Source organism: Ovis canadensis, chromosome 17, assembly GCF_042477335.2.
Source record: "Ovis canadensis isolate MfBH-ARS-UI-01 breed Bighorn chromosome 17, ARS-UI_OviCan_v2, whole genome shotgun sequence".
Classification (NCBI taxonomy): Eukaryota; Metazoa; Chordata; class Mammalia; order Artiodactyla; family Bovidae; genus Ovis; species Ovis canadensis.
Window position 1 is genome coordinate 22,897,334 of NC_091261.1, and position 65,446 is coordinate 22,962,779.

The 65,446-nt window shown below is 44.0% G+C and overlaps 1 protein-coding gene across 6 annotated transcripts; it reads right to left on the reverse strand.

Annotated features, from left to right (window-relative positions):
• Positions 1 to 709: 709 nt before the first annotated feature.
• Positions 710 to 48,291, reverse strand: C17H4orf51 (chromosome 17 C4orf51 homolog). Of its 6 annotated transcripts, none has more exons than XR_011250074.1 (7): positions 47,945 to 48,224; positions 42,799 to 42,860; positions 25,113 to 25,171; positions 22,667 to 22,730; positions 21,738 to 21,829; positions 19,259 to 19,423; positions 710 to 949 (listed from the first exon to the last, which is right to left on the reverse strand). XR_011250074.1 is itself a non-coding variant. In XM_069558625.1 (6 exons), the coding sequence occupies exons 1-6, from the start codon at positions 48,169 to 48,171 to the stop codon at positions 19,322 to 19,324; spliced, it is 606 nt and encodes a 201-aa protein (XP_069414726.1). In that variant the 5' UTR covers positions 48,172 to 48,234; the 3' UTR covers positions 19,093 to 19,321. The 6 variants fall into 6 exon arrangements, 2 of the variants coding, with proteins under 2 accessions (XP_069414726.1, XP_069414727.1); XR_011250076.1 differs by having other exon boundaries at positions 739 to 949; positions 21,738 to 21,811; positions 47,945 to 48,291; XR_011250077.1 differs by lacking the exon at positions 710 to 949 and adding an exon at positions 16,084 to 18,650 and having other exon boundaries at positions 21,738 to 21,811.
• Positions 48,292 to 65,446: the final 17,155 nt, after the last annotated feature.

A 65,446-nucleotide genomic window follows, 5' to 3' on the forward strand; every position in this document is an offset into this window, starting at 1 on the left:
GAAACTGTCCTTGACCATTTCATAGAGCCACAGAGCCGGTTACGGGCACAAGGAGAGATGCCAAGGCTTGATGACCACTGGTACCTCCATACCCACAGTCAGAAGCGTCACATGAGAGCCCCTTGCTGCCAAAGGTCACATGGGGCTCACGCAGGATTTGCAGCGGAAGGCACATCTCCTTAGTGGCCCAAATGCAGAATCAAGTCACCTCGGTGCGTTCAGTCCTTGGGGGTAACTCATACAGGAGGAGGGGGAGCAGTGGGAGGGGACAACAGCTGAGTGATTTCATCTGTTGGCAGGGGTTCATAAGCGGCCCGGGGGCACATACAAAATACAACTTCATCAGTTTTTTCATTCGTGCGTGCCAAGTTGCTTCAGTCATGTCCGATTCTGTGATCCCATGGACTGTAGCCCACCAGGTTCCTCTGTGGGAGTTTCCAGGCAAGAATACTGGAGTGGGTTGCCACGCCCTCCCCCGGGGGATCTTCCCAACCCAGGGATGGAAACCACATCTCCCGCATTGGCAGGCAGATTCCTTACTACCAGCACCACCTGAAAAGCCCACTAAGAGAAGGTAAAGCTGGAATCCTTCCCAACAGTGCCTTAAGACCTGTGAGCAAAAACCACAGGATCAGAGAATACTCGGGATTCAGACTGCGTTCCAAGGTGTCACCAACCTCAGATGTTCAAGAGACCCCAGGCAACACTCTTAGATCTAGGACTCTCAGAACAGAAGAATCCCACACAAAATGAGGTTTATTTTGCAAGTAATTAAAATTCACTAAGAAAGCAAATGCCCATAATGCTGGCCCTGGGGTAAATAAAGTGTGGCTGTATGGACCAAGGGGCCCATTCTTCTGTCCAAGGTCTGAATGGTCTGAGGTTATCCATCAGGGCCTCTTCTTTATGAGTTAGCTGTTCTGCCATTCATAATTCTTGCCAGCTGGATCTGTAAAACAGGAAAATGTAAATCCTGCTCATGTTGGTAGGAGCTGCAAAGGAGAAAGGGAAAGTCAATTGCTATATTGCCTTGGAATTCCTTTCTGATGGAGTTAAGGTAAGTGTAAGTTAATTCATTTTTAACAGAATTATAGAACTTGAGCAGAGAATCTATCTCAGTTCATACTTCCAATTATTTTCCCCTATACCAGTCCCTAGAGGTGGTCTTCCAGCCTCTTTAGTGAGAATGTCTGGATGACAGAAAAAGTTTTCCAACCATAAAACATTCCCATGGAGTTAGATCACCTGAGTTTGAAGTCTGACTCGGAAGCACCTTATAAAAAGAAAGACTGAACTAGATGGTCTCTAGATCCCTTCCCACCCTAACAGATAACGTGTATGATGAGCAAGTCAGTCTGAAGCAAAAGTGGTCACCGAACAGAACCCTCGCAAGGCACTTATGGCAACAATGGCACCTCAACATTTTCAAGCCACAACAGACTTAAGGGAGAAAACAATGCCTAAAAATATATTTTTGCCCACTTCAGAATTTGGAATGTATGTCTTCTGATTAAACATTAGGCATCATGCTTGGATTGTCTGCAGTCATCTTGAGGGTGGCTTGGGCTTCCCAGGTGGCTCAGGTAGAGAATCTGCCTGCCGAGCAGGAGATCGCTGGGTGGGGACAATCCCTTGGAGAAAGAAATAGCAACCCACTCCAGTATTCTTGCCTGGAAAATCCCAAGGACAGAGGAGCTTGGTGGGCTGCAGTCCGTGGGGTTGCAGAGTCGGACACAACTTAGCAATTAAACAACAACAACAAAATGCTTCACCTAACTATGGGTACTTAATCTGCTTAGATGATTGGGGGTGGCCAGGTGGGATGGAAAGGTTTCGCCCTGGCCATCATCACGCCTCTCACTCCACCCCCTCCCTTTCCCACCTCTTGCTTCCAGCCTCCACCAGGTGACTGGTGCTGCTGTGATTGCTAAGCTTTCTGCCAACCACGTGTCAGGTGTTTTCTGGAGAAGAGCAAATGGTTTTCTTTTAAAAGGTAATGAAAGACACTTTAGTTTTAACCTAAAGAATATATTCTTCTCATTTTGTCACTTGTTTAGAAAGACTCTGGACCCAAGGACTCTAAGCACATCATCAGTGCTTACAGGCACTTTCATTGGATGGAAAGACGACACGTGTTTTCCAGAGACAGGAAAATTACTGACCTATGCCCCTAATCAGACAAGTAAGTCAAGAGCAAACACGGGGCTAGAACCAGGGACATTTATCTAGCCATCTTCCAGCCTGAATTCCAGAATGATGTCTCTCCAGTCGCAAAGATTTCTAGATAGGAAATGTCATCACTTGGCTTTAGAGTTCCATTTTTAACTGCAATTTCTAAATAGTGGTCCACAGACTTCTCAATGTGTATTATTACAAACGACAGTCAAGCCCCCTCGTTCCCTTATGTCCCTCTTCAAATAGAAGTTCTGTTAGAACATTCTCCACACAATGGGTTTGATCAGCGTTTATAGTCTGCCCCCTTCTTTTATCTCGGTGTTTTCTGGGTTCCCCTAAAAAGCTGAACCTTGAGATTTATTTTTGGAAGTAATTCCAGAAACAAAAGTGGGAAACTAGAAAGAGTGAAGCAGGTAAGAGGGGAAAGCCAATCCCAGGGCGCTTTGGCAAGATAGTCACTGCAGTGAACAACTGGCATTGCGTCACTGTGGGAACCTCCTAAGGAGCTGTGTGCCTCAGGACTGACAAGTCACATGAGAGCAGGGAGAAGGGGCCCGAGCAGCCGCAGTGTGTGTCAATTCCCTTGCACTTCCAGCTTTGCCCATGACTTGGAATGACTGAAAAGTTCCCCACAGACAGCCGCAGAGGCGGCAAAGAAGCCAGTGGGGCAGCATGTAAGAGGCTGCTGGTGAAGCTGAGGGGAGGTGCTGTCAGCCACACCTGACCAGAGATGGTTGCTGCAGCGAAGGCTGGAAAAAAGCAGATTAAGTCTGTGAGATGCAGAGCCATCGGTATCCGATAAGATAGTCATCTTTGGCATAAATGTTGACATCCCTTTATTGGCCTCTAAACCAATGTTGGCTGTACATCCAACCTGTTAGGTTAGCCTGAAGACTTTCTCCTTTCCCCCACTGGGAGCTGGGAAGAACTGAGATAGTGTTGGCTTGTGGTGCTACGGAAGGAAAGCGGTGGACCTGAGCAGCAGGTATTAATAAAGGCTCTCCCACTTGGATAGCCAGAGAGAAACTATAAAATCTCTTTAGAGCCCTCCCTCCTCTGGAGTTCCCCTTTTGATTTCTCTAATGAGACCGAGTCCTTCTGGGACTTGACTGAGAGGAAATTGCTCGACAGGGACATGGGCTGTCCCCCACCTCAGAGAGCCTCCTAGACTGGGAAAGCCGCGAGAGCCCACACGAAGCCAGGGAAGAGCCGCCACGCCTCAGGCTTCGCGCAGCCTCAAGCCCAAGCAAAAGGCATCCTGGTGGCTCTCAGAGGTCCTAGCTGATCGCAAATGCTGGTCCAACAAAGGGCTGGCAGCCAGAACTCATCGAAGAATAAAGGAGTTGCATTCACCTGGCATTTTCTCTACGCTTGTACCTCCCGGAGGAACGAATGTGGGGCTGAACAGGGAGGTATCTGCTCTCGTGGAAAATAGCTAATTGAAAACTTCTGTAGAGATGTATTTATCTATGTCGTCTTCTGCCTGCACAAGGGCCTTCTCTGATTGTGAAGGAGGGACTGCTCTTCCTTGCGGTGTGTGGGCGTCTCTTGCTGCGGAACATGGGCTCTGGGCGCGCCAGCGACGGTAGCTGTAGTGCGTGGGCTCAGTAGTTCTGGCTCATGGGCTGACTTGCTCCACACCGTGTGGGATCTTCCTGGACCAGGGATCGAACCAATGCCGTTTGAACTGCAAGGTGGATTCTTAACCACTGGACCACCAGGGAAGCCCCCAATTGAAAATTGAAATGTTCAAGGTATTTCATCTTTTTTTTTTTTTTCCACCTGTAACCCACAATTGGGCTTTACCTGGTGGCTCAACTGTAAAGGACCTGTCTGCCAATGCAGGATCCCCTGGAGAGGGAAATGGCAACCTACTCCAGTATTCTTGCTTGGAGAATCCCTTGAACAGAGGAGCCTGGTGGGCCGCAGTCCATGGAGCTGCCAGAGAGTCAGACATGACGGAGACTAAATAGCGCCAACAACCCACAACTGGCGGTGATTTTACTAAGGAAGAGTGGGCTAGGCATGGTTACACAGAACATGCAGACAGCATGCACAGCGGCATTTGTGTGAGAGCAACCAGAGGGAAGACCAGGAATTGTTTTATGCTGGGATTCACACTATTAAAAGGTAACATTTTTCATTCTTCCTTTGTGCTGCTAAAAATACATACAGGCTAATGAAAGAGTATCATGTGGAAAGAATAATTAAGGGGCAAAGAAATCTTGTTAAGAGAATATCCTCTTGACTATCTTTTCTACAGTTAAACAAATGGGCATAGCAATGGGTCATCATCATACTATTGGTCGAGGTCCCATCTCTTTATGGCATCAGACAAAGACACAGCAGCCATCACTGAATATGCAAGGGTTTTGGTCACACAACAAGGCTATGTGTCTTTTTAAATGGGCAGAGTAAAAATTCCCTGTTGATGAAGGGACACTATGATTTGGCCTGTCTGCCCATAAGGCAGGCTACATTGTGTTCACCCATGATTTTGTGGGGCTTTCCCGGTGGCTCAGACGGTAAAGAATCTGCCTGCAATGCAGGAGACCTAGGTTTGATCCCTGGGTTGGGAAGATCCCCTGGAGAAGGGACTAGCAACCCATTCCAGCATTCTCGCTTGGAAGGGACTAGAAACCCATTCCAGTAGTCTCGCTTGGAAAACCTCATGAACAGAGGAGCCTGGCAGACTGCAGTCCATGGGGTCGCAAAGAGTTGGACACGACTCAGGGACTAACACTTTCACTCTGATTTGGTGTCATGGGATCCTGTCTTTATATATGAACCCCTCACATTACCCATAATCCACTGCCTCCCTCATCATTATTCTCTGCACCTGTTCTCCACAACCCAAGTTCCCATCCCAGTTGTTAGGTTCTAAAGGAAGCCTGTACAACCCATCACTTCTTCCCCCATACCCCAGACTCCACTTCCACTCTGCTGCTGCTGCTGCTGCTAAGTCACCTCAGTCGTGTCCGACTCTGTGTGACCCCATAGACGGCAGCCCACCAGGCTCCTCCATCCCTGGGATTCTCCAGGCAAGAACACTGGAGTGGGGTGCCATTGCCTTCTCCGCCACTTCCACTCTAACCTTGACCAATTTCTCCCTTTTCTTTCATTATTTAGTGAGCAATCGATACGTGGAAAGTTATGTGCTGGCAGCTGGTAAGAAACAGGGATACATGAGACATAGTCCCTAACATTTAGGCATTTGCTGGGATGTGCGGTGCTCAGTCATTAAGTTGTGTCCGATTCTTTTGCAACCCTATGGACTGTAGCCCGCCAAGCTCCTCTGTCCATGCAATTTTCCAGGCAAGAATACTGGAGTGGGTTGTCATTTCCTCCTCCAGGGGATCTTCCTGACCCAGAGATGGAACCCACATCTCCTGCACTGACAGGCAGATTCTTTACCACTGAGTCACCTGGGAAGCCCCTTTTAAAGTGTCTGCCAACCCACAGGAGAAACGCACATTTGAACAAATGCACTATAATACCAGGAAAAAAAATACGCATATATTGCTATAGAAATATTGAATAAAGAGTGACTACTTACAACCAGGGTGACAGGAGGCTTTCTGGGGAATGGAGAAAGCCAACTGCAGTCTCAAGACTGAGTAGGATTCTCCGAGGCGGGAAGAGTGGGGAGGGCATTCCAGATTGAGAGAACAGCTTGAGGAAAAGCAAGAAGGTGAGAAACCGCATGGCTGGCTCTGTTGTGCTAGAAGATGATAATGAAACCAAACAAAGCCAGCTTGGGTAGGGCTTTGAGTCCCTTGTTAAGGAGTCTGAACATCTAAACGACTCTCTAGTTAACAAGAACTAAGCAAAAACATTGAGAAGGAGAATGGCAGGATCTGACCTGTATTTTAGGAAGATAATCCTAGCGATGCTACAGGGAAGGAGGATGCAAAGGGCAGAGAGACGTGGTAGGTTCAGATATGCTAAACTGAAACCACCATCTGCTCCCTGAGATGTGCCGCTTAACCACGTGCTCTTTAGACAGGGGGTCCCCAGCCTCCGTGATCTAATGCCTGATGACCCAAGGTGGAGCTGATGTCCTAAGTAAAGTGCACAACAAATGTAATGTGCTTGAATCTTCCTCAAACCATCCCCCTGCCCCTAGTCAGTGGAAAAACTGTCTTCCACAAAACCAGTCCATGGTGCCGAAAAGGTTGGGGACCACTGGGCTAGATCAATAAGGGACACCCACCCTCCAAGTTACCTGAGCTACAGGGGTCAACTTTGCCCCCTTCTATCTCTCCTTTTCCTTTCTCTTGTTCCCTTTCTTTGGACAGCTAATGCATCAAAGTCCTGTTCATTTTATCTGCCAAGTATTTTATGAATCTCTCCTGTCTTTCCCCTCTTAACATCTGGGTGCAGGGCCTCAGCATCCTTGCCAAAGGTCTAGAAGTAATTTCCTCTCTGAGTAGGTCATTCTCGAGTTGTAAAGGTTTTAGAAAGTGTTATTCTAGAGCTCAGACAAAGCTCATGATCAGGCTTGTAGGCCCAAAGGTGGTTTTTGGAGCCAGTGGGGCAGGTGATAACGCCACCGCAGCAAGAGCAACAGCAGCGAATGCACCAAAGACAGAACCCTGGGAGATACCAACTGCCCAGGGGAAAGAGGGGGAGGCACCACAGGAGTCCAAAGAGCAACAGTCAGAGAAGTCACGGCAAAGCACAGTGCTTCCAGGGAGCTGTGGCGAGAGGGTCCTTTCAGCAAAATCCCCAAGGAAGAGGCAGCTGAGGTTGAATCCCACATCCTTGACCCATGATCTGCCGGCCCTTGGTGATCTTTCAGGATGCAGCGTCAGTGACAGGCTAAGGGTGGAAACCAAATTCCAACATGTTCCAGAATGAATTGTTGGTGAGCAGCTGGTGACAAGGAGAAGCGTCTACTCTTGGATCAAGTTTGGTTGTTGTTGTTTGGTCATTAAGTCAGGTCCAACTCTTTGCAACTCCATGGACTGTAGCTCACCGGGTGCCTCTGTCCGCAGGGTTTCCCATCAAGAATACTGGAGTGAGTTGCTACTTCCTTCTTCAGGGATCGTCCCGTCCCAGAGATTGAACCCGCATCTCCTGCACTGGCAGGTGAGTTCTTTACCACTGAGCCAGCAGGGAAGCCCTGTTAACTTTGGTAGTGAAAGAAAAAAAATCACATGTGCCTCATACTTGCCTGAAGATGCTGAACCCTCCTTTCCCTCACGGGGAGCCCTAACCTCTCCTGATCCCCACTTCACAGTCCTTTGAAGAAGAGAAGAGTAATCTAGAATCCCAGCCATACTCCGCACCAATTTTCCACATCATTTTCTGGCATAATTCATCCTTTGAAGTGCATCTGGTCTGTCTTCATGCCCTGCTCTTGCTGTCTGCCTGAACAAGTTTCTGTCAGTCAAAGACATCCACAGGAAATGGGCTTCGTGGGTAAAAGTCAGTAGTACTTCTAAATACAACTGCCCTCCAGCTCAGACGGTAAAGAATATGCCTGCAAAGCAGAAGCCAGGCTCAATCCCTGAGTTGGTAAGATCCTCTGGAGAAGGGCATGGCAACCCACTGCAGTATTCTTGCCTGGAGGATCCCATGGACAGAGGAGCCTGGTGGGCTACAGCCCGTGGGCTCACAGAGAGTCGGACACAACAGAGCGACCAAGTACACACAGCACACTAAATTACAAGAGTCTGGAGAACTGCAAAAACAAATAGTCAAGTTAGCCCTGCTCCCACCTTTCTACTATGCCCAGAATGATAAAATAAGGATTCCAGTGTGAAAAGTTGAAGGGTTAGAAGGCAATATGATAGGTCTCTTAAAAAACATGATGGAGGGACTTCCCTGGGGGTCCAGTGGTTAAGACTCTGTTCATCCACTACAGGAGGGACAGGTTCGATTCTTCGTTGGGTAATGAAGGTCCTTAGGGATGCATGGTGTAGCCAAAAATATTTTTAAATTTAAAAAAAACAAACAAACAATCAATGCAGCTGTTGTTGCTGCTGCTAAGTCGCTTCAGTCGTGTCTGACTCTGTGCGACCCCATAGACGGCAGCCCACCAGGCTCCTCTGTCCCTGGGATTCGCCAGGCAAGAGTACTGGACTGGGTCACCATTTCCTTCTCCAATGCATGAAAGTGAAAAGTGAAAGTGAAGTCGCTCAGTCGTGTTCAACTCTTAGCGACCCCATGGACTGCAGCCCACCAGGCTCCTCCATCCATGGGATTTTCCAGGCAAGAGTACTAGAGTGGGTTGCCATTGCATTCTCCGCAACAAACCAATACAACACTGTAAAACAATTATCCTCCAATTAAAAATGAATAAATAAAATAAATTTTGTTGTGTTCAGTCCCTCAGTCCTGTCTGACTCTTTGCAACCCCATGGACTGCAGCACACCAGGCTTCCCTGTTCTTCACCATCTCCTGGAGTTTGCTCAAACTCATGTCCATGGAGTCAGTGATGCCATCCAACCATCTCATCCTCTGTCATCCCCTTCCCCTCCCGCCTTCAGTCTTTCCCAGCAGCAGGGTCTTTTCCAATGAGTCAGCTCTTTGCATCAGGTGGCCAAAGTATTGGACCTTCAGCTTCAGCATCAGTCCTTCCAGTGAATATTCAGGGTTGATTTCCTTTAGGTTGGAGTGGATGGATCTCCTTGCAGTCCAAGGGACTTAAACTTTAATAAAACAAAACAAAATATGATGGATATGGCCAGAGAGGATAGACTCAGTTACCAACATCCAGAACACTACACCACGGGGCTCTAATCTTGAAACTCAGCAGAGACTGTTCGCGCTGGAGGCCTGGTCTCATGCTACCTGACTGTCGCTTTCATGCATTGCAAAGTCCGCCTTTATACGGAGAGTGGCTCTCCAACCCTTCTGGGCTGTACACACTCCAGTTGAGGCAAGAGAGCTACAACTTAGCAATCCTGCTTGCACCCGCTGCCAGCTTGCCAACAGGAAGAAAATAACTCTCATCAGACATAATGGAAAGAAAGGTACAGGGTTTTATGAGTTGGAAATGAAATAATCTGTTTCTTATTAAATATCATGAGAAAATTATTAATTCATGCCAGAAACACAAATATAAACATTATCATATTGAACGCGTTTCTTCTGAAGAAGACCATCTGGCAGGGCCTCACACTTTGACAAACAAGAGTGTATGTAACCATGGTGGGCTCTTCCATTAAAGCAGTAAATTAGAGCAAGTAAAAACGGAAGGGTTTTTAAGGGGAGTGCGTTACAGTGACGGCATCTGCCAGATACTTGTCACGTGTTTCTCTGGCGGGAGGCCTGCTTTTACAAACGCTGTTCTATGAAAACTTGAATTTTCCAGACAAGGGGTGGTGATTATTTCAGAATTTCTCCCTTTAAAATTAGATTAGGAGTTCTTGTTGGTACAGTGGCTAAGACTTGAGCTCTCAATGCAGAGGGCCTGGGTTCAATCCCCGGTCAGGGAGCTAGATCCCACACACTGCAACTAAGAGTTTGCATCTAAAGATTCTGCATGCTGCACCTGGTGCAGCCAAATAAATAAATACTTTTTAGGTTATTAAAAAATAATGATAAATAACATTGGATTCTCTTCATGGGGACCAAATTCCAGAAGCGTATTTACCTACAAAAGTATAGAGCATTCACTGTTTAACATAAACGGTGGTGGGAAGATGAAGGAAAGTGTAGGAAATTTAGAGAGAAGACACAATTATAGAGTAACAAAAAATTGAAAATATAGTATCCTGAAAATTTAAAGCAAATGCATGGTTCTTTTTCAGTACAGTGCAGTTTTAAAAACCTCACACTGTCACTTCTTTTTTTTTTTTTTTTTTTGTAGGAAGGCAGGAGAGACCTATAATTGGGAAAACACGCCCCTGCCTGGAAACAGATAGAACAGTGGTTACACACAAGTGGAGGAAAATCTTGCACTCTAGAAAAGAAGAAATGCTGATGGCAGCTTGAAGAAATACCCGATTCCCCTGAGGATCCACATGAATAGTTTTCACTATGTGCCCTACATTCTCAGAAGACTCTGAGGGACTTCCCTAGCGGTCCAGTGGCTAAGACTCTGAGCTTCCAATGCAAGGGATGCCAGTTCAATCCCTGATCAGGGAACTAAGATCCCACAGGGCCGCATGGCGAAAAATAAATAAAAGATCATCACAGATCGCTCATTAAAAATAGAAGACTCTGACCTTAATTTTGCTCACATCGTGCGCCTCTACTTGCTCTGAGGTGCTGCTGTTGATAATCAGTGCTATGTTGGTACCTTTCCCAAATCTCTCTCCCCTATGTCACACATCACATCACTGGGTGGTCCTAGAGAATCTCCGAAGAACAATTCCTCCGTCTAGAAGAGCAGAGGTCAGCAGAGCTGATCCTGGTAGGCTTCTACTATGTGAGAGTTCATTCCCGTCTTGGTGCTAACCCAAGACCAGCAGGCATCTACCTGCAAAGTTCAGTCACTATGTTTGGAGTGACCTGAAAAGGATGACACACCAAAGTGGTATTCATAGGATATACTGCATTTCTACTTACTTAGGCAGGTCTCAAATGCTAGTGAGAGTACCACTAGCATCTATCAACAAGGAGGTCCGAATCTGTCAGGGCATTGGGGCTGCATGGTAGTTGGGGCTACTCAAGCCCTGTGTGCTGTGTGCTAAGTCGCTCAATCGTGTCTGACTCTTTGTGACCCCATGGACTGTCGCCTGCCAGGCTCCTCTATGGGGATTCTCCAGGCAAGAATACTGGAGTGGCTTGCCATGCCCTCCTCCAAGGGATCTTCCCAACCCAAGGATCGAACCCAGGTCTCCCACATTGTGGACAGATGCTTTACCGCTGAGCCACCAGGGAAGCTCATGAATGCTGGGTTGGGGTAGCGTATGCCTTCTCCAGGGGATCTTCCCAACCCAGGAATTGAACCAGGGTCTCCTGCATTCCCGGTGGATTCTTCACCAGCTGAGCCACCAGGAAGTCCACTCAAGCCCCAATCACAGTTCTGTCAGGAGAGTGAGTAATTCAGTTTACAGGCTGCGTATGCTTATTGTCTCTTCACAGCAACCACGTTAGTGTGTGTATTAGAAGTGGAAGAAACAGCCCCCACACAAGCCAAACCTCCTAGGAGAATTTGGACCTCTAATGTTAACACCTATATTCTTCATATTTTAAAATGTTTACTAACCATCTTTTGCGCTTTCCGAAAGGTAAGACATGCACATGATACATAAAAACTGACCCAACAATTATGTTTATGGAAGAACCACCTAATTTTGTTTGAATCTTCTGCTTTTGTTGGCTCAAAGATGCTCTTTGGGGTTGAGCCTTTCCCAAGTCTCCCTCCTATATGCCACATATCAGCTCCAATGGGTGGCCCAGGAGAATTTATGGAATGAATTCCTCAGGCTAGAATAGTAAGCATCTATGGTGTGGGTGGGGTGGGGGTTGGCAGAGCTTCCTACACCAGAGCTTAAGCCAAGGGTCCTGGCCTGCTATAAGCTTGGTCACTGTGCCGTCTTCTTTACCCAAATTTATGATCTGCTGAGGACAGCTCACTTGGTGACAAATTAGATTACAGAAATGAGTGAACCAACTATTTGCCTACACTTCTTATAAGCCATTAGTCATAAAAAAGAATATTTAGGTAGGTAGATGAAGGATGAGCAAAAGAGAGAAAGAGAGTTACAGAGAAACGCAAGACTTGGAAACATCTAATTTCATTTCCTCATTATATAAAAGAAGAGGAAGAAGGTCAGTGAGGAGAGAGACACAGAATGAAACAAAGATATTTGCTTAAAATTTTACAAAAAATAATTGTTTCTATAACTCATACTAACTCAAGAGAGTCTTGTGGTTCAGTTTCAGCATCAAATCACAGAAAAATAGTTTCACAGAAAAAAATATAATTAACAACAATTCGAGCTTCAGCTTCTTCATAAAATACCAAAGAAGGGAGTACATTCTTGATGTATATCCAAAGATCTTAAAGATCCTCTGATGACATTTTCCTTACCTCGCTGGCAATGAATTCTTCCAAACCTTACTCTTCTCCCTCTCTTTAGAACCCCTTACAAGTCCCCCAATGTTCAGGCCACATGACCCCTTCTCTCTCCCCAGAACTTTATTATATAGGTCAATATAACCTTTCTGGCTTATTCCTCAGCACCCCACATCCTAGAACTAAAGGCTTGAGTGCTCAGATTGAAAGAGCCTATCAGTATTGAGAAGGATAAGCTTAAAAACTAAATTAACACACAGAGATATCATAATAAAACTCCAGAAGATCATGGTGACAAAGACAGCCCTAAAAGAGTCTACAAAAGAATGAGTCAGATCAATCATCAATCAAGTTTCAAAAAAAAAAAATAGGGCAAATGGCTTCGATATGCTCAAAAAATATATATATATATATGAACTTAGAGCTCCATAATAAGCCAAATTTTTAATACTGGAGAGAGATGAAAATGAAGTCTCAGACATAAAAGCCTTCAGGAAAATTTATTATCCACAGGTACTTTCTGGTGGAGAGAGCAAAACCTACCAGAGGGTGTACTCCAGCAAGAAGAAAAATTAATCTGAAAGGTAATCAAGGGGGCAAAGGAGAGTTATATTCATTTTTTATTTTTGTAATTAAAAAGTAATTTGTTAAAAGGTTGGGAATAAAGAAAAATCAGAAATGCAAGTTAATTCTTTACTTTTATATCCATTCCTTTTTACCTTTGTATAACATGTCATTACAGTTTACAAAATGCTTTCAGATAAACTATCAGTAGCTGTAATCACAGGACCTACAAAAATATGTTCTAGGATGGACCATGCTGGAACAAATGATAATTCTAGTAAAATCTGAAAATGCCCTTTCTGGGGGTGGTAATGCTCTTCTTGCTGTGGAAGCTGGTTGCCTCGCACCAGACACCACGATGACGATGACAGCGGCTCTGAGAAGGGGCGGTGAGCGTCAGGTTTAGCAGCCTGATCGCTTTTCCTTCCTCTGTCTACCGAGTTGGACTAGACTATGAATTGGTAGGGAAGGAGCTGAAGAGAGGTAAGAACTCTGACATTTCAGGCCAGCTGAGGCTCTGAAGAGGGGCTCGTTAGAAGACCAGGCTAAGAGGGTGGAGGACTAAAGGCCTCGCGCTGCCAGGATGAAGCCAGTGGAACCCACTTCGTTCAAGAGGCTTGCTGATGAGAGATCTCGGGCTCTGCAGAAGCTTCTTTTGAGAGGCCCATGGTCCTACTGCCTGTGATGACACACCCCATGAATCTAGGGCTTGGAATCTCTCGCTTGAACTTTTTGACGCCATCCTGATGTGTGCCAGAAAAAGAGTGGCTGCCAAAAAGCAAGCATTTTCCCATCTCTAAAAATAAAATGTGGGCACCACTTCAGGCCCCGTTGCCAAGACCCAGCCCTTCCCAGGATAAACAATAGGTGGCCAAGCTGACCGGAGGCAGGCACTGGGCCTTGAAGTAAGCCTAAGTCCAGCCTGAAATGCCAAGAGCGGGCATGTGCAGCTGTTAAGCTAGAAGCCAGAGGGGGCCCTCCCTTCTCCACAGCTGATGGAGGGCAGCTCCAGTGCCCCCAGCCAGAGACCAGGTGTGGCCCACTCAGGGTATCCCAGCAACCTTGACCCAGCTGAGGTCACAGAGTTCCCACCAACCCCTGCCCCCAGAGCCCTCAGGGTGCACGGTGACGGATCTGAGGGCTTGTGGGGTCTTGTCCCGAGAAAGTTGCCTGGGAAGGAAAGTTCCACCAGGATCTATCTGCATTCATCACTCAGGGCTGTGGCCATCACCTGTCAAAACCCATCACGCCCCGCTGAGGGCCCTCACCTGCTGGCCGCAGGCCCCACAAAGCACCTTCGTGTGGGGGTGATGCTGTAATAACTCATCCTCCCCACTCTACTTGCCTCGCAACTCGTCAAATGCTTCTGCACAGTTTGTTCCAGCCCCTGCCCCTTGTCATTAGGGTTCAAATCTTCCCAAGACCATAAGCTTGGCTTTTTGCTCATTTGGGGTGTTAAAAAAAAGGCCAAGAGGGGTTAGGGGAGGAGAGGGCCTAAATATAGCAAATATTTGCAGGCATAATCACTCCATAAACATGCTTCAGTGGAAGGGAGTGTAGGGCCGACCCAGATGACGGATGTCATTCACCGGAGTGTCACGTCATAAATGGAACTGAATGAGCCCATTCTCCCTCGGAACCAAGAGTGACGCCTGTTCACACTATAAATATTTATGTAGTCATGGTCCTTAAAAGACTTTATTTTTCCAGGTAAGTAGATTTTAATGAAAAAGTTAAGCAGAGCTTTTCCTGCCATTACGGAATAGTCACTGTAGCTTTTTGACATGGTATTCCACCGGCAAGGAGAAGGGGAAAAAAGGAAGGAAAGGGGGAAATCAGGCTGCCCTCCATGAGGCTTCTGCGTGGGATCTCATTTATGTCGGTCAAGGTGCATTCTCATGCAGAAAGTGACAGCCTTAAATGGGAAGGCGGACACCAGAGGAAGCTGTATGGGTCTCCGTTGGACCCAGGGCCTGTGTAATGAAGGGAGCGCCGACAGACCCTTGTCCTCCAAGTTCAGACGCCCTCCCCCAACTCTGCCAGGAGAGTCGGGCGCCCTAGCTCTCTCAGCTCTCTCCGCTTGCCCCTTAGTAGCAGAAAAAATGTACACTTCAGCCCGTTACCGTGCTCACTGGAGAAGAATTCTCAGAATTCCAAGACGTGTGCCCGAGTGTCTGGGTGTTTATGTAGATACGCTGCTCTTATCTACTCCTCCTGATCACCTGAGCCAGGGCACCCCCCAGAAACCCTGCCAGCCTCGGATACACTTTTGCTGCACTCCGTACCTCACATCACTTGTCAAGGGGAACTCCCCCCGGCGCCCGCGTCACCGTGGGCTCCCAGCACCATTGCCACCCTCCCCTCCTCCAAGACACTCCTGCCATCTGGAGTTCCCAAGCCATTGTCTCCAGAACAATTCTTGCTGCGTTTCCTGTCACTTTGCAGTTTACTCATCACTTCAAGGCACCAAAACCCTAGCCCAAGTCCATCGAGCTGGTTTCTTTCCCAGGGATGGCCTTCTGCCCAGGCTCCCTTCCCCTCCAAACCTCAGGGTGGCCCCTGCTATGTCAGCCTGAACTGGCCTCTTTGGGAAAATGTGATGATTCTCTGGCTCTAGTCTTGGGAAGTCTTGTTTCACAAAGAACAAGAGTCTCTGGTTCGGGGCGGTGAGTCACGGGCAGCCTTGACCATGCCTATCTGGGGAGGCTGAGGCTGCCATGTATGGTCCTTGCCCACCCACCTCTCCGGGTAAGTCGGAGCTCTTTGCCAGGACAGCCTGAGTCATAAAACTCAGCACATTCCTTAGGCGTTGGATAGTCTTTCCTTGTTATTACTTTGCTTTTGTTTTATGTAGCACCTGGTTTCATTTTAAAAATCCAAATAAAAGTCTCATGGATGGGGCTCGGTGGGCTAGGGGGTTAGGAAGGAAGGAAAAAGAGAAAGAAAGGAGTGAAGCCTAGGTTATGGGATGGAAGAAAGGGCTGGAACTCCCCAAATATGCAAGACCCAGAGCAGGAGGGAGTTAGCTGCAGGGAAAAAAGCAGGAGAGAGAGAAACAGGGAGAATGTGTTACGACTGAGCTGAATTTGATCAGTCCTTTTTCTGTCCATGATAAAGCACTTGATGGCCAAGCCTTTCCCCACATCAGGCCCCAGTTCTGAGTTAGCCCTTTACTCCTGAGCCATGTGTATTGTCCCTAACCCCTACACTTGGGGAATCTCCTCGGTAAACTGACAGACTTACTCGTGATGAATTCCAAGGAACTTCTCAGTTACAACACTGTGATTCTACAAACCTATCAGCTCCCTTTTTTCTTAGACCACAAACCCCAACCCCAATTAAGGGACTATTTTTCCAGAAGCTAACATTTTTTTTTTTTGTCTTTGTGGGGGGCGGGGTTTAGTAGAGGAATGGGGCCCAGCAAAGGAGGTGGTGTAGACCCAACCATATAAATGTTGCTGGCTAAACTGAATTTCTGTGGCCAGGTTAGTCTGCAAAATCATCTCTAAAACTGTTCACATCGGGTTTTTTAACTTAAAGAGTGTTATTCTAATAAGCTATGCCTGCATACAGCAAGAAAAAAAAATCCACAAATACTGAAAGAATGAATAACACCTATTGACATAGAGAACTGTATTTCCTTGGAGTAATAAAACTTTAATTAAAGCATAAGACCAGGAGCATTGGGCAATTAGACCTTCATGAGTAATGGAGTATTTCCTGCCATATCAGTAAATAAGAAAGTAACAGTCATCAGGGATCACAGCCCTCCAACATAAGCCCTGAGGGCACTCCCGAAGGAGACCTGGCAGCCATTAGGCTGCAGCCACTCCCAAGGATGCTCAGGATGACAAAAAAGAACCACACAAGACATTGGCCCCACATCACTGAGATGCATATGAAAGGAATGACTACAGTGAGCCCAAAACTAATCATGGCATCCAGTCCCATCACTTCATGGCAAACAGAAGGAGAAAAAGTGGAAACAGTGGCAGATTTTATTTTCCTGGACTCCAAAATTACTTCGGACAGTGACTGCAGCCAGGAAATGAAAAGACACTTGCTCCTTGGAAGAAAAGCTATGACAAACCTAGACAGCATATTAAAAGGCAGAGACATCACTTTGCCAACAAAGGTCCAAATAGTTAAAGTTATGGTTTTTCTAGTAGTCCTGTACAGTTGTGAGAGATGTACCATAAGGAAGGCTAAGCACTGAAGAACTGATGCTTTTGAATTGTGGTGCTGGACACTAGTGGTAACACTGCCTGTCAATGCAAGAGATATGAGAGATGCGGGTTGGATCCCTGGGTCAGGAAGATCCCCTGAAGGAGGGCATGGCAACCCACTCCAATATTCTTGGCCTGAGAATCCCCATGGACAGAGGAGCCTGGTGGGCTACAGTCCAAAGGGTCGCAAAGAGTCAGACATGACTGAAGCGACTTAGAACTCACGCACACTGGAAAAGAACCAAGAGTCCCTTGGACTGCAAGGAGATCAAACTAATCAATCCTAAAGGAAATCAACGCTGAATATCCATTGGAAGGACTGACCCTGAAGCTGAAGCTCCAATTTTTTGTCCACCTAATGGGAAGAGCTGACTCACTAGAAAGCACCCTGATGTTGCGAAAGATTGAGGGCAAGAGGAGAAGTGTCAGAGGATGAGATGGTTGGATGGCATCATCAACTCAATGGACATGAATGTGAACAAACTCTGGGAGATAGTGAAAGGTTAGCCTGGCGTGCTGCAGTCCACCGGGTGTCAGAGTTGGACATGAATTTGCAACTGAACAATAACAACAGACTCATGCATCTTCCCATACATAGAAAAGCACTAAATTCCTTAACTTAGGATATCTGGTTTTCTTTAGTTAACAACAATCATTTGATAGTCAGACTACTGCCCTTTGCTGTAAAACTTCCTATAACCTGGCTCCTCCCCTCACCTCTTCTGAGCAATTCTCTATGTCACTGGACATGCTGTTTCCTGGGCTTGAAGTCTTTAAATAGCCCACCAAATAAAATATAACACTCAAGTTTTAGATTGTGAATATTCTTTAAGTCTGGAGAAGGAAATGGCAACCCATTCCAGTATTCTTGCCTGGAGAATCCCAGGGACAGAGGAGCCTGGTGGGCTGCTGTCTCTGGGGTCGCACAAAAAGGGACACTGCTGAAGCGACTTAGCAGCAGCTGCAGCATTCTTTAAGTCGACAGTCAACAGAGGCCTTTACCTCCCTCTGCTCAAGAGCTTCTCCATGAAGCTGGCCAGGGCAAAAATCCTGGAGGTTTCTGAGTGGCTCCAAGGCAGCAGTTTTAAAGCAGTTTGGCGCCCTTAATGGAAACCATACGAAGGGATCCTGGGAATCAGACCAGAAGGCTTTCGGGGATAGTACTTAGCCTAACCTGGGCTAAAGAACAAAAATAACCACTAGGAGGTTTGGGAAGGGTTGGGGGAGGGACGAGGTAGAGATGGTGGTCGACTTTTAATTACCTTTTCTATTTAACAGAAACCATGTGGAGAGGTCTGTTTGCTAAACGGGAGTAAATCCGGCAGCAGGCAGAGAGGAGGGTAGGGGGGTGCCGAGGAAGAGGGGTAGGGGGCAGCTACTTCCATAACCACGCGAGATTCGGCCTCCCCCTCGGTGGGACAGCAGGCGCGGGGGCCCTTGGCTCCCAGGACAGCGGCGATGACCCCCGCATAGGGTCTCCGCAGGGGTGACCTCCCTCCAGAGCGCTCAGCACAGGCACAGGCCGGGGCGGCGGGGTCGTGGGCAGTGCGGGGCGGGGTGAGGGACTGGCACGTCGAGCCGGGGTGGGGCCAGAGGGGGCGTTGGGAATGCAGTGGAGGAGGGTCGTAGAACTGGAGGAGGAGGAGCCGGAGAAGGCGGCGGACCGGGGCACGGAGGAGGAGGAGGATCGTGGAGGGAGGAGGCGGACCTGGAGAGGAGGAGAGGCGAGAGAGGGGCGGAACTCAGAGCCCGAGGAACTCCAAGAGGAAGAGCGCGGTGGGGCGGGGCTGGGGCTGGGATGTGGGCGGGGCGGGACGTGGGCGGGGCTTGTGGGACGCGAGGCCGCTCTGGAGGGACCCGGGACGGGAAAGGCCGCGATTCGCTCCGCCCCCAGATCCCGCCCCCGCCGCGCAGCCTGCCGCCCGCTCGGGTCAACTTGCTTCTCCGCTGCGCCTCGCGGGGAAGGAAGCTGGTTGTGCGAGGCTGCGGCTCCAGCGACGATTGCTCTGAATACAAAAGAGCCTTTCTCACGCCCTTGCGCCCTTCCCCGCCTGGGGCGCCCAGATGGACGGCACTGGCTCCTTGGATGCTAGAGCCGACAGCTGTCGGGGCCCCACCACGGTTTCTGTGGTTCTTGCAGAGAAGCCTGCTTCCAAGTCTTTACAGGAAAGTTTAATGATCAGTATAACGATAACTTTGGTCCCCTCTTCCAATTTGAGAGAAGAAACAAATTGATGGCTGAAGGCTTTTGAAGTCCGGGAAGTGCCCAAGAAAACCAACCTGCCTAGGTCCGTGTCTTCCCGGGCCCACTCATACCTCCAAGTCGTTAATTAAGCAGGCTCGGAGCCGCCAACTTTGTGGCTTCGCTTTCCAACTCAGCTAAGCGAATGACAATGGTCCTTTCCGAATATAAACGGCTTGATCAGCTTCTGAGCCTCCAGATGAACTAGTCTTGCTTATAGAATCACTTGGTTCACGAAACTGGGAAAAAAAAAAAAAGGCCCGGTTTTCAGCACTCCCCCATCCGCTAAAGTTAGTTTTTGCACAGTTGGGAATTAAATTGCCAATACATCGATAAGGAGCAGAAATTGGGATTGTTCCTGCATTTTCTTCCATCTCCTTTGTCTATTTCATATATCGTGTCTGTGTCAGGAAGGCCAGATCAATAAGCAGGAGAGGAAAGGGGGGCAAGAACTCTTAGAATCAATAACCGAACCATTGATTTCCTGGAATCAATAACGGCACCCGTTCACTGCTGCTATTGCTGCTGCCCTTTAATCATCCTTAAGCCGTAAGATTCTTTCCCCGTCATCCCTACTATCCTTTTAGTTCAGATAGCCCTGGGTGTGGATTTCTCTACTTGCCAGTGTTACATCATGAACTTCTTGAAGATAGAACCCAGAAATATAAATATTTAGAAGATGGCTACCAAAGGCATTAGACACCAAGCAAATGCTTTTTAAAGTGAAAATATCGTTAATGATGGTTGAAATTTTCATTCAGTCCTTACTTGTTGCTGAAAACTTCATTCAGTCCCTACTTGCTACTGATGTGGAATATAAAAATTGATTTTGCTTTATCATAAGTTAAAAATCGTGATTTCTTTTATTCAGAATTTTAGGCCCAAGGTTTCCCAAACAAGGAGCCCAGTGTTAACTGTGTGGGGTGTGTCTGTGTGTGTTGTACTTTCAGCTTCTGGTTGCACCATAAAAACAAGAGCAGGATGTAATGTCATTAATTTGTCAGGAATTGTTGATTTAAAAGAGGCTACTGTGAGTATAGAACATTCACTTTAGGGGAGGGAGGGTGGGGAAGCCCCTCGCAGAGACAGACAACTGTTCCCCCAAACAGCTGCGGACACTGGCAGTGGAAAGGCTTGGCAGGAGTACAACTCTGTGCAGCGAGAGGGACTTATTTATTTAACAATAGTTAATGATTCTCCCAGGCAACTCCCAGGAGGCCAGCTAGCAGTAAATACACTTTCAGGAAACCAGCTACCCTTCCTAGAAGCCTGCACCAACCTTTCAGTGAAGGGAGGTCCCTGGCTATCTGCATAATATGACATTCAGTGGACTGCCCAGCTTCAAATGCCCCGTAATAATTCTTTCCACAGCTTACCACAGCCCTGCCCTCCTGAGCTAGGAAAGTTACCAAATCCTAAGGCAAAAAAAAAAAAAAAGAAGACAAATACGCCATTTCTGGAATACCACCATTCTAGTTACCTGGGAACCAAATTGGGCTGTTCAACCCTGTCCTGTTAGCTAAATATATCAGATAAGCTGGTTGGTGCCCACAGACTAGCATTTTCCCAAGTGATATCTATCTATACTGTCTGTACTGGTAGTTCTTATGATAATGTTAGGTGGTACTTGAATAACATTTTTTGTTTTAATGGTCAGAGGTTTTTTTTTTTCTAATGCACATAACTAGCATACCAAACTGATGGTTTTATAAATATAATTACTTAGGGTGAGGCCACATTTTTAAAAATCAATTTAAAGAGAAATCTTAATAAGCAAAAGTAATAAGATAGCAAAAGTCATTGTAACTTTTCTTCAATCTTTTTTTTTTTTTAGGTTGGATCTTAGTTCCCTAACCAGGTATGGAACCTGTGCCCTGTACACTGGGGACACTGGACCACCAGGGAAGCCCCTGTAACTTTTATATTAAATGATGTAAAGTTAGTAGGGTGCGTGTAGAAACCAGTTTTTATTCTTTCTCTAGAAGTCTCTGCTAGAACTCTTAAGATAGAGGAAGAATCCCATCGTCACCTCCTGCTTAAAATTACTAGTTTGGAGAAAGTCTGAGCAGGCAAGACAAAGCCTGGGCTCTCGAGGGCCATGTCAAGGGAGCAGGGCCAGTAGATAGAGGGTGGCAGAATGGGCGCATGAGGAGGGTGAATCCAGGATACTGGGCACCCAGGGTGGGTCCCCAAAAGGGAAGGACAGTCTGAGAACTTATTGCCTTTTTTGCATGAGGTGCAATCCAGCAGATCCCTGCCGTCACTGGTGAGCATTTAGACAGTACAAGAGAAGTTCAAGTCCCTCTAAGCCTCTTTGAGGCTTGTTTCCAAAATAAGAGACCTACGCAAGAAACGTTCACGATACTTTTGGGAAGACTGCTTATCAAAACAGTCTGTTTCCAGTTTTTTCTGTGTGTCACGTGACTGTAAATGTTGGATTACCTTCACACCAACTCTAAACATACACACACCTCCACCCTCGAGGACACACTGTGCAGAATTATTGACACACCCAAGGAGCCACTGTTGGGTGACAAGCAAAAAGATTCTTACATGTTTCAGGAACTCTCTCCTTAGAAGACTGTACTTCATCAGGTTCCGCGGTGCTGGCTTTTTAATTCTCACACCTAGCGTAAAGAGACAGACTGCTAGTGGGTTAGGTACTCATTGTAAAGTATATTACAATATGAATAGATGAACTGTGCTGACATTCCTAAACCATTTTTTAATCAATAGTTCTATACACACTAGGAGAAGGCAGTGGCACCCACTCCAGAACTCTTGCCTGGAAAATCCCATGGATGGAGGAGCTTGGTGGGCTGCGGTTCATGGGGTCGCGAAGAGTCGGACATGACTGAGCGACTTCACTTCCAATTTTCACTTTCATGCATTGGAGAAGGAAATGGCAACCCACTCCATTGTTCTTGCCTGGAGAATCCCAGGGACGGGGGAGCCTGGTGGGCTGCCGTCCATGGGGTCGCACAGAGTCGGACACGACTGGAGCGGCTTAGCAGCAGTCACTGCCACACACACTGCCCACCTGCCCCCATCCGCAACTTCTGCCGCCAGCACAACCTTCTCACACGTACAGTCTTTTTCAGAGCTGCCGCTGTCAAATGCCTCTGTGGGAATCCTGTTTCTATGTCTGCATCCTACCATCCTTCCATTTAGGTTAGGAGAGGTGTGTGTATGTGTGTTGGTAGCTCAGTTGTGTCCGACTCTTTGCGACCCCATGGTCTGTAGCCTGGCAGGCTCCCCCGTCCATGGGATTCTCCAGGCAAGAGCACTGGAGTCGGTTGCCATTCCCTTCTCCAGGGAGAGGTATGTACAATGAAGTAATAAAGTGTGTGATGGGAGGAAGGAGGCAGAAATGCAAAAGGCCTTAAATGGCTTCAGACTCTGGAAGGTGTGAAAATATCCAATAAAGATCCTAATTAAAAGCAAAATGTGGATGTAAAGTGGTAGTTTCGGATCAGACTTACATGGTCTTTCATAACCTGGAGGAGGACGTGCTGGAGGAAAATCCCCAGACAGAATTTGGTGTGCCTATGAAGAAGAGATGGAAACAAATATCAACCAATTTCACAATAGAAATTTAATCACATTCTTTTTCCACTGTTGTCCTCCCCATTCAAAAGGCACTTTGATACTGCTGTCAAAGCCACCATAGTAAAATAAAATACTAATACTAAAATGAAAAGACAAAATTGGACAAAATACTTATAAAATTAGACAGCTATCCTTATATGCAAATAGCTATCCTTATATGCAAATAGCTTATACAAAGTAGTTAAGAAAAAGCTAAACACCCCGATAGAAAGGTGGTCAAAGAAAGTGAATACGATCGATCCTCATTGTTCATGGATTCCATTCAAAATCAATACTCACAGTGCTTTTGAGATCATTCAAGGACAAGCCCAAAGTGGCAAAGAGTTTGAGTCACTTGGCGTGCATGTTCTTGGTGGAGGCCCGACAAGGGCACACTCTGCCTTCTTGTTTCAGTTCTGGTCCTGTAAACAAGTGACCCCTTTGCAGCCCATCTAGAGCCACACCTTCTGGCTTTTCGTGTCTTTTGTTAATGACCTCACTGTTCTAAACGGCCCCCAGGTGCAGTGCTGACGTACTGCTTAGTGCTGACGTACTGCTTAGTGCTGCTAAGTGCGAGAAGGCTGACGTGCCTTACGGAGAAAATACGATTGTTAGATAAGCACAAGTTCGGAGAAAGTGATGGCACCCCACTCCAGTACTCTTGCCTGGAAAATCCAGGGACGGAGGACCCTGGTGGGCTGCCGTCTATGGGGTCGCACAGAGTCGGACACGACTGAGCGACATAGCAGCAGCAGCAGCAGCAGGCACCAGTTATAGTGCTCTAGGATCAATGTTAATGAACCAACAATATATGTTAAATAAGGTGCTGTTAAACAGAAACATAGGGAAAACAAACTTCCGTATTGACCAGTTGGTGAAAATCGTATGACCAGAGGCTCACAGGAAAGAGACCCTATATTTCTCTTAGGAGCAATAGTTCTGTATTCCCTGAGTCACGTTAGTAGAGACTTTAAAAAAGATAACTACCTTGAATAATGAGAACTGACTATAATTCAAGAAAAGAGTGTGAATAACTAGTAAACAGAAGATGCTCAACCTCAGTGATAAATGAAAATCAAAAGAAGATTGAGCTATTTTTATCAAACTAGAAAATATTAAAATTATTTTTAAAGCCAGCATTAGAAAAAATATAGGAAAACAGGCACCCTTGTGGGCTGCTGTTTCATAAAACCAATGTTCTAAAAGGCAATTTGGCCATATATCAGAATTTAAAATAAGTATCCCTGCTGACCCAAGAATTCTGCCTATGGGAAAGTACTCTGAGATGATGATTGTACAATTATAAAAAATTTACATTCAGATTTACTGATTCCCGCATAATTTGTAAGTTACAAATTTGAAAAGCCTAAATGCCGAGCAATATGGCATATTTTTAAAATGATACATCCAGTCAATAGAATATTATATATCTATTAAAATAATGATTATGTTAACACTGAAAGAGGTCCATGAAAACCTTAAATGATTAAAGCAGATTTCAGAGGACAGTGGATCCCATCAGTGTGTTCTACGTGTATGACTGTGTACATCTTTAAAAACCTGTTCAATTGTTTGGCTGTGCTGGGCCTTCGTTGCTGCGTGGGCTCTGCTCTGGTTGAGGTGAGCAGGGTCTCCTCTCCAGTCGTGGCGCCGAGGCCTCTCATTGCCCTGATTTCTCTTGCTGAGGAGCACCAGCCCTAGGCAGGAGGCCTTCAGTGGCTGCAGCTCCCGGGTTCTAGAGCAGACTCAGCCGTTGTGGCACAGGGCCTTAGCTGCTCTGCGGCAGGTGGGGTCTTCCCGAATCAAGGATCGAACCCATGTCTCCTGCACTGACTGCTGTTTGCTTTAGCACGGAGCCACCAGGGAGGCCCGCTATGAGCATCTTTATGTACACGTAAGTATAGAGAGAGCTTTCTAAGGAAGATCACTAAAACATTAGTGGCGGTTCATCCCTGGGAGGAGGGGAGGGTTTCAGGTAGCTTTTACCTTGTCTCTATTTCTCTGTATTATTTGAGTTTTCAATCAGAGAAGAGCTGCTTTTGTTTTTAACTGTCAATGTAGTAGTATAGTTATTGTCACACATGGGAAAGAGGAAAAATTCATGACTGTGAAAGAAGCAGAGAATCATCATCTCACAACTAATGTTGGCAATCTTATATCTCCATCACCTGGAAGAAAGCTAAATGTATAATAAGCACTCAAAAATAAATGTTCCGTGAATGAATATATTAACAACTTCATTCCGCTCCAGTTTGTTTGTTTTCTAATTAGTAACGACAAAGCAGTATGCAATCATTTAAGCTCTACATGTAAACAATCACTGAGAACAGTTGGACTTACCACTCCATGCTTGACAATAGATGAATTTTTAAAGGAACTGGTTATATGCGGTAACAGTCCTGCATGCAAATGAAGAAGAAAAACCAGGATCAAACCCAGTGTTAGAGTAAAATTTCTTACATTCCCAATTAGGCTATACCAGCAAATTGTAGCCTGGTGGGCTGCCATCTATGAGGTCACACAGAGTCGGACATGACTGAAGCGGCTTAGCAGCAGCAGCAGCAAATTGTACACACATCACTTATTTCCCTTTAGAATCTGATCAACAGAAAAGTAAGAAGTAAGACAAAGCTGTGACTAAAAGTTAACTCATATAGTAAACATGCGGTGAGTAGGTAAAAATGTTATTTTTTTAACCACTTTAACGTTATTTTAAAAAGAAAATCATATTGGTAACAGCCAAGAAGACATTGAAATTATTTGAATTTACAGCTTAAAAATGTTATCAGAGTAACTCAGTTTTACATGTCCTTTGGCTTTCTCTATAAGGTTTTCCTGAAATAAGTCTAAAATTGGGCCTGTGTTTCAGTATTAATTTTCTTAAATTTTAATTTAGCTACAGAATAATTCTTTATGTCCCCTCTCCCCCATGAGAAAGAAAAATTAACCTTTTTTAAGTGTTCCTCTTTCTTCAACATTTTAATTTTTTAGAGCAATTTTAAGTTCACAACAAAACTGAGAGAAAGATACAGAGTCCCAACATACTCCCTGCCCCAACACAGGCATGCTGCTGCTGCTGCTAAGTCGCTTCAGTCGTGTCCGACTCTGTGTGACCCCATAGACGGCAGCCCACCAGGCTCCCCCGTCCCTGGGATTCTCCAGGCAAGAACACTGGAGTGGGTTGCCATTTCCTTCTCCAATGCATGAAAGTGAAAAGTGAAAGTGAAGTCGCTCAGTCATGTCCGACTCCTAGCAACCCCATGGACTGTAGCCCTCCAGGCTCCTCCATCCCTGGGATTTTCCAGGCAAGAGGACTGGAGTGGGGTGCCATTGCCTTCTCCAGAGCTTTCCCATTATTGGCATTCCCCCACCAGAGTAGTACCCACTGTTGCAACTGGTACACCTACAATGTATTAATAACATCATAATGACCTAAAGTCCACAGTTTCCATTACAGTTCACTGTTGGTGGTGTATATTCTGTTGTTGTTTAGTCACTAAATTGTGTCCGACTCTTTTGTGACCCCATGTAACCCCGCCAGGCTCCTCTGTCCATGGAATTCTCCAGGTGAATACTGGAGTGGGTTGCCATTGCCTTCTCTGGGGGGTCTTCCCGACCCAGGGATCGAACCCGAATCTCCTGCATTGGCAGGTGGATTCTTTAATCACTGAGCCACCAGGAAAGCCAGTATATTCTATGGGTTTGGACAAATATAGAAAGGCATGCACCCATCATTATAGTATGACACAGTTTTTTGACTGTCCTAAAAGTCCTCTGTGCTCTATTTATCCATCCCTAATAGAATCACTTTGTTGATATCCACAAAATAACTTGTGGTTTTGATTGGGATTGCACCGAATCTAATTTCAATTTCTACTTGTTCATTGCTAGTATATAGGACAGCAATCAAGTTTTGTATATTAACCTTGTATCTTGCAGTCTTCCTATAATCACTTATTAGTTCCAGGACTTTCTTTCCTTTTTGGTCAGTTCTTTTTGATTGCCTACATAGGAAGTTGACTCATATGTGAACAAAGAGAGTTTCATTTTTTCCTCCTCAATCTCTATACCTTTTATTTCCTTTTCTTGTCATAATGCATTAGCTAGTACTTTCAGTATTATGTTGAAAGGAGTGGTGAGAGGAGAATCCTTGCCTTATACCTGATAGTAGTGGGAAAGCTTTGAGTTTCTGTCATTAAATATGATGTCACCTATAGGTTTTTTGTAGATTTTTTTTTATTAAGTTGAGGAAGTTCCCATCTTTTCCTAGTTTACTAAGACTTTTTTTTATCATGAATGGGTATTGAATTTTGTCAAAAGCTTTTTCTGAATGTATTGATATGATCATGTGATTTTTTATTTAGCCTGTTGATGTGATGGATACATTGATTTCTGAATGTTGAACTAGCCTTGTATGCCTGGAATAAATTCCTCTTAGATGTGGGGTATAATTCTTTTATTTGCTAATATTTAGCTGAGGATTTATGAATCTGTGTTCATGAAATGTATTTATCTATATATCTCTTGTAACCTCTTTGTCTAGCTTTGGTATTAGGGTAATGCTGACCTCACAGAATGAATTAGGAAGACTTCCTTCACTTTTTAACCTCTGAAAGAAATTGTAGAGAATTGGTATAAGTTCTTCCTTAAATGTTTGATAAAATTCACCAGTGAACCCATCTGGGCTTATTGCTTTCTGCCTGGGAAGGTTATTGATTCAGTTTCTTTAATAGATCTAAGCATATTCAGATTGTCTATTTTTCCTTATTGAGTTTTGACAGTTTGTGTCTTCAAGGAATTGGTCCATTTCATCTTGGTTACCAAATTTGTCAGCATAGAATTTTTCATAGTATTCCATTAGTATCCTTTTAATGTCTGTGAGCTCTGTAGTGATTTTCCTTCTTTGATTTATTCTGGTAGTAATTTATGTCCTTTCTCTACTTTTTTATTAGTTAGCCTGTCTAGAGTCTTGCTGACTTTTGTTGATTTTTTTCCAGAGAACCAGCTTTTTGTTTCCTTGATTTTCTCTGTTGATTTCCTATTTTCAGTTTCATTGATTTCTCCTCTACTACTTCTTTCTTTTCTATTGCTTACTGTGGGTTTAATGTGCTCTTTTTCTTTTAGTTTCCTAAGATGGAAAGTAAATTTATTTTAGATTTTTCTGATAAATCAATGAAATGCTATAAATTTCTAAGTACTGCTTTTACTGCATTACACAAATTTTAAGTTGTATTTTCATTTAGTTCAAAATATTTTTTAAATTTCTCTTGAGATTTCTTCTTTGATCCATGTGTTATTTAGAAGTGTATTTTGTAATCTCCATGTATTTGGGGATTTTCCAGTAATCTTTGTTATTGATTTCTAATTTAATTCCACTGTGGTCTGAGAGCAGACATTCTATGAACGCTATTCTTTTAAATTTATTAAGGTGTATTTTATGAGCCAGAATGTGGCCTATCTTGGTGAATGGTCCATGTAAGCTTGAGAAGAATGTATTTTCTGTTGTTGGATGACATTATTTAATAGATGTTGATTATATCCAATTGATAGGTGGTAGAGTTCAGCTATGTCCTCACTCACGTTCTGTCTTCTAGATCCGTCTACTTCTGATAGAAAGAGGCTGGAATTTCCAAACATGACAGTGAGTCCATCTATTGCTCCTTGAAGTTTTATCAGTTGTCACCTCATATAGTTTGATATGCTGTTGTTTGGTACACATGTGTTAAGGATTATTATGTCTTCTCAGAGAATTAATCCCCTTATCATCATTCTTATTAATCATTATCATTATATCATAATCATTACTATTAAATGCCCTTCTTTATTTCTGATAAATTTCCTTGCTCTGAAGTCTGTTCTGTGTGAAATATAGCTATTCCTGCTTTATTTTTAATTGGCATTATCATAGTATAGTTTTTCCATTTATTTACTGTTAATCTATTTGAGTCTTTATATTTAAAGTGGGTTTCTTGCAGATAACATATGATAGGATCTTGTATTCAGATCCACTGACCTCTGTCTTTTAACTGGTATATTTAAACCATTCATGTTCAAAATGACTGTTGGTACAGCTGGATTAACCTCTACCATATTTGTGACTGTTTTGTTTGTTGCCCTTATTCCTATTTATATCTTCCACTTTTTCTGCCTTCTGTTGCTTTAACTGAGCATTTTATATGATTCTATCTCTCTCCTTTCTTAGTATATTTCTTCAGCTTTTTAAAAAGCTCTTTTAGTAGCTTTCCCTAGAGTTGTAAACATATGTTTACAACTATACATTTACACCCAGAGAAGGACATGGCAACCCACTCCAATATTCTTGCCTGGAGAATCTGCATGGATAGAGGAGCCTGGCGGGCTACTGTCCATAGGGTCACAGTCAGACGCGACTGAGCGACTCAGCACTAGTGCATACATTTACACTATAGCACGATACAGGCATACCTTATAATAATAACATATTCCTATTTCCGCCTTCCTTTTACTTATATCATTCATCTCAGTTATATAAGCATACATACGCACGCATATTATTGAATACATTGTTACATTATTTTTGAACTGTTATCTGTTAGATCGATAAATAAGAAAACTAAGTTTCATTTACTTATTCCTTCTTCAAGGCTTTCCTTTTTATGCAGATCCAATTTCTGACCCATATTATTTCCTTCTCTGTAAAGAACTTTTAACATTTCTTGCAAGACAGACTTACTGGCAACAATTTCCCTCAGTTTTTGTTTGTCTGAGAAAGCATTTCTTTCTCCTTCACTTTTCAAGGATAATTTCACAGGGCACAGAATTCTAGGTTAGTAGGTTTTTTCCTCTCAGCAACATTACACATATCACTCTGTTCTCTTCTAGCTTCCACGGTTTCTCAGGAGAAGCGGAATATAATTCTAATCTTGTTTCTCTATAGGTAAGATTTTCCCCTGTGGCTTCTTTCAGAATTTTTTTAATATATCTTTTACTTTCTGTACTTTGAAAATTTTATATCTAGGTATAGGGCTTCTGTGCTTCTTTTGTTTGGTTTACATTTATCCTTCTTGATATTCCCTGAACTTCCTGGATCTGTGGTTTGGTGTCTGACGTTAATTTGTGGAAACTCTCAGTCATTATTGTTTTACGTATTTTTTGTGTTTCTTACTTCTTCTGGTGTTCTCATTACATCTTTTGTGTTTGTCTCATCGTGTGTTCTCTATTTTCTGCCTTTGTTCTCCTTGTCTTTCAGTTTTATACCGAGGTAGCCTCAAGCTCAGAGTCTTTATCCTCAAGCTATGAGCAGTTTACTATTAAGTCCAACATAGGCATTCTTTATTAATAGTATACTGTTTTTCAACTCTAGCATTTTTTTTTTGGTTCTTTCTTAAGATTTCCATCTATGTGCATGTGTGTGTGTGCGTGTGTGTGCACGCACACACACGCACACACTAAGTCACTTCAGTTGTGTCTGACTCTTTGCAGCCCTATGGACTGTAGTCCACCAGGGTCCTCTGTCCGTGGGATTCTCCAGGCAAGAAGACTGAAGTGAGTTGCCCTGCCCCCTCCAGGTGATCTTCCTGAACCGGGAATTGAACCCAAGTCTCCTTTGTCTCCTCATTAGCAGGCGGGTTCTTTACCACCAGTGCCTCCAGGGATGCCCCTATATGAACATATTGCTCATCTATTCTGTTTTACCAGAGCCTTTAGAATATTAACCATTGTTGTTTTAAATTCCTGATCTGATAATTCCAGCATCCTGCTGTATCTGGTCCTGATGCTCTTAAACTTCAGATTGTGTTTCTGCCTTTTAGCATGCTTTGTGATTTTTTTTTTTCTTGATAGAAGGACATGATGTACCAGGCAAAAGGAATTGCTGTAAATAGGACCTTAATAATGTGGTGGTAAATTGTGGGGGAAGAGAAGCATTCTGTAGTCCTGTAATTAGGTCTCAGCCTTTTGGTGAGCCTGTGCCCCTGGGCTGTGAACTTCACAAGTGTTTCTAAGTTTTTTTCTCCCATCTTAGGTGGAACAGCATGGCTGAAGTGGGCTGGGTATTTCTCTTTTCCCACATAGAAGGGTAGAGTAGACTGGAGTTGTCAGTTTTCCTTCTCCCAGCTCAGTTAGGCCATGCTAATACCCTGGCAGATTAGGCTCTGGTTGATGGACGTGAGTCTGAGTGAACTCCAGGAGTTGGTGATGGACAGGGAGGCCTGGCATGCTGCAGTTCATGGGGTTGTAAAGAGTCGGACACGACTGAGTGACTGAACTGAACTGAACTGAACTGAACTATCTTCTCCTGAGCGGTTGTGTGTGTGTACAGTCACTCAATATTGTCCAACTCTTTGCAGCCCCATGGACTGTAGCCCACCAGTCTCCTCTATCCAGGGAATTCTCCAGGGAAGAATACTGGAGTGGGTAGTGATGCCCTCCTCTGGGGGATCTTCCTGACCCAGGTGGATTTTTTACCACTAGAGTAAAGAATACTCTGGAGTATTTCAGAATGGTTCTTTTCCCCTTCCCCCTGCCAGAAGCACACTCTGATGTTTACTGTGGGTACCTGGTCAAGTTCCTGGAGGTAAATTTCATATAATATTGTAAGGATTCCCCTACTCCTGGGTCTTTCTAGAATTTTTAACTCTCAGATTTGTCTACATTGTTGACAAACTGTTGCATTGCATTGCCTGCATGCTCAGGCTTGTCTACTCTTTGTTACACTGAGCCTCCAGCAATCTGTCAATTCCTGTTCAGATATTCCAACCCTAAGCACTGGTTCCTGTGGCGGCCTCACCCGTGAGCCTCAGCTCTGGTAAGCTGTGACTCTTTGTATTCATCTCTCTCTTCAATCTTGGGAACCGTGGTTTGCTCTGGGTCATCACCTCCCTTATAGATCCAAGACAGTTGTTGATTTTTCAGTCTTTTCATCTCTTTAGCTTTTGTTAGGATGGAGTAGACTCTTTCAAGTACATTAGGTACAGAAATGGAAGCCAGAAGTCAGGGTAAACTTATACCTGAAGCATCCTTCTATGTCCACACAACTTAGAATCAGTGGGAACACCAAGACTAAGCTAAAATTCTAAAGCTATAAATTTTTCTCAAGGTCTAAAGAAGCTCTAGCATACTTTTAATAATTTTCTTGAGGTATAACTTACATGTCATAAAACCGACTCAACCCGTTTCATGATTTCAAGTAAATTTATCAAGTTATACAACCATCATCATAATACTATAAATTAGTATTAGAGCATTTACATTACCCCAATAAGACCCCTCATGCCCATTTATGGCTAATGTCCTTCCCTACCTTCAGACACAGAAGACTACTAGCTTACTTTATCTATAGGTTTGCCTTTATTAGATATTTCATATAAATGGAATCACACACTATATGATCTTATGTGTCTACCTTCTTTTATGTAGCGTAATGTTTTTGAGATTCATCTGCATTCCATATTTTGTTCTTTTCACTGATGGGTAGTACTCCATTGTATAAATAAAACAAATTTCGTTATTCATTCACCAACTGATGGATGTCAGGATTCTTTCCAATTCTCACTATTATAGATAGTACTGTAGTGAATATTCATGTGCAAATCTTTGTGTAGACATATGTTTTCTCTTCTCTTAAGTGAGTTCCTGGGTTTCCCAGGCGGCGCTAACGATAAAGAAGCCCCGGCCAGTGGAGGAGACAGAAGACACGTGGGTGTGATCCCTGAGTCAGGGAGATCCCCTGGAGGAGGGCCTGGCAACCCATTCCAGTGTTCTTGTCTGGAGAATTCCCATGGACAGAGAAGCCTGGTGGGCTACCGTTCATGGGGTTGCAGAGAGCTGGACACAACGGAAGTGACTTAGCACACACACAAGTGTGTACCTAGGTGTGGAATCGCTGGATCCTATTGTAAACGTTATGTTTAACTTTTAAAGAAACTGTCGAGGCATTTTCCAAAGTATCTGTGCTAACGTTACATTCTCACCAGCAATGAATGAAGGTCTGGTTTCTCTACATCCTGGCCCACACTTGTTATTTTCTATCTTTGTGATTATAGCCATTGTGGGACTGCAAGGAGATCCAACCAGTCCATCCTAAAGGAGATCAGACCTGAGTGTTCATTGGAAGGACTGATGCTGAAGCTGAAACTCCAATACTTTGGCCACCTGATGTGAAGAACTGATTCATTTGAAAAGACCCTGATGCTGGGAAAGATTGAGGGTGGGAGGAGAAGGGGACAACGGAGGATGAGATGGTTGGATGGCATCACCGACTCAATGGACATGGGTTTGGGTGAACTCCGGGAGTTGGTGATGGACAGGGAGGCCTGGCGTGCTGCAGTTCATAGGGTCGCAAAGAGTTGGACATGACTGAGTGACTGAACTGAACTGAACAGATGTAAGGAAGTATGTCATTGTGTTTTAATTTGCATTTTGCTAATGACTAATCATGTTGATTTCTCTAGACTATTTTGATTTAAAAAGTAAGGAAAAAATTAAATTTGATTAAAAGTAAATAAAAATTGACTTAAAAAGGAGAAGAGTGTTGGTTTGGCATAATATGATGGGGTCTAGTCACCAGGGATGAGTCAAGGAAGAGGAATAGCATTTGGCAAATACTCATTATCTGTGCTGTTTAATGCTGATAAACTTTTTAAAGCAGGGTATCTTAAGCTAAAATCAATGAGTTCGATAATTATTTACCTAAATTCAAGAAAAAACCACTTTTTCACAGTGACAGAGCAGGTAGATACGAAGTTTATCTTGCACAATTAGCTCTGATTATTTCTGTAAATCCTTAGCCTTTCAAAGCTCTATAAGACTTTTATAAATCCCATAGGCCTGCCAGAGGCTTTCACTAGTTTTTTGTCATTCTTCCTTTCAAAAATTATATAAGAGAATCATTAATTATCAAGTTATATGATTTAAAAATATAAAAATTTTATAGAAAGTGATTTTGAGGCATTTGATAGATTATGGGGGGAAATGGGGATTAGAATTTGTGCTGGACCACTGTATGAGGGATATGTTGGGATTTTATACCCATCTTTTAGCCAAACTTGTACATTTTTCTCATCAAGCTAGAAACAGCTCTCATTTTCTTCAGTCGTTTGTGGAGAAGAATACCAACAAGCTCGCATATGCTGGTGTATGCTCTGCTGATTTTTTTCTTTGCAAGTTAACAGTTGACAAAATAGAGCCCACAATTCAACATTACCCTGGCAGTTTCAGCTGGCCTTTCAATAAAGGACCTTTAACATTCCCCTAAATTGCCAGCGTGATCCGCCTCCCTGCTTCGACTTCCTAGTCCTAGAACTGTAACCAAATTGGGTAGTTTTGTTGATGAAACTAACAATGTCAGTAACTGCCAGCAAATTCTATCTTACGTATAAGGTCCATAAATCTTGTGCCAACCCTGATGGAATGCTACAGGTATATGGTTTTAAAAATAAGTGACCAAGAAAGCAGGTGTGGGTTTGTGAGCACCTGCTCTTGCAGAATCTCAAGTTTGGAAGTATTCTGGGTCTTCTAATCGTGGAGTCCTCTACTAGGTGCTGTGATAGTACAGCTCTCAGCTGTATTTGTGATTCTGTTTTCTTTTCTTAGATTTGGGGATCATGTGATCTTTGAGCTACCCATCCCCGTGTCCCTTGAAACTTAGAGTTCCTTAAAATGAAGCATCATGAACACAAAACATAATGTTGGAAAGTAAAGAAAAAATTGTTTTTAACCTTTTCTGAGTGCTGTGGTCTTAAACTCCTTTTGTAAAAGAGGAGAGTTTAGATAAAAGATTAAAAGACTTAACCAAGAGTCTGTGGACACCCTGGAGAGATCTAAGGTGTATGCATTGGTGGCTCGTAGAAGTGTCTTGATGGATATTTTTCTGAAGATAGGGCCTAGAGCTTTCATCAGACTTTTCAAAGTGTCTCAAAAAATATGAGGTGTCTTAAAGAAAGAATTGCTAACCATGGGGATAGATGACAGAGTGAATCTTTTCCTGACAGACCATTAAGAATAAAGCATTTAATGGTCTGAACATTAGGTGAGAATACCCTATCAACATGAAGTTTCTTGCATGTAATAACAGTATTATGGTCATATAAGATAATAATAGTATGGTTACTAGCAAATAGTATTACGGTTATAAGCAAACATTGTTGCTCCTAGAGGTACATGCTCAAGTATTTAAGGATATACTGTTACTATGCCTGAAAATTTACACTCAATAGTTCTGCAGAGTATTACATACAAGCATCAATAAGGAGAGACTGAGATAAAACTATATGTTAACAAATGTGGCAAAATGTTAATGATTGGTGAATCTAGGCAGGGAGTAGGCAAATACTGGTTCTACTATTCCTGCAACTTTTCTATGAAATAGAAAATTCATAAAGGATAAAGGGAGAAGGCATTCATTTATCTGCTCAATTTCATAATGATGGACAAAGTGCTATTACCATATTTCATAGATGACTAAAACCAGGCAGAAAAAGATTCAGAAAACCAGGCAGCACCAGCCCAAATTACACTGGAGCCATGACCAAGAACAGACCTAACAGCGATGCCCTCTCCCCGTCTCCTCCCCACATGCTTGTAGCCCACCCCATAGGGAGGGCCACGGTTTGTTCCCAGAAGCCCATGGTGCTCAGTCGTGTCCTACCCTCTGTGACCCTGTGGACTGTAGCCCACCAGGCTCCTCTGTCCACGGGATTCTCCAGGCAAGAATACTGGAGTGGGTTGCCATTTCCTTCTCCAGGGGATCTTCCCCAACCAAGGATCAAACCAGGGTCTTCTGCATCTCCTCCGCTGGCAGGCGGATTCTTTACCACTGCACCACCTGGGAAGCCTACTGTTGTGCTCTCTTTTCTTCCTGGAGGTTATGCTTGAACAGTAAAGTATGCAGGGTAACAGATGGCATTTTGTGACCTTCTTAATAACAGGCTTAGCTGCCAATGTTCCCTTGTGTCCAGTCTCTGCAGGGAATTTGGACGCTGTTGCCTTACACTTGAATCTTTCCTGGCAAACACTTTTAACCATTTATTAGACTGTTTTCTAATTTCAAATTGAGCAAAACAAAATTCCCAGCACCTGAAAGGGACGGTGGTCGTTCCTGGGTCTGGGGGCCTGTCCTGGGATTCGTTGGGGTGTGCTGGCCATCAGCTGGTGCACCTGGCAGTTTTTAGTCTGGGGAGGACCTCAGTCCCAGTAAACTGCTTTCCAGGCTGTCTAGATTTCTGGGGTAGCCAACACAAGCTTTTTTTCTTTCTGTAGTTTAAAAGAAACATATGCACTTCCCACGGCCAGGCAAACGAATTAGCCAGATAAATGAAATCCTGGCATAGCAGATTCTCTGCCGTGACTACCCACGCTGGAAGTGAGCTGGGGGACCCCGTGGCGGGGGAGGCTGGTTCTAAGGCATCTTCCCCTCTTCCTCGTACCCGTGGACAGCCGTGCTCTCCATGGGAGGAGGACGAGGAGGGCAGGGGTCAGGTTAACAAAGCATCCTGAGAGGAACCAGGGAGGACATTCGTGCTAAAGCCTGAGGCATCAGCCCTCTTCTCCCCCAACACAATGGACCCCCACAGCTTGTGCCTCCAGGGAGGGGAGTGGTCAGGTCAGTCCCCGTCAGGCAACTGGTGTGTGGCGAGTTGAGAGAGGGGAGGGATGGGTGGAGAACATGCTAGAACATTATCAGCACAGATGGTAGGAGTGGAAAGTGTGGAAACTCAGGGTGAGATGACCCAGGTGCCAGGCGCAGGATGGCGTGGAGTCACAGGCAGGAGGAGACAGAAATTACATTTCTGTGAGGGCGAGAGTGTGGCGGGTGTGTGTGGCGGGGTGGGGGGCTTCATTCTGGGGAGGGGAAGCTCCCCTGTGCCTCTGCCTGGGATATGATGGCCTAGGTGTCGGGGAGCCTGGATGAGGAGCCGTGAGTCTCTCCCAGGACAGCTAGGGAAGGCTGCCTGGCTTGACTGCCATCTACCCACTTACCATGCCATCCGGGGACCAGCCTACTGCTCCTTCCCCAGGCAGGCCAGCAAACCTGCTAAGGATTGCTGGATCCAGCAAACTGGATAAGCCCCTCTCTTCAGGCCTGCCCTAACCCATCTGCCCCTACCTTCACTCTAGGGCCTCAGCCTCCAGGAGCAAAAAGCTTTGGGAATGATCCCCAAACAGCACAAGGATGCACCATCCCTGTGACGTTATGGAAAGAAGGTGGAAAAAGCTTGGAAGCAAGATACCCACACCACTAAGAAAGGGCAGGCCCTTGGACACCAACATTTCTGCTCTCTTAACTCTCTGCCACTCATCCCAGATCACACTCGCTGGCCCTTGCTTACAGGGCTGTGTCTGTTTCAGATTTGGGGTTTGCCTGGCTATGCTTCCTTCCACTCAATACAGAACCTGGGTGCAGGGTGGAGGAGTGCATACAACTAAGGTGGGTGCGTGCGTGCTAAGTCGCCTCAGTCCTGTCCGACTCTTTTCGACCCGTGGACTATAGCCCTCGAAGCTCCCCTGTCCATGGGATTCTCCAGGCAAGGGTACTGGAGTGGGTTCTGGTGCCCTCCTCCAGGGGACCTTCCCCACCCAGGGGTCGAACCTGCGTCTCTTATGCCTCCTGCATTGGCGCCCCCAGGGAAGCCCCTACAACTAAAACCACATACAAAGTGCAACAGTGCCATATGCTGTTTTTTCACTCAATTTCTAAGGTATTTTATATGTAATGCTTTAGAATCCCGCCACTAAACACACTAAAGCCTGCCGCTGGAAACACAAGCTTTTGAAAGGTTGCTTCTATTAAAAACTACATTATAATTTGTAAAAGTACTTTTATAAATTTCCTTTGGAAAGACAAATTCTATGTATGAAACTCTCTCTTGAAGCTGATGTTCTAGAAGAGGAAAGATAATAAACGAGTAAACAAATATAATAATACATAGAAAACTAGGCATTAAGATGAAAATTAAAAATGGCAAGTGTGTGAAGAACTGACTTTAAATAGAGTGGCCAGGGAATACGTCTCTGAGGAAGTGACATTTACATTCAAACCTGAAGCGTACAGTTCAGCAGAGCTGGGATAATTGGGTTCCAGCAAAGAGAATGTGTGTGCAAAGGTCCTGAGGTAGGAAATGGCTTAGCAGTTTCAAGTCTCTGAGAGAAGCCAATTAACTGGAACAGAGTGATCAAAAAGCAAAAGGCATGAAATGGGAGTGGAGGATTTGATTGCAAGCGTCACAGGAAACCAAGTGACATTATCTTGTGTATGCTTGAAGGCCTCCCTGTGTGAAGACAGGACTCATGGGAATTCTGGCTGTTCCTTTTACTTTCAGAAGTCTTTTGAGGTTTGGAGGAGTGAGAGTGAAAGAACAGGAGAAAAAGATGATGTTGAAAATGAACACACTCTTGAAGGAACATGACAAGTCATCTTCACGTTGCCCTCTCAGAATATTCCTTGGTTCCTGAAAGGTTTCTCCTGGATGCTGTCATCCTTGTAAAAGGCCATGACACCATGGCACGTCCCTGGTGGTCCGGTGGCGAAGAGGCTATGCTCCCAGTGCAGGGGGCCCAGGTTCGATCCCTGGTCAGGGAACTAGATCCCACATGCGTCAGCTAAGACTTGGTGCAGCCAAATAAATAAATGATGTGTGTGTGTGTGTGTGTGTATGTGTGTGTGTGTGTGCTTAAAGGCCTATGCCATAAAGACAATTCTACGTTGCTCTCTAGGGACCTGGAATTTGTTATGTGTGACTAGGGAATATCCCAAGAAAGAAGGCACATTCTCATACATTCTGTCTCGTCTGGGCTCTGATGATGTCAGTCTATGGATAACCTCTTCCCTGGCACATATTACATCTCTTAGAACAGCTAGAATCAAAGAGGCCAGTGTACCCTTTTGCAAGAGTAACTTGAGCTCATCCTGGAGGGACGTACAGAGGCACTCAGAACAAGAAAAGCGGCAGGGACCGCCTTGAGCGCAGCCCCAGAGGCAGCAGGGCCCACATCCCATCTCTCTCTTCATAAATCGGTTTTGCGGGAGAGCAGCTTTTTAAATAAAGCTTGCTAGAATCTGTCTTAGCAGAATGTAAAGAGAGAGGAGCTGCTAACCAATTTCCATCTGTATTGCAGTTTTAAGATGCTGGATTTTAGTTTTTCTTAGTTATTGCTTTGTTCTCTGAACTTGAGAGATGAGCAGATGGTGGGGGGCGCCAAAGGAGGGAAAAGCCACAGCCACGTCACTTGGAAAGAAAATTAATAGTAACGCCAAAGGAAAATCCACCTTAGCGTAGGTGGAATAAGACCAAATTCTTTGAAAGCCAGTCTTGAAAAAATCTGAGTACATTTTTCCTCTGATGGTTGTGAATCACACTTAGGAACAGTCCATCTGATTTGCGAATCTATCGAGGGACACATTCTACAAGGAGACCATCAACAGACCCATGTCCACGAGCGGTGAGCAAATTTATCCAGTGGACTTGTACTGATTTGGCTTCACGTTTTAACTCCCTTCATTAGATGTTTCTAGCACAAAGTTGAGAAATCTGTATGCAGGTCAGGAAGCAACAGTTAGAACTGGACATGGAACAACAGACTGGTTCCAAATAGGAAAAGAAGTATGTCAAGGCTGTATATTGTCACCCTGCTTATTTAACTTATATGCAGAGTACATCATGAGAATCGCTGGGCTGGAAGAAGCACAAGCTGGAATCAAGATTGCTGGGAGAAATACCAATCACCTCAGATATGCAGATGATACCACCCTTATGGCAGAAAGTGAAGAGGAGCTAAAAAGCCTCTAGATGAAAGTGAAAGAGGAGAGTGAAAAAGTTGGCTTAAAGCTCAACATTCAGAAAACGAAGATCATGGCATCTGGTCCCATCACTTCATGGCAAATAGATGGGGAAACAGTGGAAACAGTGGCTGACTTAATTTTGGGGGGCTTCAAAATCACTGCAGATGGTGACTGCAGCTGTGAAATTAAAAGATGCTTACTCCCTGGAAGGAAAGTTATGACCAACCTAGACAGCATATTAAAAAGCAGAGACATTACTTTGCCAACAAAGGTCCGTCTAGCCAAGGCTATGGTTTTCCCAGTGGTCATGTACGGATGTGAGAGTTGGACTGTCAAGAAAGCTGAGCACCGAAGAATTGATGGTTTTGAACTGTGGTGTTGGAGAAGACTCTTGAGAGTCCCTTGGACTGCAAGCAGATCCAACCAGTCCATCCTAAAGGAGATCAGTCCTGAGTGTTCATTAGAAGGACTGATGTTGAAGCTGAAACCCCAATACTTTGGCCGCCTCATGCGAAGAGCTGACTCATTGGAAAAGACCCTGATGCTGGGAAGGATTGGGGGCAGGAGGAGAAGGGGACAACAAGGATAAGATGGTTGGATGGCATCACCAACACAATGGACATGGGTTTGGGTAAACTCTGGGAGTTGGTGATGGACAGGGAAGCCTGGCGTGCTGCAGTCCATGGGGTAGCAAAGAGTCGGACACGACTGAGCGACTGAACTGAACTGAGCACACAGTTGATAATCCCAAAATTAGACGTGGAAATTTTCAAAGAAGCACAGAGGCCAAATTAAACAATTCTACCCCGATATACTGTCACCTCTTAATGACGAGAGTAGGCATCAGTTAAACTAAAATGACCATTTGAGGAAACTGAGAAAAGCAACATGGCAAAGTCTCTACTAGTAAATCATCATTATGAATACATTTGTACACTTATGTCTTTCCTACCTTTCTCCTACCATACTTTACCATAAAGACAGGAGAAGATAGGAAAAAAGCAATACCTATCATACACTGGTAAATTATTTAATTTCCCCTACCCTAGACTTGGAGAAGAAGAAGTCTCCAAGTTTAGTCTTCTCTAAACTCAGAGAAGGGGATGGCACCCCACTCTAGTACTCTTGCCTGGAAAATCCCATGGACGGAGGAGCCTGGAAGGCTGAAGTCCATGGGGTCGCTAAGAGTTGGATACGACTGAGTGACTTCACTTTCACTTTTCACTTTCATGCGTTGGAGAAGGAAATGGCAGCCCTCTCCAGTGTTCTTGCCTGGAGAATCCCAGGGATGGAGGAGCCTGGTAGGCTGCCGTCTACGGGGTCACACAGAGTCGGACACGACTGAAGAGACTTAGCAGCAGCAGCCCTAGACTTGTCTTCAGGCCAGGGGTATGTGTGTGTGTGTGTGTGTGTGTGTGTGTGTGTTCAGTCGTGTGTGACTCTTGTAACCCCATGGACTGCAGCCCGTCAGGCTCCTCTGTCCATGGAATTTTCCAGGCAAGAACACTGGAGTGGGTAGCCAGTCCCTTCTCCAGACAAGCTAGGTAGTGTGTTTCAATTTTATGTTTATCACTGCAAAGGGAGAAAGAAAGTCTTTCTTGATTTTAATAGCGCAAATGGTTCGCTGTCCTGTTCTCTTGCCTCAACAAACCATAGAGGGATGCATCAAATCCATTTCAAATGTACTATTCCCATATAGTCCAGTTTTATTAGGAAAGCCAGCAGAATAGTGATCGTCCAAGGCAGTGGTTAAAAACCTTGATTCCATTTTTCAGGAGAGCTCCCTGAGGCTGCAGGATGGTTCTTGACACCATACCGACAACACACGGGCATACACTGAATAACAAATGTAACAGCAAGTATTAATAGAATATTTTACAAAGTGCTTTAATATCCTCACCCGAGATGACTCTCATTGGTCTTATTAAACCTTCAAAGATTGAACCCAGAGAGATGGAAATTATATGCTGCTGCTGCTAAGTCGCTTCAGTTGTGTCCAACTCTGTGCGACCCCATAGATGGAAGCCCACCAGGCTCCTCTGTCCCTGGGATTCTCCAGGCAAGGACACTGGAGTGGGTTGCTATTTCCTTCTCCAATGCAGGAAAGTGGAAAGTGAAAGTGAAGACGCTCAGTCGTGTCTGACTCGTAGTGACCCCATGGACTGTAGCCTATCAGGTTCCTCTGTCCGTGGGATTTTCCAGGCAAGAGTACTGGAGTGGGGGGTCACTGACTTCTCCAGGAAATTATATGGGAAAAACCTATTGTGTTTCTTCCTCAAAATCAGAGTGTGGGGTAGGAGGGCTGGCTGTCCCCCTCTGCTGAGTGCAGTTGTTACTGGACAGGGGCTGCCCAGCCCAGGAATCTGAACTCTCATGTAGGTGGGGCCTTGTGACCACTTCCCCCACGGGAATGTGAGCATGTGAGATGTGAGTCACTTCCAGGCTGAAGTGGTGGAAAAGCCATGTGCCATCCCGACCCTTTATCCTCCCCCACCTGCCAGACGGAGATTCTGGGGCCCCAAGAGATGGTGGAACTCCCAGATGAATGGCGTCTGTGTCCTTAGATCTAAGGTCTGTCTGCAAAACGCCTTCCCGGTCCCTTGTATGAAGGAAAAAACTATCTTTTATCATGTTGCCTGCATGCTCAGTCGCTTCAGTCGTGTCTGGCTCTTTGTGACCCCATGGACAGTAGCCTGCCAGGCTCCTCTGTCCATGGGGTTCTCCAGGCAAGAAAACTGGAGTGAGTTGCCATGCACTCCCCCGGGGGGTCTTCCCCACCCAGGGATAGGATCTGCTTCTCTTCTGTCTCCTGCACTGGCAGGTGGGTTCTTGGCCACTAGCACCACCTGGGAAGCCCATTATCATGTTAAACAACTGGAATTTGGAAGTTTATCTATTATAGCAGCAAGCGTTATCCTGATTTAACTGAAGTGGGGTGGAGGTGGTATCGATTAGCAAATGGAGTTTCTTAGTTGGTGGTTTGTAATGGTTTGGTTTCTCTTCCTAATTCTTTGACATACCCAGTAAAGTTCACATTCTGTTACTTAGAGCTCCAAGCTCTGGGAAGAGGTACCTTCTGAGGAGGACGTTTTTTGCCCTGGAGTAACTATTATTTTTAAGAGCGACTGATCCATAGTGGAACATGCTAGAGGCGCCTTGCCTTTAGTAGGTATATGGAAACTGTTCGGATGACAATCTCGAACATAAAAGTTAGCAAGGCAGCAACCTTCGCAAAACGGCTGTGCTCAGAACTGATCACACTGCACTCACCTTTAGCATCTGTGGTCTCCTGGAGTTCAGCCCTGCCGGCAAAGCAGTTTGGCAATGCCATCCTACAGAAAGCAAGTACGAGAAGCAAGGTATGAGCTTATGGGGTTTATAAGCCACAGTCATGGGCTTGCAGGGATTTCCACTCGTACTTTCATTCAATTTCTTCAACTTCAGCTTATTTTCTTCCCCTTTTCCGTTCTCCCAACAGTAAAAATCCCATTAAATCAACCCAAGTTGGACTTTCTCATTGTCTTTAGTGATTTGTTTGTTCCCCAATTTGTCATAAAAGGGTAAACTGTTCAACTTCTGGACATGAAAAGCTCAAACAGTAAGTTCATAATTGTTTTCACAGAATTTATGAGACTTTCCCTCGGGAGCTGTTTTCAAAATAAAATAAGCGCTATGAATGGAATAGGAAATATTACAGTAATTATGTTGGTTTCCCAGGAAAACTTAGAACTTAATAGCGGCGGGGTAACTTGGGGACTAGCAGATGCTGTGTCTAGCCTTCAAAACATATCTGTATCTCAGTTTCTCTGAATCCAGATATAATGCTCATTTTAGGCAAGCAGTTGGTTTGGTGGGAAGCGCAGTCATGAATTTCTAGAGAGCAACTTTTGTTTTAGGGCCTCTCATTGAGGAGAGGAGGGTCTTCAAGCTCCGGGGACCTGGAACTAACTATATGTGTGTTGGGGTAAAGTGGAATTATGTCAGCCTAGAGTCCTAGTGTGGGGGTGGGAAAGAGGGAGGATTTGGGGGACAGATGAATCAGGAGTTTGGAATTAGTAGATGCAAAATATCATATATAGAAATAGATAAATAACAAGGCTCTGCTGTGTGGCACAGAGAACGGTATTGGTATTAATACCCTGGGATAAACCATAATGGAAAAGGATATGATAAAGAATGATACATATGTATAACTGAATCACTTTGCCACACAGCAGAAATTAACACAACATGGTAAGTCAACTATACTTCAAAAAATAAATTTTAAAAAAATGTAAAAAAAATAATTGCAAGAGTTCTAAAATGCTTCTGGATATGTACTGAGCCCACAGACTAGCCCTCATCACCCCTGAGACAGGGGCTGGTGGCCCACCCTGCGTCTTTCTTCTCCTTACCTACAGCAGCAACTGAATCACCAGGGAGTGTTAATTTTTAGATGCACATTTGATTTTTTTTCTTTCCTGGTGCATGGGCTCAGTTGCTCCATGGTAGGTGACATCTTCCCAGACCAGGGATCGAACCCATGTCCCCTGCAGTGGCAGGCAGATTCCTAACCACTGGACCACCAGGCAAGACCACCAAATGCACGTTTCCAAGCCCAACCCCCGTAATTATTTTTCCAATAGGTTTGGAACAGAAAGTCAGACAGTCAGTGGGCCAGTTTCCTGACTTCTATGGAATCATTTCTTTGCTTCTCCTTTTATTTATTTATTTTTTACCACCCAAGCAGATACACCAAACACCGTAGTTTGGCTTGGGTTGTTTTTTTTTTTTTAAGAGGCCTTCCCAGGTGGCGAGAGTGGTAAAGAACCCACCCGCCAGCGCAGGAGACCTAAGAGACTCGGGTTCAGTCCCTGGGTCGGAAAGATCCCCTGGAGAAGGGCATGGCAACCCACTCCAGTATTCTTGCCTGGAGAACCCCATGGACAGAGGAGCCTGGCGGGCCCCAGTCCGTAGCGTCATAGGGAGTCGGATACAACTGAAGTGACTTGGCATGCACAATTTTTTGAAACTTCTATATAAATAGAATAATATACATGTTTTGCATCTGGCTCCAATGCCGCATACAGTGTTTGTGGCATTTCAGGGTGCAACCTTAGTTTGTTCATTTACGTCGGCATTGAACAGTCACACCACCGTCTAGTCATTCTTTTATATTTGAATAGTATGTTTTCTATGTTAGGCTTGTTTTTTAGTGTTTTGGCTATTGTGAAAAATGCTGCTATGGACCACTTGTACATATCTCTTGGTGCATGTGTGACAACATTTTTCGGCTGGATATATACTTAAAATTGCTAAGTCCTAGGATATCTAAGAGTTGGACACGACTGAGCGACTTCACTTTCACTTTTCACTTTCATGCATTGGAAAAGGAAATGGCAACCCACTCCAGTGTTCTTGTCTGGAGAATCCCATGGATGGCAGAGCCTGATGGGCTGCTGTCTATGGGGTCGCACAGAGTCGGACACGACTGAAGCGACTTAGCAGCAGCAGCAGGATATCTGTAGCATCAACTTTAGAAAACAAGATCAAACTGTTTTCCTCAAGAAAACAATTCAGTGCATACACCCACCAGATGTACATGAAAGACCTCACTGGTTTATACTTTCACCAGTACTTTGTATTAATAATCTTTTTAATTTTAGCAATTCTGGAAGTTTGCCTGAGTCAGCTCAGGCAAAAGGTGGCTTTATTTGCATGTCCTGATCGTTAACGTGGTTAAGGAACTTTTGATACATTTTACTGATCACATGCATATCTTGGTTTATGATTTTCATTTCAACCTCTCTTTCCTATTTTTCTAGTAGGTTGTCTTTTTCATACTAATTTGCATGAGTTTTTCTTTTTAAAATATTTTCGTGTATTTATTTAGCTGTGCAAGGTCTTAGTTGCGGCATGCAGACTATTACTTGCAGCCTGTGAACTCTTAGTTGCAGAATGTGGCCCTCACCAGGGATCAAACCCAGACATGCTGCATGGGGAGCACGGAGTCTTAGCCACGGGACCACTAGGGAAGTCCCAGGTTTTTTTTTTAAATATGTATCGTAGTTATGAGCCCTTGGTCGGTCACTGAGTTGAAAATCTCACCTTCGTATCTGTAGCTCAACGTTCATACTTTTAAGGGTGTATTTTGTTAAACAGGGCTACTTTAAGCTAGTCTCATTTACTGGTTTCTTTGTGGTTAGGACTTTTTGTCTTCTGTTTAGGAAATCTTTGCCAACCCCAAGATCATCAAGATATTCCTTATGTCATTATCTAATGGGTTTTTGCTATTTTTGCCTTTCACACTGTGGTCTCTAATTCATCTGGAATGAATCTACCTGGAATTGCAAACATGACCTTTCTCCACTGTTCTGCCACCTTTTACATAAATAAGTGCCCATATACGCAAGGTTCTGTTTCTGGGCCCTTTTTTCTGTTCTAGTCGTCTATTTGTTATCTTGGTGCCATAGTGCCATTCTGCCTTAATTATTGAGGCTTTATGGTAAGTTTTGTTATCTGTAGAGGAAACACGCTTACTTTGTTCTTTTTAAAGAATGTCCTGACTATTTCCTGGCTTTGAACCATCTTGTCAAGTTCCGCAGAAACATCTATTGGAATTGTATAGAATCTGTAAATCAATTTGGGGAGAAATAATATTTTTATAATATCCAGTCTTCCAATCCATGAACATGGTTCATCTCTATTGACTTAGATCTTTATATTCTCTCACTAAGGTCTTACAGTTTCCTGTGTGGAGATCTTACATATCTTTGACTATCTTTATTCTAAAATCTTGACATATTTTAGCAAAGTGGCATTTTTTTTAAATTTCATTTGAGAACTTCCTGGTAAGCACTAATTTTGTTTTGTAGTTCCTAACATTCATGAAAATTTTGTATTGAGCTCTTTCCTTTATTATAAAAATGTTCGCTTTATTATAAAAATGTTTCTGATCTCCATTCTCTCTGTGTCACAGGCATACCTTATTTTATTGAACTTGACTTTCTTGCACTTTGCAGATACTGCGTGTTTTACAAATTCAAGGTGTGTGGCAAGGCTGTGTTGTTAGATGATGGTTACATTCTATCTTTTTTAGCAAGTATTTTTTTAATTAAGGCATGAACATTGTTTTTTAGACATAATGTTATTGCCCGCCTAATCGACTACCCTATAGCATATGTATAACTTTTATGTACTGGGAAACCAAAAAATTTGTGTGACTTGATTTATTGGGATGCCCACTTTATTAGACCAAACCCACAGTATCGCCAAGGTCTACCTGCACTTTCCTATTGCTGCTATAACAAACAAATGCTCCCTATTTGTCCTGTGGCTTTTTAGTAAGCCCTGGCACAGTGCCTCTTTATTTCCGAAGCATGATGCAACATGATAATGCTTTTTCACCCAGGGATTTGCCTCTATTAGTACTAATGCAGAAAGGAAAATCACTGCTTTTCAAATAATTTGGGACTTTTCTGAAAGGTTCAGTTAGGGCTCTCACAGTTTTCATCTCCTCTGGGTTCGTATACCTCAGAGAGTCCAAGGTTGAGATGGGGAGGCAAGTATTGCCTCGAAGATTCCCCCAGGGGAATCTGGCCCCCGCTGGGGGGCCCAGAGATGCCTCAAAATTCACAGAGTTAGTAAAGGGATTTCCAAAGTTAATTGAGGTGCCAACAAACTTGAGAGCTATTGAAAATGCAGACTGTGTAGCTCATTGGCATATACCAGACGAGGTCTCCAATTGGAAAGTACCCCAGAGACATTTCAGCTTTAAGGATTGTTTTGGCAATTTGGAAAGCCCTGGAAGGCAAAATAACTAACAGTCATGAGGGTTAGTCACCAAGTTGTGTCTGACTCTGTGCAGCCCTGTAGACTGTAGCCCCACCAGGCTCCTCTGTCCATGGGATTTCCCAGGCAAGAATACTGGAGCGGGCAGCCATTCCCTGCCCCAGGGGATCTTCCTGACCCCTGCGTGCAGGGATCGAACCTGCATCTCTTTTGTCTCCTGCATTGGCAGGTGGGTTCTTTACCTCTTGTGCCCCCTGGGAAGCCCATCTTAACCAAATACTCACGCATTACCTTGTAAAAGCAGTTGTGCATCAATTTTAGAAGGACTAAACAGAGAATAACAATCATAGTTTCTGCGGGTAACTGACATTTAGCTCTTCTTCCTGGGTCAGGAAGATCCCCTGCAGAAGGAAATGGCAGTATTCTTGCCCGGGGAAGTCCCATCAACAGAGGAGCTTTGCAGGCTACACTCCATGGGGTTGACTGAAGCAACTTCGCATGCACACCCTCTGACATCTACCCAGGAAAATATACAGAGTGGGAGTCCGGGAAGTGTTTCAGGGTTGACAACACCCTCCTCCTTCTAGCATCATTCTCTTCTAGTCGGAGAGACATAGCCAGGGGCAAATCACAAGAGCGATCTTACTTGTGACGCTCAGGCCAGGGCTGTCCTGCTCTAAGGCGGCCGCCCGTGGACTCATCCAGCTGCTTTTTCCTGTAACTGCCCGTGTATGTTGTCACAGACAAATCCGACCACCTTGCTTCATCCTGCCAAGATGCTGCAGCCTTCCGTCTGATCACATCAAACTCTTGAGAAGTGAGAGGGCTGAAGGGCAGAGGAATTTGTGGTGTCAAGTAGAAGAAGTGTGACATGGCCCGCTTGGAAGGACAGCTTTTCGAGCCCTCTCCGTCATGAAGAATTAATTTCCTTTTTGTAGTGGGAAGTAATCAACCCGGCTCAGCAAACTTTGTGACTCTGACGGCTCACAGAATGCAGAAGCTGCACTCAAAGTTGCCAAGCAACAGGTCCCACAATTCCACAAGTGCTACTTCCCGCCTCCCTCCAGTTTTAATTAGCAAATTTAGAACTTTCTGGCTTTTGCTCTAAGTGATACACAGCTACAAATCCTGGAAAGAAAGCAGGTGGCCACTGGTTTTATAAATAAGTGAGTCCTGCTCATGATGGTTTAAGGTGTGGAGCTAGAGGACAGTGCCAAGCATTCATTTCTTCAAGGGTCTGAAGGCAAATGTGTCATGTTTGTGATGTCCACAATAGCAGCTGATGCGAATGGCTTCTCGTGTGTCATAGAGCAAAGGTACCGAAGCTGGTGGCCCTCTGGAGTCGCCCCAGGGGCTGGTAAAATAAGACCCCACCCCCAGCCATAGATTCTGATTTAACTGGTCTGGAGTAGGGCCTTGGCTTGACTCATTTTTATTTTATATTTTAAACTTCTTATTTTGTATCAGGGTATAGCAGATTAACAATGTTGTGGTGGCTTCAGGTGAACCACGAAGGTAATTTTTAAAAGCTTACTCCTGGAAGCTTCTAGAGAGCAGCTGGGGTTAAGAATTAAGGTCATTGAAATGCCACTGTGAATCTTTTTTTAGATTGAGAAGTCATAGCACCCTATCTTCTGTTCACCTGATTCCCTGCATCCTTCACTAATAATTACTCTAAAGCTGGTTAGCACAATTGCCTCTCCTTCTCTGCACTAACAATTCACTGGCAAATTGAAATAGATCTTTCCACATGTGTCTTTGCTCTTAGCACTTCTTGGAGCAGAACTTCTCAGCCCTCTGTGCTCATTCACGTGACCTGTGGGATGCTTTATAGAAACAGAGGTCCGATCAAGGTCACCTTGACCAGCCCTCCGGGAGTGGATCCATCATCAACCTTAAAGAAAGAGTCTCCATAGGTGGCTGGATCAGCATCTACTGGGCGCCTTAAACATGCAGAGGCTCGCCTGCCCTGCACAGACTATGGGAATAAAGCCCCGGAATCAACATATTGGGTTGGCCAAAAAGGTCATTCGGGTTTTCCTTACCAGTTTATGGAATAATCCAAACGAACTTTTGGCCAATCCAGGATTTCTATAGTTACGTGAGGGTGTGGCCGTTGATTTTAAATGCTGTGAAGACTGCTCCAAGAGCTGAATTTCAACAATCTTGTAAAGTGAGGCTGACATGCCACAGGGTATGCTTCTTTGAGAGTAAAATTACTTGCAGATACTTGTTAGTATGTCAAAGTAGGAGTATCTTTCTTTAAAAATTTGAAACATGGAACATAAGCATCTTTGCTGTAGAAGGATTAGGCACATGGCTGCCAGAGCATACTGCTTTTTCTTGGGGAGTTGGAGGTTTCTTGGAGAAACCCAGATGAAAGACGAAGAAGATGGAGATAGAGTGAAGGAGGAAAATGGAAACCAGGCTGCCCAATGCTTTTCAATGCACCCAGTGGCGCGTAGCAACTGCTTTGATGCTTAAACCTTTAGCCATTCTAGTAAAAATTGTGGTTTAAAAGCCTCTGCTAGCATTTACTCATCAATTGAAAGTCCTCCAAAAATGGAACTATTGGGAAACTATGGGATGTGAGGTGGAAAAGAAAAGCTCCCTCAGTTGTTTTGGAGGGAATAACTTTAAAAATACTTAACTAGCTAAGTTTACTTGGTGCAGTTAAGATTTAAACTTGTTGATTTTAAAATTGCTGTTACATCTGAAATAAACTTATGTGATATTCTGGCAAAAACCAAACCAAAACAAAACAAAACTCTGCTAGTTAAATATTGTTTTGAGGCAGGAAAATAAATAGAACAGACTGTGAAACATTATTCGTAGAAAACATTAAAAATTTTTCTCCTCAGACTATGTGTAGGCTTTCCTTACACTTGTCTGTAAAGAAGTGTATGATAACATAAACTCTTCAACAAATAATTATGGTATAAATGTACCTTATGATCACATTCTTGTCCTTTATCTTTATTTATTTCCTTTTTTTCTCCCCAACTCAATTATGATATCATTTTAACAATTAAAACTTTGAGAACCAAGAGTAGCGAAACTTAACAACTTAAGTGCAAAGGTCTAATATCGGTTTCGATAGGATTACAGCTTGGTTCATCAGTCTATTAGACATTGGATAAGTCTGCTAAAAATCGGTTGGACTTGAAATTAGAGGATAAATAGAACAGACTAGTTGAGTTTATTATCGCGAGTATTTAGTCTATAAAACCCTAGAATTCTTTGTTCCCGTTGTATCAGACGCTTCACCTTTCTTGGACATGGGTATTCAGGACTGATTCGCATCGTTTGACTTCCATGTTGACGGTCTGCGTGAAAAACTTCCTTTTGTAACTAAATTATGGCAAGCTATGTTGTTCAGTCCCTGGTTTGTTAAATGTGAAAAGACATAACCAAGCGCACAGTGACAATGAGCTCTGCAATTTAGTGAAAATAGAAGCTTCCTGAGTAACTGCCCTCATACCCCATATCGCCAGCAGGTGGCGCACATGTCACCTGATGCAAGGATAGGGTATTAACCGCCAGATCTTGACCAGGCTTTTGTCTTGACAGGCCGATTACTTTAATGAGCTGTTAATAGGTATTAATTAATTAATAGGAGTTTCATGGTTAAGTAAGTTTAGAACAGGTTGGGATAAACATGGTTCTTTACTGCAGAACGTTATGGCCTTTAACATTTCCGTGTGCCTTTCACATTTCCATGTGAATCTTTCAAAGGGAGCAGCATTTCTAAACTTATTTAACCACAAAACTACTTTTGTTGGGTGGAGAGCATCTCTGGGAATTGCTGTTTTGGAGGACAGTTCAGGAACTTTCAGGGACTTCTCCAGTGGCTCAGCGGCTCAGGAGTAAAGAATCTGCCTGCAATGCAGTAGATCTGAGTTCAATCCCTGGGTCGGTCAGATCTCCTGGAGGAGGAAATGGCTACCCACTCCAATATTCTTGCTGGAAAAAAATCCCATGGACAGAGGATGCTGGCGGGCTACAGCCCATGGGGTCACAAAGAGTCAGACATGACTCAACAACTAACACAGACACACCAGCCTAAACCATTGACAGCCTGGCCAGAGGGAGAATCAAACAGTATTTTTTCTTAATTCAGATGTAACATCAAACAGTAAAGTACACAAATATACTTTATATCGTGTACATCCATGGAACTACGACCCAGATGTATCACTCTTGTTTCTTTCCAGTCAAAATAGCATGTGTATGCTGCTGCTGCTAAGTTGCTTCAGTCGTGTCCGACTCTGTGCGACCCCACAGATGGCAGCCCACCAGGCTCCCCCATCCCTGGGATTCTCCAGGCAAGAACACTGGAGTGGGTTGCCATTTCCTTCTCCAATGTGTGAAAGTGAAAAGTGAAAGAGCACGTTGTTGTTGTTGTTCAATAGCTAAGTCATGTCTGGCTCTTTGCAACCCCATGAATTGGAGCATATCAGTCTTCCATGCATGTCCTTCACTATCCCCAGAGTTTGCTGAAACTCATGTCCATTGAGTCAGTGATGCCATCCACCATCTCTCCTCCGTTGACCCCTTCTCCTCCCACCTTCAATCTTTCCCATCACCAGAGTCTTTTCCAGTAAGTCAGCTCTTGGCATCAGGTGGCCAAAGTATTAGAGCTTCAGCTTTTAGCACCAGTCCTTCAGCCCTTCCAATGAGCATTCAGGATTGATTTTCTTTAGGATTGACTGGTTTGATCTCCTTACAGTCCAAGAGACTCTCAAGAGTCTTTTCTAGCACCACAATTCAAAAGCATCAATTCTTCGGTGCTCAGCCTTCATTATGGTCCAACTCTCACATCCGTACATGACTTCTGGAAAAACCATAGCTTTGACTGTATGGGCCTTTGTCAGCAAAGTGCTGTTTCTGCTTTTTAATACACTGCCTAGGTTTGTTATAGCTTTTCTTCCAAGGAGCAAGCATCTTTTAATTTTGTGGCTGCAGTCACCATCCGCAGTGATTTTGGAGCCCAAGAAAATAAAGTCTGTCACTATTTCCAGTTTTTCCCCATCTATTTGCCATGAAGTGATAGGACCAGATGCCATGATCTTAGATTTTTGAATGTTGAGTTTTAAGCCAACTTTTCACTCTCTTCTTTCACTTTCATCAAGAGGCCCTTTAGTTCCTGTTTGCTTTCTGCCATTAGAGTGGTAATATCTGCATATCTGAGGTTATTGATATTTCTCCTGGCAATCTTGATTCCAGCTTGTGCTTCATCCAGCCTGGCATTTCACATGATGTAGTCATCATAGAAGTTAAATAAGCAGGGTGGTAATATACAGCCTTGATGTACTCCTTTCCCAATTTGGAACCAGTCTGTTGTTCCACGTCTGGTTCTAACTGTTGCTTCTTGACCTGTATACAGGCTTCTCAGGAGGCAGGTAAGGTGGTCTGGTATTCCCATCTCTTTCAGAATTTTTCAGTTTGTTGTGATCCACACAGTCAAAGATTTTCACATAGTCAATGAAGCAGAACTAGATGATTTTTTGGAATTCCCTTGCTTTTTCCATGACCCAGTGGATGTTGGCAATTTGATCTCTGGTTCCTCTGCCTTTTCTAAAACCAGCTTGAACATCTGGAAGTTCACGGTTCATGTATTGCTGAAGCCTGACTTGGAGAATTTTGAGCATTACTTAACTAGCGTGTGAGATGAGTGCAATTGTGTGGTAGCTTGAGCATTCTTTGGCATTGCCTTTCTTTGGGATTGGAATGAAAACTGACCTTTTCCAGTCCTGTGATTTGCTGGCATATTGAGCATACTTTCACAGCATCATCTTCCAGGATTTGAAATAGCTCAACTGGAATTCCATCACCTCCACTAGCTTTGTTCGTAGTGATGCTTTCTAAGGCTCACTTGACTTCACATTCCAGAATGTCTGGCTCTAGGTGAATGACCACACCATCATGATTATCTTGGTCGTGAAGATCTTTTTTGTACAGTTCTTCTGTGTATTCTTGCCACCTCTTCTTAATATCTTCTGCTTCTGTTAGGTCCATATCAACATTCAGAAAACGAAGATCTTGGCATCTGGTCCCATCACTTCATGGGTAATAGATGGGGAAACAGTGGAAACAGTGTCAGACTTTATTTTTTGGGGCTCCAAAATCACTGCAGATGGTGACTGCAGCCACGAAATTAAAAGACGCTTACTCCTTGGAAGGAAAGTTATGACCAACCTAGATAGTATATTCAAAAGCAGAGACATTGCTTTGCCAACAAAGGTCCATCTAGTCAAGGCTATGGTTTTTCCAGTGGTCATATATGGATGTGAGAGTTGGACTGTGAAGAAAGCTGAGCGTCGAAGAATTGATGGTTTTGAACTGTGGTGTTGGAGAAGATTCTTGAGAGTCCCTTGGACTGAGAGGAGATCCAACCAGTCCATCCTAAAGCAGATCAGTCCTGGTTGTTCTTTGGAAGGAATGATGCTAAAGCTGAAACTTCAGTACTTTGGCCACCTCATGCGAAGAGTTGAGTCTTTGGAAAAGACTGTGATGCTGAGAGGGGTTGGGGGCAGGAGGAGAAGGGGACGACAGAGGACGAGATGGCATCACCAACTTGATGGACATGAGTTTGGGTGAACTCCGGGAGTTGGTGATGGACAGGGAGGCCTGGCGTGCTGCGATTCATGGGGTCGCAAAGAGTTGGACACGACTGAGCAACTGAACTGAACTGAACTGATGTGTGTTTTCATACAGTAGTGTGTATGGAGTTCAACAAACACACACACAGGTCACTACTTTTTTTGATTTTCATCACCATAGACTAGATATGTCAGGCAGAAATTTACTGATGAAACCCATATGATTCCAAAATGAAACCCAGGAAGATACCAAGTAATAGAAATGCCCAAACCCACCAGGATTCTCTTGAGAAAAAAGACCCATGTGAAGCTTGAGCTTCCATCTCAACAAGAATCTGTCTCCTGCCCATAAAGTGCCTAATTCTGATATTTGGATAAACACTACCAGCAGCTGACTGAGCATATGGAATGTGTTATAGTTAATAACTGTCTGAGTCTGTCAGTTATGATAATATTAATTTTCAGTCCTTGATCTTTTAATAATTCCTTCAAACTTACCCACTGTGTGATTTGGAAACTTTAGTAACTTATCAAAAACTGTGGTAGGTGGTCTACAAGACATAGAAAACAAGGAGCTAGTTGCCACCAGAATTGGATGGAAATAAAAGAAGGGTAAAATACAAAAGAACAGGAAATAGAAACTGATAAAATTAGTGAAGAGAAGCCTAAAGGGAAGGATCTTTTTCTTTTCTTTCCTGAAATTTATTGGTTATGTTTACCATTTGAAAACTGAAATTGATTACGAGGTGTAGACACTGTGATCCAAATTTTGTTTAATAAAAAGTTTATGTATGTCTAAGAAAAGGCCTAGTGGGTTATGTACACAAATGTTAATACTTATCACAGCTGAGTAGCAGGATTACATGTGATTTTATATTTTACATTCCTTTCTTTATTTTCTAAATGTTTTGCAATGAATATATGTAACTCACAATCAGAGTCAACATTTTATGCCACAAAAATGAAGGCAAATGGAATACATCCATATATAATCAATCTCCCTAATCCTGCAAAAGGTCTTTCTTGAGTTTACATTTATTTTTCTCTTCCAATTCGTGTGTGTGTGTGTTCGTGTGGGTAGAGGGAATAGGGAAGTAGAAAAAGATCAGGTATATAATGGACCCCAAGCAATTATCCTTCAATTAAAAATAAATCAACACTTTTAAAAAGGGGATTGATCTTAGTGGATTAGTTGCTAAATGCTTGAAGGCAAATAAAAGGTGATTAAACTCCTCACAGCTTTAACCAAGTTGAATCCTACATGGAGATCGCGGTGGGAGTAGGTGGAAGGCACAAAACAAAGTTGTTAAATCATCAGTTAATGCATGTTTGTTTGTGAGCAAAGACCAGAAGAGAAACCCTCTTAAGATTTAACTGACCCTTCATTCTCTGTTCACTGAGGCGGGGTTATTTGCCTATCTTGTTGGCTTAGTCAAGTGGGAATCTAAGTTCTACTCCCTTTTTCCTGTTAATCGCACTGTGTGCTGATTTGGGGTCCACAGGTTTAGGGGCATGCACAAGGCCTGAGAAAAGGCTACCCTGGAACGATCAAGGTTAATACTTCATCCCACCTCCTTTGTGTACAATATGAACAGCAACAGGTTTATAATGTGCCCAGGTATTTACAGGCCTCTGTTAGCAATTCTGAGGTTATGCTTTGAACCAAGAGATGCGCAACAGTATTTTGTGCTACAGAATTTTGAGTATTCCAATAAACGTAATTTTAGGGTGCTCTGGGGATTTGCACTAATTCAATGTATTCCTGCCCTTTGGATGCACCAGTCTTGGTAAGGACCATTCACTGTGTAGCTTTGTCTCTGTGGCTATGTATGAGGTTTACTCAAAATTTGTTCACTCTTCCACTCATTGAATAAAGATTTATTGTGAGCCTACTCTGGGCCATTGAGCAACACCACCTATTATTTTGCACCCTACAGACTACTTCCTACAAACACAGTGATATATGTAATACCAGTGGCATTATTCCTGCCACCCTGGTTAGGATTTGTTCACTAATGAAGAACTATTCAAGCAGAGAACTGTGTTAAAAGGCAACAAACACCGTACAAATTTAATGGGAAACACTTTCTAAATATTGGGAAGTAAGCAAACCATGTAGAGTGAAGTCACTTCTGTTGTTGTTCTAAGATGTTCTATTTCTCCAACAGATTATTTGAGAAAAATTAGTTTGAGTTAAATGTTCATATTGCAAATACTGGGTTGGCCAAAAGTTTCATTCAGGTTTTTCCATAAGACAGTATGAAAAAAATCCAAAGAAACTTTTTGGCCAGTCCAAAGTCAAATGCGAGGGCCTGATGCTAGAGAGGCTTCATGTACATGAGACAGCTTTGAACAGAACCAGGGTGAGTTTAGGAGGGCAGAGCACTGGAGTACCCTCCAGCCTTCCTGCACTCTCTGCTGGGCTGCACTCTTGTTTCCCGGCAGGATAGCCTGGAGCAGCTAGACATTTCAGCGTGGCTTTCCTGTTGCTCGTGGCTAAGTGCTTTCAGATGCCTCTGTGACATCCCCACTACTCTCACAGGAACCCCACCTCCCAGGCTTGTACACTGTCCTTTGGGATAGTCAAAGCCAGATACTAAGTTCAATACCAAGGTATGGTAGAAACTGTAGAACGTAAACAGAAGGCTGGTCCCTTGACAAGAGAAATAGCAGAAGTCTCTCGTGATCCTTTTATTTTATGGGTTTTCAAGGTACTGAGGGAAGGCAGAACTGGGAGGTCAAGACTGTTCTTATTTGAAGGGGGGATGGAGTGCGGTAAAATCTTTGCAGAACTTTCCCTCTTTGAGTTAGGCTCAGACAGGAATTGATGATGATATGAGTTTGTGAGCGACTGAACTGAACTGAACTGAACTGAGGGCTGCCTTAAGAAAGTACCACAAACTCAGTGACTTAAAACAACAGAGATGGGGACTTGCCTGGTGGTCCAGTGGCTAGGACTCCACGCTCACAATGCAGGGGGCCCAGGTTCCATCCCGGCAGGGAACTAGATCCTCCATGCCCCAAGTAAAAGGCTCTGCATGCCTCAACTAAGACCTGGCATAATAAAGAAGTAAATAAATAAATGTGGTTTTTGAGAAACAGAAAGGTAAGGTCTCAGGTCTGCAGGCTGAGTCTGAAATCAAGGTGTCAGCAAGGCTCAGGCGTCTCTGAAACACAGAGGAGGGTCCTTCCTTGCCTCTCCTGGGTGCCGGTGGCTCCCCGGCCATCCCCAGCATCGTCTGGCTTGTGGCTGTGCTGCCCCAGCCTCTGCCTGCCTCGTCACCGGCATTCACTCTGCATCTTAGCCCCCATGCGTCTGTCTTCTTGTAAGGATTCACTCTGCATCTTAGCCCCCACGTGTCTGTCTTCTTGTAAGGATACCAGTCACACTGGACGGGGGCCCATCCAACTCCAATATCACCTCGTCTTGGCTAATCACATCTGCAACACTGCAGAATCCCACTTTATAATAATACATCAATCACACTTGTTTACATCTCACCTTATTCCAAAACAGATCAACCTATGTTCAGTAGACATTTGTTTCGTCTGCCTGGCATTCCACTGGGTTCTGCAACTAATGACTCACGTGTCTTGGGAGAATGGGTCTTCCCCCAACCCCAAATGTGCACGCATGCTCAGTCGTGTCTGACTCTCTGCTGCCCCGTGGACTGCAGCCGCCTAGACTCCCCGATCCATGGGATTTCCCAGCCAAGAATATGGGAACAGGTTGCCATTTCTCCTGCCAGGGGATCCTCCCAACCCAGGAATCGAACTCGCGTCTCCAGCAACTCCTGCACTGGCAGGCAGATCCAACCCCAAATAGTTCCAATCAGTTACGACAGCCCACAGCACTGGTCATGGAGACAGACACGTGACTTGTCAGGCAGACCAGTCCGGTGCTTCCTCAAGACTCTCAGAACTGAATCTCTGGAGATAGGGCGGTTCTTCCTCTGGACCTGGGTGCTGCTGCTTGCCATTTCTCCAGCTAGGTGGAGGCAGCTAGAGAATGGTCTCAAAACAGAGAGAGGAAGAGATGCAGAATCCCAGCATCGCTTGTGGCCCTGAAGCTCGCTGCACCCCTGTTCCTCTCCCTGAATGATTAGATGAGCCAATACACTCCTCTTTTCACCCAAGCTAATAGGTTTCTATCATTTCGAGACAAGAGTGCTGGCTAATACAGATGCTAATATTAAATTTTGGGAGGCTTTGTTTTTAATGTCTAAAATATTATCTTCAACCATAAGCAGAAAAATCTACTGGAAAAGAAATACTGTGAGGCACCATTCTCCAAAAGAGTTAAATATATTAGGTTACCGTGAAGAAAGGTCTTAAAGATAACATACTAAGCAGGATCTTACCATCTGAATTATGTACAAATCTCTTACTCATTCTATACAACAGAGGTATCCGTGAATAAAGACAGTATCTGAACCGTCTTACAGAAAGTATGAAATGAGGTTCATAAAATACTTTGGGCAACTGGAAAATAGTATTTTTAAAATCTAATGTATATAATATTTTACATTTGGGGATAGTGAGTTTAGATAAATTTCTTAATATTCCTATTGCTCAATTTCTTTTTCTGTAAAAAGGGGCCATGATACCTTTAAAGGGTTGTTGACAGAATTAGCAATCATATACAATAAGTCCCCTACATATAAACCTTCAAGTTACAAGCTTTCAAAGATGTGAACATGCGCCTGGTTCCAGCAAGGAACCAGAACCTGTGCCATAACATGAGGCCTGGGTGCAATCGGAGCTTGCCCTTCATTTGCTACTGCTGACCATCCTTCAGCTCCACCATCTCCTACCCCCCTCCCTCCTCCAGGAACTCGTCTTGCCTGTTCACTCGATGCCAGCCCCTGTATGCCAGCTGTTGTGCTGTACTGCTGTACATTTCTAGGCTCTGTACTGTAAGATTTAAAAGTGTTTTATTTTTTGTTTGCTTTTTATGTATTATTTGTGTAAAAAGTATTATAAACCTATTTCAGTACAGTGCTATATAGCTAATTGTTAGTTGGGTACCTAGGCTAACTTTGTTGAACTTAGGAACAAACTGGACTTACAGATGCACTCTTGAATTCCCTCATACGTAGGGGACATACTGTATACGTGAAGCTGGGAGATACGATTCCACTGAAGGTGATACTTCCAGACAAGGAGAGACTGATAGACATGCAGGAGCTGATAGACATTTTGAAAAGGGGGCTGGTGTGGGAGAAATTTTCTGCAAAGATTGTGGGCTTGTGTGCTGGGGAAGAGACAGGAGGGCGAAGGTCAATGGGAGTTGCGATGGTAGTTGGTCCTGACCCCAGCCTGATGGACCAGTCCCCATGAGAGAAGAGGCAAGGATTCTATGTTCTGGGAACACAGCACTATCTTGGCAACTTACGAGCTTCACAGTTTAGGAACATTTAAGCAGGCAGCATTCTCCTACAGGAAGAGCGCCAGCCAAAATAGTGGAGCCCAACAGAAGCCTGTGGGAGTAAGCTGCACCTGAGAGCTGAGCTTGTTTGTGAATCAGTGAGGAATCCCTGCTGCTGCTGCTGCTAAGTCGCTTCAGTTGTGTCCGACTCTGTGCGACCCCATAGACGGCAGCCCACCAGGTTCCCCCGTCCCTGGGATTTTCCAGGCAAGAGCACTGTAGTGGGTTGCCATTTCCTTCTCCAATGTGTGAAAGTGAAAAGTGAAAGGGAAGTTGCTCAGTCGTGTCCGACTCTGTGCGACCCCATGGACGGAAGCCCACCAGGCTCTTCCATCCATGGTGGTCTCCAGGCAAGAGTACTAGATTGGGGTGCCATCGCCTTCTCCGGAGGAATCCCTAGGACTTCCAAGATACTTCAGGGGACCGTGGTCCTGCCTGATGTGATGGAATCCTGAGTCATCAAAATTCAGGTGTAAAAGCAACTTTACTCATAAGAAGAGAGTGTCGATCCTGGGTTTGATATGTAAGAAGATTTGACACTGAAGTATGGGCTTCTCTGGTAGCTCAGATGGTAAAGAATCTGTCTGCAATGCAGAAGCCCCAGGTTCAATCCCTGAGTCAGGAAGATCCCCTGGAGAAGAGAATGGTAACCTAGGCCAGTATTCTTGCCTACAGAATCCCATGGACAGAGGAGTCTGGTGGGCTGCAGTCCATGTGGTCGCCAAGAGTCGGACACGACTGAGCAACTAACACTTTCACTTTTCATGAGCCTTACTTTTAGTAAATGGCTCTACTGTCACCCTAAGACACCCCCCTGTGGAATTCTAACCGCAACTCAGATTGGCCAGGTGGATGGTACAGGCTGCATGATTGCCTCTGTGTTAGTGAACAGCAGCATTAATTGAGATGAAGCATTTGGACTTGCTTAGAGTGGAAAAGTTCACTGACTTGGATGTGCCCACATCTCATTCTGTCAAGAAGTTGAGGTGCCTCAGCAAAGTTAATAACCTCCAGGTTACTTCTATGCATCAAACTTTCAGGTAAATATCTATGTACTTTGACTCATAATAGGATCATTTACATTTTACATGATGATGTTGAATTTTTTCTTGGAAAAAAAAAAAGGCATCCGATATTATATAACTGCTTTTGTGCCATTCCAATACTCCATTATCAAACATGCCCCTGATGACCTCAAGAAGTGAACTTCTAAAAATGTTACAGGGAAGAATTATCAACATATATTCATGTCACATGGGTGTTAAATTTAGTAACCAAAATGAAGTAACCTACCATGTAATTACTAATTAGAAGTAATTAGTAACCTACAATGAAGGAAAGAAAGCCAAGTAGTCTACAGTTCCATTCTGATGGTTCTTTTCCAAGGAAAATTCCAACTTGTTCGTCTTACCTGAACAACGATGGTGACATTTAGTGAGTATCCTAATACACTGTGAGTCACACTGTACCCCAAGATGTATCCCTGGATGAGGAGACTTAGACTTTATAAGAAGTTTCAAAATGGCTGACTTGGAAAGCATTTGTGTTTCTGAAGCCCCATGTGGATTTCCCAGGCTCTGGGGGCAGCTGGGCTCCACCATCTGCATGGATCAGTCATCCCTGCTTCTCAAAGTCCTTGCAGTTGGCCAGTTCTTGGCAGTAGCACTGTGACTTCTAGGATGGCAATCTACTGGGTGAGTGCAATGTTAGAACTGCTTTCACTGCTTCTTCCTGTTATTTCTTGCATTAAAGACTGGATTACATAAACATTGAGGACCACATGTACACTGTTCATGAGCTTTTGTCTCCAGCGTATACTGGGTAATAGGGACAAAGGCTTAGGGGAAGAGGTAAACAGCCAGCCTAGTGATTATGGAGAAAATTTCCTGCTAGGTTGTATTGTGGCAGCCACTGTTAACTACGGCTATACCTCTACAAGAAAGTCCAGACATTTTAATGAAATTTGGTATTGTTTTAGAAAAATGTGTCAATTTTGGAGCTCAGTTTGGAAGACAGCATATTTTTACCCATCTACAGAAATGATAATGATTAAAATTAATGATAATTTTGCTTTTGACAAAAGTGAAGTTTCCAAATAGGAAAAGGAGTACATCAAGGCTGTATATTGTCACCCTGCTTATTTAACTTCTATGCAGAGTACATCATGAGAAACACTCGGCTGGATGAAGCACAAGCTGGAATCAAGATTGCCAGGAGAAATATCAATCACCTCAGATATGCAGAGGACACCACCCTTATGGCAGAAAGTGAAGAGGAACTAAAAAGCCTCTTGATGAAAGTAAAAGTGGAGAGTGAAAAAGTTGGCTTAAAGCTCAACATTCAGAAAATGAAGATCATGGCATCTGGTCCCATCACTTCATGGCAAATAGATGGGGAAACAGTGGAAACAGTGCCAGACTTTATTTTGGGGGGCTCCAAAATCACTGCAGATGGTGACTGCAGCCATGAAATTAAAAGACGCTTACCCCTTAGAAGGAAAGTGATGACCAACCTAAATAGCATATTAAAAAGCAGAGACATTACTTTTCCAACAAAGGTCTGTCTAGTCAAGGCTATAGTTTTCCCAGTGGTCATGTATGGATGTGAGGGTTGGACTGTTAAGAAAGCTGAGTGCCGAAGAATTGATGGTTTTGAACTGTGGTGTTGGAGAAGACTCTTTAGAGTCCCTTGGACTGCAAGGAGATCCAACCAGTCCATCCTAAAGGAGATCAGCCCTGGGTGTTCTTTGGAAGGAATGATGCTAGAGCTGAAACTCCAATACTTTGGCCACCTCATGCGAAGAGTGGACTCATTGGAAAAGACTCTGATGCTGGGAGGGATTGGGGGCAGGAGGAGAAGGGGACAACAGAGGATGAGATGGCTGAATGGCATCACTGACTCGATGGACCTGAGTTTGGGTGAACTCCGGGAGTTGGTGATAGACAAGGAGGCCTGGCGTGCTGCGATTCATGGGGTCACAAAGAGTCGGACACTACTGAGCGACTGAACTGAACTGAAGTCAGGTTTGTTTTTCCAGAAAAGAATTATCCGTTTGGGATAGAGATGAGCTCATTTAATTCTTACAACAACCCTAAGAGATAGCAACTCTCCATTGTTAAATATTTATTTAGCACTTACTATGTCCAGGTACATATTAACTAACTGTCTGTATATTAACTAACACAGTTCTTTCTCTTTTTTAATAGTTATTTATTTGGCACATTGAGTCTTCACTGCTGCATATGCAAACTGTTAATTGTGGCATGAGAGATCTCGTTCCCTGACCAGGGATCAAACCTGAGCCCCCCGCATTCCGAGTGCAGAGTCTCAGCCACTGAACCACCAGAGAAGTTCCAAGACAGTCCTTTCAACAACTCTGGGTGAATACTATTATCAATCCCATTCATTAACTGAGGCACAGTGAAATTAACTAGTTTGGCCAAACTAAAATTAGATGATGTGAATCTGTTTTGTGAAACAAAGAGTGTCAACTGTAACACCTCCAACAACACCTCCCAATTACCGTGGTCTTCCCAGGTGGCGCTAATGGTAAAGAACTCGCCTGCCAATGCAGGAGACTTCAGAGACAAAGGTTCAGTCCCTGGGTCACGAGGACCCCCTGGAGGAGGGCACGGTAACTCACTCCAGTAATCCTGCCCGAGAATCCGAGGAACAGAGGAGCCTGGCGGCCACAGTCCACAGGATCAGACAGGACTGAAGCGATCTAGCATGTAGCACACACTATTACGGAGCAATTTAAATACACTCTCATTTTAATCATTCCAACAACTCTATAAAGTAGCTATGCGTATGTGTGCTCAGTCGTGTCTCTTTGTGACCCCACAGACGGTAGCCCGCCAGGATCCTGTGTCCCTGGAATTCCCCAGGCAAGAATACTGGAGTGGGTTGTCATCTCCTCCTCCAGGGGATCTTCCCAACCCAGGGATGGAAGCCACGTCCTGTGTCTCTTGTAATGGCAGGTGGATTCTTTACCACGGAGTCACCTAAGCCCATAAAGTAGCTGTTCTTGCCCTGATTTTACAGATGAGGAGGTCAGTGCATACAGAGGAGTAATAACTTGCCTCTAGTCATATAGCTGGTTAGTGACAGCACTGAGACTTCACTCTGGGTTATCTAAGTCAAAACCTGTGTTTTTGACCAGGTCAGGGGTCCAGCATGCTAAAATCAGAGGTGGGGAGGAATGATGGCATTTTTGAATTTAATAAAAGGGAACATGAATTATTTTTAAAGGTCACAAATATTTTACTGTATTATACAGTATATATATACTTTACTATATTATACAGCTTCTAGTATAGCAAATAAAAAAATGTGAACCTTGGAAATTGGTCTCTATATCATGGCCAATTGTATAAAAACCACACAAGAAACACAAAGAAGGTTTTCTAATGCTTTTTATGGCTGTATATATAACATATAAAAGCAGTTCAAGCTGAGAAATAAATGCATAGAAAAATTTAGGCCTAACAAATGCCACCCTTTTCTGCCTCGTTTGTAACAGTGTGTCTGTGGCCTAGCGCTGCTTCCATTGGGCCACAGATGGCAGGGCTGCTATTCCCTGTAACCGCTTACTTACTAAGGGAAATTACCGAATTCCTTCTCTGGAAGATTCTAGAAACAGCTTTTCATCTGATAGGATGGTCTGATAGTGGTCCTTTTTAAAGTTAGGTAAATTGACTGTGTGACCTTTTCAATTTTCTCCTAATCCTAAAATATCAGGTAGGTATGCCAATAACACTAACCTTAAAAAAAAAAAATGTAAAACAATGTTTGCTAAAATAGTAATAATGGAGAAATTTTATGGTTAGAAATAATTTTACTTAAATGTACATAGTCATAACTATCATCAAATACTATAAAATATATTCAAAGAATTAACTAGAGCAGGTACTTTAAAGACTATCATAAAATATCGTAAGATTATGATGTAATTAATAAGACCATGGGAAAAAACGGAACTTTTTATAAGGTCTGCACAACTTCATGTACTGTAACTTTAACAGAATGATAATAACAAGCAGACTTTGAGCATTTCTAGTGCACCATCACGACAGCAAAATGATTTTCCTGTTAGCTCATTTATCCTCACCAACCCTATGAAGTCACCATGTCAATTCCATTGTGTGTTAGTTGCTCAGTTGTGTCCGACTCTGCCACTTCATGGACTGCAGTACACTAGGCTCCCCTGTCCATGGAATTCCCTAGGGAAGAATTCTAAGCTGGGTAGCCATTCCCTTCTCCAGGGGATCTTCCCAACTCAGGCATCAAACTTGGGTCTCCTGCACTGCAGGCAGATTCTTTTCCATCTGAGTCACCACGTTTACCAGGGAAGAAACTAGGAAACTCAGAACGGTAGGCGTGTGTGTGTGTGTGGCTGATTCACTTTGCTGTACAGCAGAAACTAGCATGACACTTTAAAGCAATTATATTCCAATAAAAATAACAATAAATGAAAAGAAAAGTAGGTCATTTGTCCAAACTGACATAGCTGGTAAGGAACTGATCTGGGTTTAAACTCACCACTCCCAATACCAGAACCCAAGGTCTTAATCACTGTGCCATGCTTCCTCCAGGACAAAACTGGTTCCTCATCATCAAGAATCAAGTACATTTTTAAGATGCTAATATGAAGTCAAACGGCCAAGAAGGAAGAGAAGCAGAAACTCTGATAACATTCAAACTGAATAACCCTTCAATCGTTTTGACCTCACTTGGGCCTTTTCACGATATACTCTCGACTCCTGGGGATTACTGGACCCACATTATTTGCAGCTGATTTCTCCAGTTCCCTTGGGCTCTCCTGCCTACAGCAGGGGATCCTCAAGTCTAGATGAGCAGACTTTAAAGTTGTTCACATCCCTACACATTCCAACTTCTGTGCTACTCATGTACACGGCCACTTCAGAAATTCCTAGAACAGTCTGGCATGCTAAATGTCGTGATTTCCAGCTCTTAGAAACCCAGTGCATATTATTCTAGCTTCAAGGAAGACTTCAAAAATGCAGCCACTCTGGCTTACATTTTCTCTGGAAACTCAGAGAACAGAGAACCAAAGAAAGCATTTTAAGGTACATCTTTCTGTCCTCAGCTGTCTCTG

Coding starts and splice junctions, on each gene's coding strand:
- C17H4orf51 (XM_069558625.1), bottom strand. CDS start 48,171: ATGTCACACTTCTTCTACTTGACACCACAAATTCCTCTGCCCTTCAGC. Junction 25,172..42,798: donor GGAGACCACAGATGCTAAAG/GTGAGTGCAGTG, acceptor ATTTGCATGCAG/GACTGTTACCGCATATAACC. Junction 19,424..21,737: donor GGAGAGAGTTCCTGAAACAT/GTAAGAATCTTT, acceptor TTTTTTTCCCAG/TTTCGTGAACCAAGTGATTC.